Source organism: Chenopodium album, chromosome 5 (genome assembly GCF_948465745.1).
Source record: "Chenopodium album chromosome 5, dcCheAlbu1.1, whole genome shotgun sequence".
Lineage (NCBI taxonomy): Eukaryota > Viridiplantae > Streptophyta > Magnoliopsida > Caryophyllales > Amaranthaceae > Chenopodium > Chenopodium album.
The window spans coordinates 12,125,242-12,197,330 of record NC_137838.1 but is presented as its reverse complement, the minus strand read 5'-3'; the positions used below and the strand labels follow the sequence as shown (position 1 = coordinate 12,197,330).

Genomic DNA, 72,089 nt, shown 5'->3' with positions numbered 1-72,089 from the left:
TTCAGGTTGGTTCAAGTCGGGCCAACTTAGGCTTTCAGTCAAAGTTGGAACGAGGGTTAGGTGTTCAGGTCATTTACTCTAGCAAGTTGGGTTCGATCAAGTTCAAATTGTGTCTAATTCAAATCGTATTGATTCGGGTTTGATGTAGGTTTATGACCCATAAATTCGGGTTTGGGACTTTGGGTAGAGGCTATAAGAAATTGAGTTAGGCCAGACATAAGTATATGAATTTTGGTGCTCAAACTCACAAATATGGTCCGTGGTCTATAAACAATTTTAGTGACACCCAAACTCACATCTTTTTCAAACGGGACTATTGTTGATTAACTGGTCTCAATAATTGGGTTCAATAATTATTGGGAAATTTTAGATTTTAACACCACATAAAAACCAGAAAATGGTTTTTAACACCTCCAAAAAAAAAAAAAAAAAAAAAAAAAAAATGATTTTAACACCACACAAACTAACAAAAAATGGGTATTACCACCACTTAACGGATTCCGTCCAAAAATTCCGTTAAGTGGGGTTCTCAGTGACACGTGTCACCATTTTAGTTGTTTAAAAAAAATAAAAAAAAATTAAATAAAAAACCCTACCCCTGCCCTCCCCAAAACCACCACCGGCCGCGCCACCACGCCAACCACCGACCTACCCCTGCCCTCCCCGAAACCACCACCTGTCGCGACGCCTTCGCACCCCCAACCCAGCTAAAGCCTCCCCCTCCCTTTCCCGCAACCGCTTCGCCCCCAAAAACCACCTAACCCAAAACCCTCCTTCCTTAATACGGTCGCGATTCCGACCACAAATGGCCGAAATCGGCCGGTTTTGGGACTGAGTTGCCTTAACCGGCCGATTGCGACCATTTCTGGCCGGAATCGTGACCGTATTAGGGAAGGAGGGTTTTGGGTTGGGTGGTTTTTGGGGGCGAAGCGGTTGCAGGAATGGGAGGGGGAGACTTCAGCTGGGTTGGGTGAGCGAAGGCGTCGCTGGTGGTGGTTTTTGGGAGGGCAGGGGTGGGTCGGTGGTTAGGCGGTGGTGGCACGGTGGCGGGGCTGGGGTGGCTGGGTAGTTTTAGGTCTTTTTTTTTTAATTTTTTTTTATTTTTTTGGCCAATAAGAAAGCGACACGTGATACTTAACTGATTCCGTTTAGGAATCCGTAAAGTGGTGGTAATAGCCATTTTTTGTTAGTTTGTATGGTGTTAAAATCAATTTTTTTTTTTTTTTGAGGTGTTAAAAACCATTTTCGGGTTTTTATGTGGTGTTAAAATCTAAAATAACCTAATTATTGGGTTAGATAATGATCAAGGGTGTAGTCAAGTTTAACCTAACAAATTAGGCCTTAATCTTCAATCAAGAGTGATAAATATATACTACCTCCATTTCTTATTATATGCAACAAAAGAATCTTTTATGTCTCGTAAAGAATACCTCTTTGTTGCACATAATAAGAAATGGAAGTAGTAATTAAATATGCTTTTGAACCTATTTAATTGCGAACAAGAGGTATATGATATGAATAAAATATATAATAATTAAAACATTTTTACATTTTTATTATTGTAATAAAAATAAATCAAGATTAATTTACGTTTGACCTTGAATCAAATTGGGTACAAAAATAGATGGAGACATCAGGTTCCGTATTAATTTTCAAGTTTTGTCAATAATGGTACTCTGTAGGTCGAGTTATCAAATATGAGAGGAGTAAGACCCTATTCTCTTCACCTTAATTTTGCTGAACTGAAATTATTTTTACTGAATTGAAATTATTTTTGCTGAATTTAAATTATTTTTACTGAACTTAAATTAATTTTACTGAACTGAAATTATTTTTACTGATTTTCTATTATAATTCTTCTTTAAGAAAACTGAATTTTACTGAACTGAACTTATTTTTACTGAACTGAAATTATTTTTACTGAACTGAAATTAATTTTACTGAACTGAACTTATTTTTACTGAACTGAAATTATTTTTACTTAATATTATTTTTTTAAGGTGAATAAAACAGGGCCTAAGTTTGAGTGACGTTACATCTGTAGGGGATTATAGGTACTACGCAGCGGAAATAATCATGAATCATATTCATATAGCACCTAACCAAGGATCTCATGCATAACACATAAAGAGTAAAAATTATACCTTTGAAGCGTGATTCCACTAGCAATCGAGCAAGAACAAGGGAGACAAAGAACCTCAAACGTGATTCCTCTACTTGGTCCACAGGCACAGGTTAAGACCTCCACTAATGCTAGTTAGTCGCGATCGAACTCTTCAATCGACCTTCTACGGAGAGGTATGAGCAACGAACTAGTCACGAACCACCACGAACCACCGCGAACACCACCAGGGGTGGTCGGCCGCAAGTCCAAAGGGGGGGGAGAGGGGTGTCGTGAGAGAGAGAGAGAGAGATGAGGGTGTTGGGATTTTGGTTGCCTCGATTCACAATTCACTGTAAGTTGATTGTGACTCTTGTCCATGCAACCCTAGGCATTGATCTTATTTATAAATCATATCCATAAATAAGAGTCCATGACCAAGCCCAATTCCTAATCCCAATCAAACTACACTAGCCCAATCCTATTCATGATTAGTTAAATACTCATAAGGCCCAATAATGGGACTCTTACTTGCTTAACCCAATACCTTTGTGTGTGACCTCATAGGATCCATTCTAGCGGGCTTTGGGCTATTTTACTAGCCCAAAGATCATCTCTCATAGTCTAGCAATAGATGATGACGCCCCAAGATAACGAACTTATTATCTCCATAATAGTGATCCTTGATATATCTAGTAATTGCACTTATCGAAGACATAACTCCTTCAATCTCCCACTTGTCTGAGACAAGTGCGCAATATTCAAATTCCTTAAGTCAATGTGTGCCGATTTGATAATATGATTGCATCTCATGTCGTGATCATATTAGTCCACAAATCTTTTCTTGAAAACTGAGTGAGAATTACAAAACAAATGATTACTGTGTAATCCATTTGAGCACGGCCATGCATTTTCTGAATTCTCCCTCTTCAAGGGGCCAAGACACATTCCTAATTAAATAGGTAGACTCAATCCAATCTTGTGGCAACCAAAGCTCCCACTCAATTTCAGAAACAACCGGGAAACACCCTTTATAATCTCCAGTTACGGGCAAACGTTTGAGTGTACCACAGCCATAACATCCATTGAGTGAAATCAATGTTCCACTCATGTCAAAGGAATCCACTAATATATCCGGAAGTTCTATACTTGAACTTCAAAGTAGGTCTATAGTTCGATCATGCATCATTCATGCATATCCATGTGATTGACCGAGCCTCACTATGCTCCTATAGCCCATGAAACTGCGCTATCCAATCAATCTTACATGCTAGTCCATTATTAGAAATCATTTATGTCCAATTTAATGATTCTAAACTAGGAACTTAAATAATACATGGATTTTGTTCACCTGTGGGGTTTCATTCACCAGGTCATCAACCTGATGAGCCCATCAATCCATAATTATTTTGGACATTTTATTTAATATTGAAAACCATCATTAAATAAGAGAAATAATAAAATTTCTGATTAAACATAATTCTGCAAATGAGTGTATTACATATGTAACTTATTTTTCTCTAAAAATAAATACAACTTCTAATTACATCATTTGCTTCAATCCAGCTTCACTAGCATGTTTCTCATGCTTAGGTAGTGGAAGGGGTTTAGTAAGAGGATCAGCGATATTCTCATCCGTATGAACTTTGCACATCTTCACATCTCCTCTGTTAACGATTTCTCGAATGAGGTGATACTTCCTTTCAACATGTTTGGATTTGAAATGTGACCTAGGCTCCTTTGATTGAGCAATGGTGCCATTGTTGTCACAATACAATTCAATTCCATTTTGAGCACTTGGTACGATATCCAGCTCAGTTAGGAACTTCTTTATCCAAACTGCTTCTTTGGCTGCCTCAACTGCAGCCAAATATTCTGATTCTGTTATAGAGTCTGCGACAGTGCTTTGCTTCGAACTCTTCCAGCTCACTGCTCCTCCATTCAGACAGAAAATGTACCCAGACTGTGATCTAAAGTCATCCCTGTCCGTTTGGAAATTCGCATCCGTATAACCTTTGACAACCAACTCATCTTCGCCACCATAAACTAGAAACATTCCTTTCGTCCTTCTCAAGTACTTAAGGATGTTCTTGGCAGCTGTCCAGTGTGCATCACCTGGATTTGCCTGAAACCTGCTACACATGCTCAGAGCAAATGCAACATCCGGCCTCGTACAAATCATGGCATACATTATCGATCCTATTGCAGAAGCATAAGGAGTGATAGCCATACGTCTCATCTCATCCGGCATAACCGGACATTGAGATTTACTGAGCGTAATGCCATGAGACATGGGGAGAAATCCTCTCTTGGAGTTTGTCATCTCAAACCTTTCAAGAACCTTATCAATATAAGTCTCTTGACTTAGTCCAATCATCCTTCGAGACCTGTCTCGATGGATCTTGATTCCCAAAATGTACTCGGCGTTACCTAAGTCCTTCATGGAAAAACAACTCTTCAACCATTCCTTGATTGACTCAAGCATTGGTATGTCATTTCCCATGAGTAGTATGTCATCTACATACAAGACTAGGAAAACTATGCTGCTCCCACTAGACTTCTTGTATACACAAGGTTCCTCTTCACTTTTGAGAAAATCAAACTGTTTGATTGCTTCATCAAAGCGAAGGTTCCAACTCCTGGATGCTTGCTTCAATCCATAAATGGATTTCTGAAGTTTGCATACCTTAGTAGGATTTTCTGGATCCTCAAAACCCTCAGGTTGTGTCATATACACTTCCTCCGTCAAGAACCCATTCAAGAAGGCGGTTTTGACATCCATCTGCCAAATTTCGTAATCGAAAAATGCAGCAATCGCTAGAAGTATCCGAATGGACTTAAGCATGGCTACTGGGGAAAAGGTCTCATCATAGTCAATACCATGAATTTGTCTGTATCCTTTCGCAACCAGTCTTGCTTTATGGATGTAGGCATTTCCATCCTTGTCTGTTTTAATTTTGTAAACCCATTTGCAACTAATAGGTTTTACCCCATCAGGCAAGTCAACCAGGGTCCACACTTCATTTTCAGACATTGATTCCATTTCGGACTTCATGGCCTCAAGCCATTTATCTGAGTTGGGGCTCGTCAAAGCTTGCTTGTAGGTAGTAGGTTCTTCATTCTCCAGCAAGAAGATTTCAGAATCCTCAGTTATCAGAACCTCAACAAACTGTTTGTTTCTGATTCTGGCAGACCTACGAGGGGTAGGAGCAACAATAGAAATATTCTCTCCAACTCTTTGAAGATTTTCGCAAGAACTAGGTTCAAGTGGGACGATAGGAGTCTTGCTAGTCGAATTAGCTTGCTCCGGCGCATGATTAATCGATTCATGCGCCCTCGCCTCTGATGTGGTGTTATCCACATCCATTTGTTGTTCGTCTCGAATTTCTTCGAGAATCACTTTACTCCCACTTGGCTTTCTAGACAGGAATTCCTTTTCTAGAAAGACACCATCGCGAGCAACAAACACTTTGTTATCTTCGCGATTGTAGAAGTAATACCATTTTGTTTCTTTTGGATAGCCCACAAAGAAACACTTGTCTGATTTAGGTTGTAGTTTATCACCTTGTAAACGTTTTACATAGGCTTCACAACCCCAAATCTTTAGATAAGACAACCTTGGAACTTTTCCAGTCCATATCTCATATGGTGTCTTCTCAACTGCTTTGGACGGGCTTCTGTTTAGTACTCTGGCAGCTGTTTCTAATGCATATCCCCAAAACGATATGTGAAGATCAGTAAAGCTCATCATGGACCTTACCATATCAAGTAAAGTCCTGTTCCTCCTTTCTGACACACCATTCAACTGTGGCGTTCCTGGAGGAGTTAATTGTGAAATTATTCCACAATTAATCAGATGTTCATCAAATTCTTGGGTTAAATATTCACCACCACGATCTGATCGTAATGCTTTAATCGTCTTCCCAAGTTGGTTTTGTACCTCATTCTGGAATTCTTTGAACTTTTCAAAGGATTCCGATTTGTTCTTCATTAAGTAGACATAACCATATCTACTTAAATCATCAGTAAAAGTAATGAAGTAGTTAAACCCACCCCTTGCTTTTGAACTCATTGGTCCACACACATCCGTATGTATGAGTCCCAAAAGATCACTAGCTCTTTCACCTATACCCGTGAAGGGTGACTTAGTCATTTTCCCAAGCAAGCATGACTCACAATTTTCAAATGATTCATAATCAAATGAAGAAAGAAGTCCATCCTTATGTAATTTCTGGATGCGCTTTTGGTTTATGTGACCAAGCCTACAATGCCATAGGTAAGTTGGGTTTGAAGCATCTGTTTTCTGCCTTTTATGATCAATATTGTAGACATGGGTTGTATATTCTAATACATACAAACCATTAATTAATTTGGCGTTGGCATATAACATATTTTCTTTCGAAATAAAACAACACTTGTCTCTTATTTCAAATGAAAATCCTTCAGAATCTAAAACAGGAAATGATATAATGTTTTTAGTTATTGTTGGTACATAATAACAGTTATTAAGCACCAAAATAAGTCCAGAGGGAAGTCTCAAATGATAGCTTCCAATAGCAAGTGCAGCAACTTTTTCTCCATTTCCTACTCGAAGCGTTACTTCCCCTTTTGCCAACTTCTTACTTTCTTTCAAGCCCTGCACGTTATTAACGGTATGATCACCACATTCGGTATCAAATACCTAAGTGGAAGAAGAAGTAAGATTAATTTCTACAACGAAAACATCAAGTAACTCTTTACCTTCAGTTTTCACTGGTGTATAGTGGGGACACCCTGGTGTATGGCATGGCCAACTACCGCAAGAGAAGCATTCGCTTCCTCTCCTCTTCAGGAACTCCTCAGCAAGGTTAAGCAACAGATTGATCAATGTCACCGAAGATCCCTCATCATTATGAGTGAGCTTGACAATGTCAAAACCATCATGGAGTGAGAACAAAATAATATCATGAGCAGAGTTATCATCGATCGGTTTTCCAAGGACATCCATTTGATTGAACATTTCAATCAATTCCCTTACATGGGCCCTTACTGACTGACCAGGCATGAGTCTTTTAGCCATTATTTTACAACGGACATTGTAAGCCTCATACCTTACACTGTCAGTCCAGGAATAGTAAATCTGAGGGATCGAGTTAACGACCTCTCTTACATTTTGATCATTTATGCCTCCACTGCCTAGTGCTCCTATGCCACCTCGACAAATAGCACGAAGACATTTGTACAATATGGTTAGCTCATAGTGCCTGAATCTTCTTTTCCAACAAGTTGGAATAGATTCTAAAATGAGCTCTCTGATTTTCTCTGCAGCTGAAACAATTTCAGCATGCCTTTCAGCTCCATACTTTTCTGTGTATTTGCTCTCAACAGGAATGTATAAACGAGATTCAAGCCCATGGCTTGTGAGAACATTTCTCAACTCCTTTTCCCATTCCCTGAAGTTTCTGAGATTCAGCCTTAAGTTAAGTTTCATTGGTAAGATTGTGTTGTCGTATAAGTTATTCATCTACAAACAAAAACAAAACGAGGCAAAATTCAATAATTATGTTTAATAAGCTTTTAAAGTACCATAAGCGATTATAAAATTGGTAACTTTAAAACATTCATTCAATTATTAATTGATCCCTATTGAATAGAATGATTCCAAGATCCTTTATTTATGCAATAATTGACCGGACTTTGGCCCTACCATCAACTATTACATTTTCAAGGTGAGTAAACTCTTTACTGATTACAACTCTTGTAACTCTTGGTTGAATAATTAACCATCACATGTTTAATTATTACCATTAGCTTGAAGGTTCTAAACTCTTTAGGTAACCTTGTTGAGTATAACCAATCAAAAGTGTAAAATTTGTTTTACCCCCACTCCCCTAAGATATAATATGACACCCTGCTTTGGCATTACCCATCATAAATATCAAAGGTTTCATCGGGTTTTTGATTGGAAAAGCTACCTCAATATTACTGGGACCTAGATTTATTATGTTGTGATTATTTAGTGAACTCTAGCGCATCATCAAACAACATAAATAAAATTTAACATGCATAATCTACTAATGCATAAATAAAACATGACATAGTATGGCCCCTTAAACCTAAGAAAACTAATAAAGCAAAAGCTCCCACTTGAAACTTCATGGATCTCATCCATCTTGCTCCTTTGGGCCTCCACTCCATGGATTCTTGGATTAACTGCAACCTGTAATTCTATTCTATTCTATCTACTACTTAAATAAAATAAAATAAATTACAAAAATACTTAACGGTACGCAGACCGTATTTAGATTACAAAAATACGAAACGATGCGCAGATCGTATTTAGAATCTATGGGCCATACTAGTCTATATAGCAATATATAACATCATATATTATAAAATGCCATATAATAAATCACTCATCATGCTTTCCTAAACTACAACATCGAATGTTCACAGTAAAGGAAACATGGCTCCTAAAATATCTCATATTTTAATTAATTAATTAATTACTGTAATTAGATAATATCATATATTATTCATGACCAATTATAAAATATCATATATTTTAATTTAGGTATGAGATAGAATCAAATCTTATTTTAATTATGATTATCCTAACTTTTAGGAGATTATATCCTAATTACTTGCCAATCACATATTTTAAATCAATTAATATCCTAAAATAATTATGGGATAATCATTTTATTTAATCAATTATTATCCAAATAGAATCTTTTGCTCCATAGTTATCCTATCTTAACAAAATCAACAACTTTAATTTTGTTAATTATCCTTTCAAAATCAAAACTTATCTTTGAATTTTAATTTTGAAAACTGATTTTATCCAAAATAAAATAAAATAAAATTTTTTTTTTTTTTGATAAACCCGCGTCAGCCACCGTGGTGTGGCCAGCCGAAGTCGGCCACGGTGGCCGCACACCTTGCGGTGTGCGCTGCCCCTGCAGCGACGCGCGGACAGCAGCAGCAGCACACCTATCGGGGTGGTGCACTGCTGCGCTGCCCCTTTGACTGACCCGTGCCCAGTCGCCCTCCCTCCTGGACCACCATCGGTGCGGCAGTCGCCGTGGCTGCGCCACCCAGCCGCGGCTGCCGCACCTCAATTCCTTTTTTTTTTTATTATTTTTAATTTAAAACAAAACAATTTAATTAAAATTAAAATTAGTGTGGTCCATCCAATTTTAAAATTAAATCATATTCAATTTTAAAATTAGGGTTCTTCATGAATTTAATCCCAATTCAATTTAACTTTTAAATTAAATAGGTTGATCATGAAAAATTCATAATTTATCATGAAATCAATTAGATTAAATTCTTTAAACATAAAACTTTCGAATTAAATCAAAATCAAAAACACAAATTTCACAAATTAGGGTTAATGATTTCGAAAATTTCGAAATATTAAGGGGGGGGGGGAGGGGTTCGAATTTTTTGAACTTCATAGGGCAATTTCGAATCAAATTAGGGCTAATATGGAGCAAATTAAACAACTTTAATGATTCTATATTGTTAAATCATATTTAATATAATAATTGACCCATAATTAAATTATTCTCCCTCCTAATTGAATTAAAATTGTGGATCAACAAAGGTTTAATACTCAATATATGTAATTGCAAGAGGCTAACTGATACCACTGCAGAGGATTATAGGTACTACGCAGCGGAAATAATCATGAATCATATTCATATAGCACCTAACCAAGGATCTCATGCATAACACATAAAGAGTAAAAATTATACCTTTGAAGCGTGATTCCACTAGGAATCGAGCAAGAACAAGGGAGACAAAGAACCTCAAACGTGATTCCTCTACTTGGTCCACAGGCACAGGTTAAGACCTCCACTAATGCTAGTTAGTCGCGATCGAACTCTTCAATCGACCTTCTACGGAGAGGTATGAGCAACGAACTAGTCACGAATCACCACGAACCACCGCGAACACCACCAGGGGTGGTCGGCCGCAAGTCCAAAGGGGGGGGGGAGAGGGGTGCCGTGAGAGAGAGAGAGAGAGAGAGAGTGAGATGAGGGTGTTGGGATTTTGGTTGCCTCGATTCACAATTCACTGTAAGTTGATTGTGACTCTTGTCCATGCAACCCTAGGCATTGATCTTATTTATAGATCATATCCATAAATAAGAGTCCATGACCAAGCCCAATTCCTAATCCCAATCAAATTACACTAGCCCAATCCTATTCATGATTAGTTAAATACTCATAAGGCCCAATAATGGGCCTCTTACTTGCTTAACCCAATACCTTTGTGTGTGACCTCATAGGATCCATTCTAGCGGGCTTTGGGCTATTTTACTAGCCCAAAGATCATCTCTCATAGTCTAGCAATAGATGATGACGCCCCAAGAGAACGAACTTATTATCTCCATAATAGTGATCCTTGATATATCTAGTAATTGCACTTATCGAAGACATAACTCCTTCAACATCTGGTTCCATATTAATTTTCAAGTTTTGTCAATAATGGTACTCTTTAGGTCAGGTAAATAACAAATTATGTTGGGATGTGTATAATTGATTTTGGTAACTAATTGGGTCGGGTGCTAGTTTGGGTTTAGACCATTGTCCATTGGTTTGTCGGGTTAAATCAATTGTCAGTTGATATCAAATTGGGTGCAAGTTTGAGTTTGGGTCATAGATAGAGTACTTGGTCAAAACCATTTTTTTTTTTTTTTTGGTAAATATCAAGTCAATTTAGGTCAAGTTATAGTTTACTAGGGCCTGTTCTCATTGACCGAACTCAGTTGAACTGAACTGAACTGGACTGGACTGAGCTGAACGAACTAAACTGAACTGAACTGAACTGAACTGAATTGAACTGAGCTGAGCTGAGCTGAGCTGAACTGAACTGAACTGAGCTGAACTGAACTGAACTGAATTTCAACGTAAGAGAACATGCCCTAGTTTTACCCCATTGTTTTGGTGCAAGTCAGGTTCAAGTTATTTATAGTACTTGAAGGTTTCTCAGATCGGGTCAACTTATGACAACTTCAATTTAAAAAATTATGTGAATAATGAAAAAGTCAAATTAAACTCCAACATCTATATTAATCTATTAACTATTAATAAAACAAAACATGCTGACATCATTAAGAGTCACATGTCAACTTTTTATGAAAAATTTTCCCGCCAAAATTATTTTTGACCTTATCATTTGTTTTTTCTCAATTTTTACTTCCTAAGTTTTTTTTTTGAAGAATTCTTCTTAAGTTCTAAGACCAGGGGCAGATCTATTAAGGTGCACAGTGAGTCACGTGACTCACCAGCACCATAAAAAAAAAAAAAAAAAAACACTAAGAGATCGCCTATTACAGATAGGCGGTCTCTTTGTTGCTTCTATTTGAGATTAGCCCACTGTCAGTTTTTTAAATATCAAAGAGACCGCCTATTAAAATATCAGATAGGTGGTCTCTTTGTTGCTGCTATTGCCACCACGTCACTAGAGACCTGTTATCTATATAACAGGTCTCTTTTTGTCAGCCATTGAATTAGAATAATTTTTTGTGCTGCTTTCATTATTTCATTAAAGAGACTTGTTATATTTAATAACCGGTCTCTTAAGTTATCTAACTTTTTTTTTTTAATAATTCTTGTTTTTAAGTAAAAAATCATAAAGTTAGTTTAATGTAATAGTTTTATAGTATGTATTTTTATATCCTATTTTTGGATTGAAATCATTTTGGTGAAATATAATTTTTTTTTATATAATTTTTGGATTGAAACAAGTGGTCAACTATTGATCGTGACTCATAAGTTCGAAAATATTGGATCCGCCACTTCTAAGACTACCTAAATACAATACTTCTTTCAAAATTAATTAATGAGATTATAATAACACTTTTTTGAATTAAAAATTTTGACAACTATTTTAATCAAAAAATTATATTTAATCTATGCAACATACGGAAAGAAAGTTGTTAAAAAAACAAAAAGAGTATATGTAAGTTAATAAAATCAAGGAAAATTTTTAAATTACTACCCAAAAATGTAACCATTTTTGAACTAACCACCCATTAAATTTTTTATTTTAAAATACCACCACTTAAATTAAATAAATGCTTAGATTACCACCCATTTCCAAAATCCGGTGAATTTTTCGTTTGTGGGCCCCACCTATCACTTATTTGACCCTTTTTACTGATTTTTTCCCCCGATTTTTCTCTTTAAAAAAGCTCTCCTAACTTCAATTCACATTTTTTCTGTTTGAAATTTGGTTGAATTTGGTGATGGAAATGTGAATTAAAGCATATAGAGCGTTTTTAAAGAGAAAAATCAGGGGAAAAATAAATCAAAAGGGTTTAAATAAGTGTTAGGTGGGGCCTACAGACGGAAAATCTACCGGATTTTTGAAATGGGTGGTAATCTGAGCATTTATTTAATTTAAGGGGTGGTAATTTAAAATAAAAAATTAAACGGGTGGTTAGTTCGAAAATGGTTACATTTTTGGGTGGTAATTTAAAAATAAACCTTAAAAAGTACCTTTAATAATCTCTTACGTTAGAGATGGAATGACTTTTCCTGAATACGAAGCACCAGTGATGTAAATAGGATTTCTTGCAAATTCAGGATGCTCGATAAGCCACTGTAAGAACCATGCTTTCGATTAACAAAACACAAGCTTTGGATGTGTTTGTTTCTTCACGAATCAATCCACCCAAAAATTATACTACCTCTGATTTTTTTTTTTTAGTTGCAACTTTGGGGTATTATTTGAGAGATATAAAACATTCTATAGTTGCAACTAAAAAAAAATCGGTGATCGTACATATATGTACAATAATAACTTGTTTAAAATTGTCAAAAACTTATGGATTATATAAAATATACAAAAACTTATATCCAAATTTCAAAATAAAAGTCAAGATAAAAATGTACTCCCTCCGTTACGAATTACTCGCAACAATTACTAAAACTGGCAGTTACATATTACTCGCAACAAACTTTTTTTTCTTTTTATAGTAATTTTTTTATGTGTGATTTTACAAAATTACCCTTACTTTATTTTAAACACCCTAATTAAACTACTTATTTTAACTTATTAACTTAAACCCTAACATTGATTAACTTAATTATTTCCACCAAAATCATTCCCATTCCATCTAAATTCATTCTCACCACCACCACCACCAATCTCCATTCTATGTTCATCAACCCAGAAATTTCTCTCTTTGTTCATCTCCCCTCGATTCGACCACAACTAACATTCTATGGAGACACCACCGTCGCCGGAAGTTTGCCGCTGTCTCTTTTGTTGTTTCCGCCTTCGTTTTCTCTCTCTTCCTCTTCTTGTTGTTTTGTCATTGCTAGTGAAGCACATTTTTGAAGGTTTTATGGTCAAATTTATTCATGAAAACTCTAGATCTAGAGTTTCCATGGTTAAATTTGACCAATTAAAGCTTTAATTAATGATAGAAAGTTGTGCGTTTCAGATTTTGGGGTTCTGGGTTTGGGTTCAAGTTCAGGGTTGTGGATTTTGGGGTTGTGGGTTGTGAGTTTCGGGGTTGTGGGTGGTGGGTTTTGAGGTTGTGGGTGGTGGGTTTCGGGTTGTGGGTGCTTGTTCTGGTTCGTGGGTTTTGGGGGTTGTGGGTGGTACGGTGGATTTCGGGGTTGTGGTTCTGGATTCGTGGGTCGTGGGTTTGTGGGTTGTTTGTGGTGGTGGGTTGTACCGGGTTCGGTGGTGCTGGGTGGTTAGTGGGTTTGCGTTGGTAGGTGGTGGTGTTGTGTGGTTTTGTGGTGCTAGGTGATGGTGTTGGGTGGTTTCGTGGTGTTAGGTGATGGTGTTGGGTGGTTTCGTGGTGCTAGATGGTGGTGTTGGGTAGTTTCGTGGTACTAGGTGGTGGACTGGTGGTGCTAGGTGGTGGTGGTGGTTCGTGAATTCAAGTGGCTGAATTGTGATTTTTTATTTAATTTTTTTTTGGTTGGATTAACACTTAAGTGTATGCCCTTATTTTTCATTAATCATGCTTTCAATATTTTGTCTAAGAGTCTTCAATTCCCTACTTTGTTGCGAGTAATTCGTAACGGAGGAAGTATATAAAATGTCGAATATTTAATGTTCTTCTTACTATAAACCAAGACAACTCACATACACAATACTTGCTCACTAGACAAAAGGTTAGATTAGACTAATGATAATACAGAGTACTCAACTTTGTTTTAAATTAATTGGAAATGATCAAATGATACATAGATTTTACTAGTAAATAAAAAAATTAAAAAAAAAAATTTCTTGAACACCGAAAATAATCATTGGTATATATGGAAGAAAAACGTTAAAACGAAATTGAAAATTATTTGGAAAAATGAAAAAAGGACAGAGAAAATAACGTTTAGGAAGAGTCAAACCAGAGAAATAATACATCAAATCTAACCTCTTAGACCATGCTTGGATTGAGGGTAATAATTTAAAGAGTAATAAGATAAAGTTAAACCAGGGAAAAATATCAGTTATTATAAGTAATGTTATAGGATATAAAATGTTTACAAATGAAATAACAAAATGTTTGTGACGTGAGGAAAAGAGCTAGAGAAATGAACAATAATTAATCTCATAATAAGAGCAATAGTTCAATTTTCTTCATCTTTCACCACAGTGCCATTCCATCACGTACTATCTCATCCTTTCTTAAATTCATTTCATTTTTTTTTTTTGAATTTCGCTTTCATTACCCTTATAATACATTACTTAATCTCAATCCAAGCATGCCCTAGCCTTAATACAAGCACTCCAATTCGCTAATAATTAAAATGAGATAACCTTTTTCAAAAACTCGTATGCTTGTTTTACAGTGTTTGTATCACTAGGAATGTATGATTTATTAGTTGTATAAGAGAATCCAGCGCCAACCGGTGAATCTGGAAATAATATATTTGCAACCTAAATAACATTCATTGCATTATTGTTAATTATTTACACAATATAATAAACAGTAAAAAAATTCATGTACTAGTATATACAATGCCTTACTTCACAATAAATATTTACTTCATAAATGTACATTGCACACTTTATAATTTCATGGTGGTTTGTTGGTTAGGGTGGTAAGGGCTACGATGAAATTATGGCATGGTGTTAGGGACGGGGACGGTGACGATGGTAGGGTATTGTGGTGGTAGTGACTAGTGAGTGTGGTGGGCTAGTGGGTGTATGTATAGTGTGATGAGTTGAAGTGGTGGATAATATACCTAAAAGGCTAAAAATCTACAATATGAATTTTCTATATTTATTTTTTAACTTGTAATTTTTGTATTTTTTTTATAAATAAAGATGCCATAATTATTTAAATATCTTCTTTTCGCTATCAACAAGTTAGATCACTTAGCTCCTTCTCAAAAATTAGTCACAATAAATTAAGAATTAATTTACTTTCTTTATTCTCAACTATATTTTCAATAAAATTATAAAATGTAATCTACTACTAGAATCTTGTATCATATTAACTTTCACGTGAAATAATAATTGCTAACATATCATCAACTTATCACATAAATTTTTATAACATATGTACTCATATAAATATTCGGATAATCCAAGATGGAGGGAGCTTTTCTTAGAGCAATATAGATATAAACTATATGTATGTAAAAACCGTGGTAACAAATAGATAGATAATTTAATTACCTTTGTCCAAGAATAAGGATTTGATTCAAGTCTCGGTAGACCATCCTCCCATTGTGATGATATGTTGAAGGATAGAGGACCTTTGTTGTCATCGTCACAACATTACTTTATTAGAAATTAAAAAAGCTTGAATTTTAATTAAAGTTTTCCTCAAAAAGAGAAAAAAAAAAAAAAAAAAGGTTGAGGATGGGCCTCATTTTTTTTTTTTTTTTTTGGTAAAAAAAGGGTCGTGTATATGTGCTAACATATTTCAATTCTTATGGCTCTATGCCTTCAATTGGTAAGAGATCAATACTAAATGAAGGTAATAAATCTGCTTATAATGAATTTAAATGTAATAATACAAGAAATTATCATATACTTCATATAATTACTGTTCCATGTATATTCTATAGAACCCTTCAAGACCTCAAGTGATAGAGAAGATAATGCAATTTTTTACATTGTAATAACTTGCATGGCATGCATGCATGCATAAACTACAAGTCATAAATTTTTGTACATGCTATTATAACTGAATTCATTCTATTAATACAGAGTACAATTTATTGTCATTTATCAAATGGACAATTAAAGTTAATTAAGATGATGAGATGATATTGAGACAAATAAAGTGGATTTAGCAAGAAGTGAATTTCTTGGCTTCAAAAAAAATTATAAAAAAAAAAAATAAATAAATAAAAAATCAAGAAGTGAATTTACCAATACGTCCAAAAACAAGATCCGTAAAGGAAGAGCAGCCGGGTCCTCCAGCAAACCAAACCAAAAGTGGATTGTTTTTGGGTTATTCTCGGATTTTATAAAGTAGTAAAATAGCTGCATTTGCTCCTCCCAAACTCCAATGTATCTACAATTATATTGTTGAAATTAAATCATTCATGTTACGCAACAAATTAATAAATTCGTAATTTAAATAACATACTCCGTAATATACTACCATATTAATATTTGGGCCCAATGTTTAATTAGCCTAATAATTAGACCAACATATAATGACCTGGTTAGTTTCAGTTGTCAAACAAATCATTAATTTAGAAAATTTTAGCTTAATGATAGGGAGTAATAATGTACGGTAATAGTTTCTTCTCCTTAAATAAAATAAAATAAAATAAAATTGTAACAGCTTTTTCATGTGACCCATACCCGCTTCTATTGGGGTGGGTGCGGTGTGGGACGTATATTTGCCGGTGTTGGACCGGCTCATGTAATGGTTTATGTTGAATCTACACTACTAAAAATTGACTTTTTCCTTAACTATAATCAATTAATCATATTATATTCATATGGGACTAGTGGGTAGGAGTAACGGAATTGTTTCTTCCAATTACTTTCACTTTAAGGAAATATTTTTTATCAAGGGAAATTTTTTTCTAATTTTTATTGGAATTTACTCCATTTTAAATTTCTTATTAACCATCTTTTGTGATATGTAAAGAAAAATATATCTGCCCGAATTCGGTAGATTTGTCTCAAATTTTGTCAATTTTTTTAGGACTCTCAAATTTTGTCATTAAAACTAAGAATCTTCTGATAAATAGTCATTCTTACCAAACTATTTATCAATATAAGTGTGTTAAAATTCTAATTCCTAATCTAACAAAGTTATTTATCAATGTAGGCATGTAGCCATGACAACACAAAACCCAACCACTTAAGCATGGCTTAAACTCATATGCAATCATGTTGTTCTTGCGTGCCTAATTTGAATTCAACATATTTTAACGTGCTTATTTATCATTTAAATTTGTGGCCCTTGATTTTAACTCTTGGCCCCCTTGTAATATATTATTTACTAGTTTTTGGCCCCGTGCCATGCACGGATTTATAAAGTAAGATTTTTTTAATAATTATAGTCGACTGTCATTAAATAGAGTTAATTGAAATAAAATGACTTATGTAATAATTTTATTTTATTTTTTCAAATTTGAATTTATTAATGTCTATCTTGTAAATTCTCAAATTAATATGTGTTGCATAAATAAAATTTTTTAAAAGAATTTAAATTTTTAATAGAATTTTTCAAGGAAAATAAATGAATAGTATTTTAGAGGGAAAATTTTTCACAAAATTATGCCAAGTGTCCCATTTGGTGATTACTTTAGTATATAGTATAGATTGTTTTAGAAGATAACCAAGAAATTTTAGAAGATAACCAAGAAAAAAAAACTGTGAAAAAAAAAAAAAAAAATTAATAAACTTTGGGCGGGAAAATTTTTCATGAGAACGTGACACGTGTAATAGGGGGATAACCACGGTGATTACTTTAGTATAGTAGTATTGATAGTAATGAATACACAATTAATACAATAAATGAAGCTTTTCATGTTGGTTAGATAATGACTCCTTTTCCCAAGAAGCCGGATTGGAATCCCACCACCACTTGTTTTTTTGATAAAGTTACAAATAACCTCCACTGCCATCCTCCTTAATGACGGCACTGCATCATTATTTGAAAGTGAACAAAACATGTATTTTTTTTTTTATAAATTCTTTTTATTATTTTAAATTATGTAATTTCATTTAATTAATAAATTTCTTATTGTTATTTAAATGATTGTGCTTAGTTGTTTACTTAGTTAATATGTTTATTTATTTTAAAATTTTGGCTAATTTTAATTTATTGAATGGACCATTAGATCAAATTTTAGGGTTATATGTTACTTAATTTGATAATTGTTCTTTTGTATTGATATAGGTTAAATCATGAAATAAAAAACACTAGATTTTTTTTACAAAAAATTTAATAATCAACCAGAAGAGGGTTCCACTTCAAAGGCTAATTTGAATCCCGAAAGTAATTTGAGTGATGATTTTGCTACTCTGAAAAATCGTAGAGTACGATTCAACTAATTTTTTTTTGTAACAATAAAATACTAGTACATTTTAATTTTTTTCCATTAATCTGTTGTTTAACAAGTCCAGCCCCCAGGACTTGAAAATCCTGACTTCGCCCCTAGTCATGTTATGAATTTCTCATAGTGTAACTTGTACAATAGCGTGTCATGCTATGCCTACTCTATGTCCCTTTCATGTTATGTTACCAAATTTAATAATTGTATAGTTATTAAATTTAACAAAACAATTATTGAAAATATAAATAGACAAGTTTAACAAATTAGCAAAAGAATGGTTCACAGTCTTAACACCACTCTTTCATACAGCCGCGCACAAAAGATCATATTAAATGAATAAAATGTGTAATGATTTGGTACGTCTTTGAATTAAAATAAAATACTTTATTTTTGGAGGAAATTAAAATTAAATAGTTCGTATCTATGGCTAATGATATAATCTACTACCCAACTCATCAATGATTTTGTTAGATTAAAGAGTTATGAACTAATCTATTAACCATTAGTCTATTAGTTTAGCAAAAAATAGCTATAATTATCCTCTCCACAAACTGTACATGTTTTTTTTTTTTTTTTTTTTTTATTTTATTTTATTTTATTTTATTTTATTATTATTTAAGATAGCGCCATAAACAAAATATATAAAAAATTTCTCAATCAAATTTCTCATCTACTTTGTAATTCAATGTACACTTCATAGGTAAAAAACAATTCACCATTTCAAAATATAATACCAAAAAAAAAACGTGAAAAAAATAAAATAAAAAAATCAATATGCATAAGACTAGTAGGGGTGAGCATGAGACGGGTACCCGTACCGTTAGTACTAACGGTCGGGTACCCGATAACCAAAATCACTGAAAGTGATACCCATAACCGGAACCTATAAGTTCGGGTACCCGGATTTTCGGATCGGTTATCGGGTTACCAATAAGATATCCAATAATAATAATTAAACTTAATTATATAGCTATTATGATATAATTTACAACTAATTAACAACAATACCATATGATCTTCACCAAATTATTAATAATATTACTAATCATTGATATTATAAAGTGATTATGAAGTAAAGTAAAAGTTTAGATTTATATTAATAGATTTAAGTAGGGAAAAAAAAGCAAAAAAAAAAAATGCTCACTACTACAAAATTGGCCAAAGAGACCATAAATAATAGACCTGTTTACTACATAAGCGGTCTCTTTGTTCCAAGAGACCATTTACCATTAAAAACCGGTCTCAAAACAAATTCAAAAGACCAGTTTTTAAAGATAACCGGTCTCTTGGGGTATTTTAGAATATTCTAATATTTTAATTAAAATAGTTTGAGACCAATTGTTTTACAAAACCAGTCTCTAGGTGTTTTTTTTTTTTTTTTCAAATTAAAAATTGCAGAGACTAGTGGAAAGTAATAACCGGTCTCTGTTTTTCCTAATTCTAAACCGCCAAAATCCCTAAAATAATTTAATTTCACTAAGCTTTCTCTCTGCTCGAAATTTTTGCTTTTCCCCCTTAGCTTACTCTAATCTAGTGTCGATCAAACTCTCCTTCCCTTGGCTTAGCTTGACACCGCGCTAAGGCTGCCGACGTACCTCCGTCCACCTCCACCTAAAGGCTGCCGACGCGACTGCACTGAAATTCCGTTGCTTGACTGCATAATTGCATCTTTACACCACCGTTCGCACTCCATTGTTACACCACCGTTCGCACTCCATCTTCCGGCGCACGGTAGCAACCGCAATTCCACCATTGAAGTTCGTTTTTTCATTCAATTGTTGGAGAATTCTGCAATTGTAGGATTAAAACCCTAACTTTAATTTGGAGAAGCTAAGGCCGCGCGAGGTATTATTTTTTTTTTTTTTCTTTCAGTTTCGATTTTTCATTCAATTGCTGTTGTTATGTATGTGGTACATATAATTCATAAAAATGAATGATTTTTGTTCATAATCTACTGTTTTATTGAGGTTGCATTGCCTTGGTTGTTTTGCTATATTATAAGAAGAATACTGTTATAAAAATGCATAATGATTCAAATTCTTTTCAGTTTTTCTATTGTATCTATTTGCATAAAATTTGTATCTTAATCGTCTTGTTATACTGGTTAGTTGATTTGGCTTGGAGAGCTTTGTTTGAGATACGAGCAGTTATATATAGTAGTTCTTAGGAATTTGATTTTCCCGCAAAAGTTCTGTTTTGTACCTTTGTAAAAGGTGTATAAAATATAGTATATATAAGCTTACCCCACATGTAAGGATTCCTAAAATAATTGCATGTGAAAAAATATGTGTTATGAAAAATGACAGAACATGAATGTGGAAGCTCTTCAAATTTGATGTTCATGTTGCTCACATTAAAAAAAAATAGTAAATGACTAGTGGTCCATGTTTCTACTCTTTACTTTGTATAGTATATTGTTTGTGCTTAAAAAATGAATAGGAAGAGCTTATTGCTATTGTTTAATGAATATGATATTTGTTTTTTTACACAATATTAATATACTCATGCAATTTATACATATATATATATTTTTTATAGATTTTGTAAATCTTGTGGTTATATTCCAAATTTCCTTTATATAAGCTTTACTTATGTGATATTTTTAAGTTAATTACTCTCAATCTTGTTTTTCGACTTTTATACAATATTACTATACACATGAAATTATTGTTTTATTTATATATATTGTTTTTAGATGTTATAAATCTTGTGGTTATATTCCAAATTGCCTTTATATGAGCTTTACATATGTGACAATTTTAAGATTCGAGGTCTTGTTCTTGGTGGTTAGAAATGGATCGAAATTGGATATCAACATCGAAGCCGGGTGACCCTGAATATGAAGCAGGGGTTAAGGAATTTATTAAATTTGCAGTAGAAAACAGTGGAGGCCGCTCCAAGCTACGTTGTCCTTGTTTTATGTGCCATAATTTTGTGCATAAGAGACCCGATGAAATTCTCAATCATTTGAGTAAATGGGCATTTGATAAAACATATACCCGTTGGATCTGGCATGGAGAGTTTAGGGACATACAAGATAGTGGTAGTGGTGAGAAAAGGGATGATGAGCCCGAAGTTCATAATAATAATGAGGGTGATCGGTTGGAGGACATGTTGCATGCAGTTGAGGATCAATTTGATAACAACCCTTCCATGTTGGAGAGCTTGTTAAACGACTCTGAAAAACCATTGTATGAAGGTTGCACCAAGTACACAAGGTTATCAGCCATGCTCAAATTATACAACCTGAAGGCTGGTCATGGTTGGACAGACACAAGTTTTAATGTGTTATTGGAATTGGTGAAAGACATGCTTCCCAAAGACAATGTCCTTCCTATTGGTACATATGAGGCGAAAAAGACACTAAGCTCTATGGGTTTATCTTATGAGAAAATGCATGCTTTCCCTAATGATTGTGTATTGTATCGTAATCAATATGAATCGTTAGAGAGTTGTCCAATTTGTAAAGCCTCACGGTATAAGAAAGGGGATCGGGGAGTACCTGCCAAAACATTATGGTATTTTCCAATAGTACCAAGGTTTAAGAGGTTATTTTCAAAAGCAGAAGATGCAAAGAAGTTAACCTGGCATTTTGATGGTCGTGTAGACGATGGAATGCTTAGACACCCGGCTGACTCTCCGCAGTGGAGGTTTATTGATGCAAAATACCCCGAATTTGCGCATGAAAAGCGTAATTTACGCCTTGCATTGTCTACAGATGGTTTCAATCCATTTGGTTCCATGAGTAGTACGTATAGTACTTGGACCGTTATGTTGGTGACCTACAATTTACCCCCATCATTATGCATGAAGAGAAGGTATATGTTCCTTTCGTTGCTAATTTCAGGGCCAAAACAGCCGGGAAATGACATTGATGTGTACTTGGCACCTCTTATTGACGATTTGATTATGCTTTGGGAAGAAGGTGTGGAAGTGTTTGATGCACATTGCAATGAGAAGTTTAATATGAAAGCAATGCTATTTTGCACCATTCAAGATTTTCCGGCTTATGGAAATCTTTCGGGGTATACTATGAAAGGGGAAACAGCTTGTCCTATTGGTATGGAGGATTGCAAAGGACAATGGTTAAAGGAATCTGGAAAGCATGTTTATTCGGTTCATCGTCAATTTTTGCCATCTGATCATCCATATCAAAGGAGAAAAAATGCGTTTGATGGGACACAAGAATTCAAAGGGCGACCAAAAGTCATGTTAGGTGAAGAGGTCTTCGAAAAGATGAAGGACATTGAAATTACTTTTGGAAAGAAACACAGATCCACTCTTTCTAATAAGGGTTTCAAAAAGTGTTCATGTTTTTGGCAACTGTCCTATTGGAAATTTCTCTTTGTGAGACATTCACTTGATGTTATGCATATTGAGAAGAATGTGTGTGATAGCTTGATTGGTACATTACTCAATATCCCCGGTAAGACCAAGGATGGTAAAAAATCTAGAGATGATTTGAAGCATATGGGGATTAGAGATGAATTGCATGCTGTTACGAATGAGAAAGGTCGAGCATACTTGCCTCCTGCTGCTTACACATTGTCCAGAAAAGAAAAAATCGAGTTTTGTGAAAGCTTGGCTGGAGTAAAAGTGCCCGAAGGTTATTCTTCGAATATTCGTAGCCTTGTGAACATGGAAACTTTGAAACTTGTAGGCCTTAAGTCTCATGATTGCCATGTTTTAATGCAGCACTTGTTACCTGTAGCAATTCGTTCTATTCTGCCTAAAAATGTTTGTTATGCTATAATTAGATTTTGCGGATTTTTTCATGCGATTTATAGCAAAGTGATTGATCTAAGAGAGTTGACTGCATTAGAGGATGAAATTGTTGAAATTTTGTGTCAATTAGAGATGTTTTTTCCTCCATCATTTTTTGATATCATGATCCATTTACCGATTCACTTGGTTAGAGAGATAAGATATTGTGGTCCAGTTCACATGAGAAATCAATGGTGTTTTGAAAGGCAAATGAGAACCTATAAGGGATATGTGAAGAACGCTTTTCATCCTGAAGGTTGTATTGCCGAACGACTATTTTACGAAGAAGTTCTTGCTTATTCCAATGACTATGTGCTAAATGCAATACGAATAGGGCTTCCTGTATCTCGTCATAGTGGAAGAATGGATGGTGAGGGGACCATAGGTCGAAAAGTACGTGACCTATCCTATGTTGATTGGCATAAGGCTCATTTATACATTCTTCATAATGAGGATGAAGTTATGCCGTATGTTGAGAAACACATGAGCTTCTTGAGGAAAAGCAACAGGAGAGAAAATGAGAAGTCATTAGCTGCTGAACATAGTAGGTCATTTATTAGTTGGCTAAAGGATTATGTAATGAAGGAGCTCATTGATTCGTCGACTCCATTTTCTGATCGACTAAAGACTTTGGCATTTAGACCTGATTTTAGTGCAACTTATTATTCTGCATATGTTATTAACGGTTGCACATTTTACACAAGGTTTCAAGATGAACTTAGTACTATGCAGAATAGTGGGGTTACTTTAGAGGCTGAAGCTATGCATTTCGCTAGTGCTAAAGACAAGAATCCTGTGTGTGTTATGATGAACTATTATGGGGTCATCGAAGAGATTTGTGAGCTGCATTACTCTAGTTTTTCGATACCTGTTTTTAAATGCCAATGGGTCGACAATAACAATGGGGTTGAACATGATAGGTTCGGGCTTACATTGGTGAATTTGAATAAAGTTGGTCACAAAGAAGATCCTTTCATACTAGCAAGTCAGGCAAGACAAGTCTTTTATATGACCGACCCATCGAACAAGAGAATGTCAGCAGTTATAGCACCAAAGCCCCGACATATTTTTGATGATTATAGTGAAGATAGTATGTTGGATGATGGTTATGTTAGGAGAAAGGAGCAAGTACACATTGAGGTTGATGTTACAGATGATATTTCAATATATGTTAGAGATGACCACAATGAAGGCATGTGGGTTGACAAAGAAAAAAAGGGGAAAAAGCGAAAGCGTGGACATAATAAGTCCTTATGTATTTGAGGTGTGTTTCACTTACTAGGTGGTAACATTAATTTTCAAGTCTTACTTTGTTTGTGCAACTTGATTTATTAACGTTTGCTTGTCAAAATCATTTCTCATTGCCATCTATATATTAATGTTTAATTCACGTTATGGTTTTTATAGCATTTTATTTAGTTTTACTAACCAAATTGATTTTTTCTTTTTATCTTTTCAATAGGTTTATGGCTCGGAAAAGAAAGCGAGTGCGTGAAACAGAAAATTCTGACAACAACGAATGCGAGGAAGAAAGAGGTCGCACGGTTCTTAGAATGGTTGGGAAAGCTATCCAGGCTGGCTCTAAAATCCCTTTACAATGTCATCCAACCAAAAGAATCCCTATTGGGAGTCATAGAGGTCATTTTTCCACCTATATTGGTGTAGTTGTGCGTGAAAGAGTAAGTATCACCTACAACAAGTGGTTAGATGTTCCACAAGCAGTCCTAGATCATTTGTATGACAATATCTCGGTAAGTAAACTAAGTTCATATGTTACTTAATAAAAAAAAAGTTTAGGGTTATGTATATGTATGTTTAACATATGACATTATATGAATGTAGAGGGGGTTTGATGTCCTTGAAGGTCGCAAAAGATGGATACTAAATCAAGCTTCTGATCGATGGAGAGCTTTCAAGACTAGACTAAGACTTAGGTGGTTTTATCTCAAAGATGGGTCAATTAATAGTACACCACCTTTGAAATATCCTTTTATAACTCCGGATGATTGGGGGGCATTCATCACAGCTTGTAGTTCTAATGACTTCAAGGTGCTAATTCATCATTATGGCTTTACCTTATTTTTTTTTGTATGCCTTTATAAATTTAATGTTTGTGTAAAATAACTTTGAATGTGTATTTAATTGCAGAAATTGAGTGAAAGTAATCGTGAAAGGTCTAAAAAGAAGACCTCAAAATATCGAGGTGGGAGACTTGGCTATCAATATTTTGAAGAAGAAATTGTAAGTATATGATGCTACTGTCCTAATAAACCGACTTCATATTCTAATGTCCTGTATGTCTGCTACTGTCCTGTTCCTTTTTTTTTTATTATGCTACTGTCCTAGTAAACTGAGTTCATATGCTACTGTCCTGTTCTTCTGCCACTAAGAAACTTAGTCTCTTGCACACCCACTGTACACGAAAGTACTGTTAATTACTATACCTAAGAATAAAGTACTGTTAAGAAAAGTCAGAGTCCATGATTTGATGCGGGAAATCATCCTCTCAAAGTCCAAGGATTTGAGTTATGGCCATGTATGGACAGAAAATAGCTCAAGCTGTGATAAATTTACACGAAGAGTATCAATCTTTATTGCATCTGTGGATTGATACTCTTCGTGTAAATTAATCACAGCTTGAGCTATTTTCTGTCCATACAGCATCAAATCATGGACTCTGACTTTTCTTATTTTCCCATCAATATCTATTTCTGAGACTTGAACCAAGCTTCTGTTTATAAGCTCTGTCAGGTATTCTTTTGCAACCTGTTCTGCTGATTTTCCCTTTCCTTTTCCTTCTCTCACAAAACCCTCTGCAACCCATATTCGAATGAGTCATGCATGTCTAATGGAGTAATCCTCTGGCAACAAACCAAAGTACATCAGACACAGCTTAAGGTAGTATGGAAGGTTATAGTAGCTAAGTTTCTTACTGGCTCACTGTAAGTACTTTAGCAGTTGCTATTTTTCTGAGAAGCCCCAAAAAATTCTTTGCATGATAGCCCTTAAGTCCTGAACTAAAGATTCTGATTGCTTGGAGTCTATGATGCATTTTATCCAGCCTAAAAATTGCTAGAGTTTGCAGAAACATTAATATTAAGGCCAACAGTTTAATATAGTCCCCTTGCTCACTGTGGTTTGTGAAAACGAGATTCCACGATTTAATATAGTCCCCTTGCTCACAGAAAATAGCAGCTTGTAAGCATGTTATAGCTTTGAGTGATTACCGGTTCATAGTAAGCAAAGTTGGTGTGTTTCAGAGGCTAAAACAGGTGCTTAATCATATATTAATAACTGGATAGTGAACCTGGCAGATGTTCACACCACTGGACTGATACAAACTAAAAAAGCTAGATGAAGGGAGGGGTGTCAGAATTATTGAATGTTTAAGGAATTCTTGTAATTATAGTGGAGTGAAAAATATCCTTAGAGCCAAGAATGCATAGTATCTTTAATTAAATTTCAGTTATTACAACTTATTGTAATATTGTTGTTGTTGTTGTTGTTTAGTGATTAAAAAAGTGAGAAGAACAAATCTGTAATCTGATTTCCTAGTTCTTGTAGTATTGAAATGACTTCTCTGACACTATTGGCTAATGTCGTAGCTATACTGATTTTAGTTTGCTAATATCAATATATTGTTTGCAGGTTCTGATCTAGCTTATGACAGTACCTGTTTCAAAGCAGTTTAATTTATGATTTTGTATTTTCACAATGTAGGAGAAAGATCTTGAAAAACAAGGAATACATGTCTCAAACGTGCCTCGACATTTGACTTGGATTAAAGCTCATTCTCACGTCAAGAATGGAGTTCTGACCGTTGACAATCCTGCTGATAAAGAAATCCATGATGCAATAGTAAGTTGACAACAATCTGATGCAATTTCTTGGTGTTTTGGTAAACACCTGCATGTAATATAATTTCCTTTTCGGTTAAAAATAGACACTAACCCTTTATGATCTTGGCCTCGTTTTACAGATTAGATTGGAGGCCCAAGTACAAAAAGGTGAAATAGTTGCTACAAGTCGAGATGATATCTTGTCAAGAGCTTTAAACAAACCAGAGCATGGAGGTTCTGTTAGGGCTGTTGGATCAGGCATAACTAACAAGGAGTACTTTGGATACAACAAACCAACCGCACCTAGCGAATTACATGCTAGAATGAATGCGATGAACTCAAGGATGGCAACAATGAGCAAGCAGCAAAGCTTTATAATTTCCTTCATGATGTCATGCTTAACCCAAGAGCAATTAGGAGCATTCATGGCTGGTGGTGCTCAGCAAGGTGTTTTTGGTGGCGATCTTGCAAATTCAGGTGGGCTGCTTGGTGGGGAGGCAGCAGGTTCGGGTGGTTTCCTTGGTGATTTTGGGAACCATTTTGGTTCTGGTGACATGAGTGGTTCTAGTAGCCAAGGGGCAGCTGGAAAAGTGTTGGATGCTGCTCATTTAGACAGCTCATTTGGTAATGGTGTCCCTCTTACACAACTTTTGATGGGAGGTATGGAAAGGCATGACGTTGAAAGGCATCACTTTGGACATGATTCACCTGTGGATAAATCTCACAAACAAGCCTATACTGAGCAAAGAATTGCGACAAACTCAGAACCTCAGTACACAAAAAGCCCAATCGTGGTCCATCCTCAACTTCAGAACCTCGACACAGCGGCAGAGGCAGAGGCATACCATGTTCCTTGGCCTGAGGAGAACCATATGATTCCAGTTGAGCATACTCCAATCCCCCCACATCAAAGTCAAGTTGTGAATACCAACAACAACTATACTTTTCCCGAGGTAATACCTGCTTGAATTATGAGCTTTGTTTTCAAGTCTCATATTATGATAAGGTCATTTAAGCGAGATTTCATGTTTGATATCTGGTTGAGCCTTTTGTTTTCAGGGATGGAGTGATTGCCGCTTGGCAATTGAGGGAAGCGACAAAGAGCTACACATTGTAGCTAACGCAAAAGTTTACATAGAAAACAACACGAAAGTTCTTGGTAATCATAACATATCGTTGCCCCATGGTCATCGTCGAGTAACCATTACAGAAGATTTAATGCCTTCTGCTCCCTTGCCATGTCCCAACGATGAATTGATCTTTGTTTGTCAAGCTAAGAAGGCTTTCACAGCTTGGCCAAATCATTTGATACTGCCCCCACAGGTAAAGGAGCAAATCTGCAGTCTTTTTCTACTGTGCTGTTACTACTGCATTCTGCATTCTGCATTCTTTCTCTACTGTGTTGTTGCTACTGCATTCTGCATTCTGGTAATCTGCATTAGAATAGTAGTCAGTCAAAAGTGATTCAAATTGACTCTTTACTTTTTACTCTTGTATCGATAAGCTTATGTTGGAGTTGCTCTCACATTTCTGTTTGTTACTTGCCACATGGCTACAAGAATATGTGCCAACCTCATCAGTATAATTAAGGTGCTTTTGAAATCTGAAATGCTATAATTTCAGGAATCATATGTATAATGCTCAGTGCTGGATTGACTAGAATTTTTGCGTGACCATTTTTCAGTGTTGAGGTGCTGCTAACTAAAGAGTTTCTGAATGCTTGTTTGGTTTTACTGAATCGTTAAGATTGTGAACTGTGATTTGGCACTCTTATGGAGTGTTATAAATTATAATCATTGATACCCTTGCTGGTAAAACCTTTTGCAGTAATTGATGTTCTTTGATACTTCCGGATTCTGTTTTCAAAAATCGAGTGGTGTTCTATGAGAAGGAAAACAAGAGACATGGTTTATGGTTTTCAATTGATCCTTTGACTGAAATATGTTAGGGAATCTTCTGTGAAATTGTTGACTTGCGGGTTTGGGAAATTAGAATTATGTTGTAGTTGACTGAGAGTTGTGAGAATTTTTTATATACCAACATTATAGGAAATGAGAGATATAAGTAAATCATATATGAAGAGTACTTGTAGAAATGAGAGATATAAGTAAATCATATATGAAGAGTACTTGTAGTTGCTCAAGATCAATAATGCGATGACGCTTTGACTATTTCATATTAAGAGAAACATTAGATTTTCATATATAGGGGAAAAAATAATGTTAATTCATAGGAGTAGTATTATGCAACATGTCATTCATTCTGAAAAACCTGAAGACGCATTCTTCAAGCTCACAACTTTACTATTTCACTAAGTATGACTATAGTTATGCCAGGCACCTTTGCTCTATCGTGTTCTGATATTGTTACATATCTCATTTCCTATAATGTTGTTTGGATGGGGTCTTTCTCTTCTTTCCCCTCTACTGTAAATTGGATTGTATGGACTCTTTTCCAGATATTTTTATCTATATTTAAAAGAATAGATGAGTTTCCTGGTTTGAACGTGTAATTTGTTGGATAAATGTGGATAGGAAAGTAAATTATGATATGCATGCTTATTATTTTCCTGGTAAAAACTTTAGCAGTTCAGTAGTTTTCTCTTTGCAGAACTATTTGGTGTGTATATTGAATTTTGCAATTTGAATCAGTTTTTCAAGGCTAAGATTTTGTTTTTTGTTAGTTCTTTTCTTTCGCTATAGATCTGATTAATTGACACTAAGAATTTTTTTGCATTAGAATAGTAGTCAGTCAAAAGTGACCAGATTTGTGGCTTTAAATGAGTTTCTTGGAGAAGAAATTAATGTGGCTTATATATTGTACTTAATTACTACCATGCGACTCAATTGAAGATTTACTAGAGGTCCACTTATCAATTGAGCATGCACAAAGTAAACAATTCAGTCCATTTGCATGCTTTGTCAGAGATTTGAGAAGATACAAACCTAATAAGTTATAAGCTCATTTGGTCTTCTGATGCTTCATATATTTCATTCACCCCCCTGTGATTTATATATATCTATCTTGTTACCAGCATGAAAAAGCCTTCTGACAGAAATTGCATAATCTTGTTTAACAAGAGAAGTGAATGATATGTAATAAATAGCAGGGGGTATACACATCACTTGGAAGAAGCAATATAGAAACTCAAATTTTGTTTTACTGAAATTTGCATGCATAAACAGATTTGCAAAATCAGTCGAAACTTAGCTTAAATCGCAGTAGCTTACTTTGCTTGATTAAGTGGTTTTTAGATTCATGTGCAAGCTTTCTTCTTCTAAAGCTTACATGCGTGTTGTTTTTGTGTGAAACCATATTATTAAGGCGGACAAGCAACTAGATAAGGAGTTGAATATGACCACACCATCCCCACGATCAACATCCTCCCAAGCATCAACCACTCGTACCTATGTTGTTACCGACAAGGATCGTGAGAAGGTAACATCTACTTGGATGCGTGTTATGAGAAAAAAAGCTATGGGAATGCAAAAGACGGGTGATACCATCTCCATAACTATCCCGGAAAGCGTGTTTCTTAACGAAAATGGGTTGGATGTTTCACTTGACTTTGAAGACTTGCTTGATTGGTGTTTCCAAAGGGAGGTCGGAGAATCGCAAATGAAGGTCTTCATGAAGTAAGTTTCCATATAATATAGGTTCTAATTTTAATATTGTTTTTTTTTGCCCATTAACTAATATTCATATAACTTTTCATGGGACAAGGCACCTAAAAGAACGTTGTCAAAAAGAAGGTGTCTCGGGAATGTATGGGTTCTGTGACTGTAATGTTCTTTCACCATTGACACCGACAACAGATGAGCAAGTTCGATCTGACTACTTAGCCCATGTTTTTGGAACCAATGAGGGGAAAAATGTTAATCAATTATTCTTTGCTCCTTATAATGACAAGTAAGTGTAGTTTCTTTTTATTTTTTTTTATAGATCTGAGTTATGTTAAATCCTCAAACTTTAATTAATGGAATTCTTCCATTTCAATTTATCCCGAAACCAAAAGTAAAAATAGCGGGTTTCTTGGTCCCATTACTATGTATTTATTTTACAATATGTCTAGTCTGCATTGGACGTTAGCGGTGATTAGTCCATGGAATGGGTTGGTGTATTGGTTAGATCCACTTGGAGCAGAAAACGAAATCAACTCATTTGCACAAAAAATCATCAATGAGTATGTACTACTAAAATATTCACTTGGTTAACTTCTTGTGTTTTTTTTAATTGTCTAATCAAAATTAATGCAACTGTGCCATCTTGAAATGATTTTGTAGGGGAATAGTTAAATTCAGCATGAAGCATCGAAAAGATATCAAGAAAATAAAAAAGAATCCAAAAATAGGGTGGAAGCAACCACGTGTAAGTCTTTATTATTTTTAGCATATTTCATACCTAGTAATGTAAAATCAGATCCAAAACTATTTTAATGGTTATTTTTTTTGTATCAGTGTCCTCTACAATCTGCATACACAAAGCACTGTGGTTACTTTGTATGTCGCTATATGTTGGACATTATATAGAACAGAGTATTATGGATTTCTGAGCAGGTATTTTCAACATACATGTCATTTAAGTTGATATTTTATTCTTGCATGCATATGTTAACCCCTCTGTCTGCCCCCCTCTTGCATTTCCTTTGGTATTGAAGATTACTCCCATCTTGATAATTGGACTGTGTTCATCAATTAAAATTTCACTAGGCATGATAGTCTCAAAGTTGAGAACTTGAGTTGCTTGCTTTATTGATGGCCTGTGATTGTAGTGAGTATAAGGCACACCTCAAGTGTAAATGGATGTAATCTAATTTGCTAATTATATATCTTTCTTTACTCATTTACTAATTGCATATGTTGTAGATTTTTCCCAAAGATCCTTGCACATATTCTTCAGAAGAAATTGACGAGATTAGAGACTTATGGATTCAATATGTTCTTGATCATGAGGAGCCGGAAGAACCTTAGTGATTGGTGATTACAACATCATTAATGTTAGTCTTGATACTTGAAAAATCTCTACATTTTGTATTTTGATACATACATTGGCAAATAGCTATTACTTTGTACATATATTAGTACTGTGTTGGTTATATATAGTTTGATGCATATATATATATATATATATATATATATATATATATATATATATATATACATACATATTTTTGAATGCTATTTGTATATAATATATAATATATTAGCAGGTTCGAGGATTATTTTTGGTGCAATTTAATAACATTGAGCAGGATATATATACAGGATTATTTTTGGTGATTATAGGTTGGATTAAAAAAAAAAAAAAAAAAAAAAAACAGGAATCAATATAATTGGCGCAAAAATTTAATGCAGCAGGCCGGTAGATAGGATTTAAAATTTTGATTATTCGGAAAAAAAAAAAAAAAAAAAATTTTAAAAAAAATTTACCCATTTGAGACCGGTTATCATACATGCATGGTCTATACACAAATGCTGTATATTCTTTTAAAAAAAAAGAGAGACCACCTAACTAAGAAAGTGGTCTTAGTTATTTCAAAAAGAGAGACCGCCTAAGTACAAAAAGCGGTCTTAGTTTGGTATACAAGAGACCGCTTTTCTGACAAAAACGGTCTCTTATGCTTCTACAATTTCAAACTATCAACCACCCAAAGAGACCGTTTTTCTTAGATAATAGGTCTCTGGTATAGCAACTTAAGACCGCCTCTTTACAAGCGGTCTCTTAGCCAAAGAGACCGCTGAGCTAGAGACCACCTGTAAAGCAGTCTCTTTGGCCTTTTTCAACTGGTCTCTTTGGCATTTTTTGTAGTAGTGGCTTATCGGATCGGGTAACCGTTAATTTTAAAATGATACCCATAACCATACCTGATAACAAATTATCGGAACGGGTACCCGAACCGTTATGGTTATCGGATCGAGTACCCTAATTTTCGGAATGGTTACGGATCGGTTTTTCAGGTTTTCGATTTTTCGAGTAGTTTTGCTCAACCCTACATAAGAGTATATATGAGCTTATAAGTACAAGTAGTTATATATTTTTTTTGAACCACAAATAGATAGAGTTTAAAAGTAATTTTTTTTTTTTTTTTTTTTTTTTTGAAATAACGTTTAAAAGTAATTTTGAATGTATAGTTTTGTAAAAAACAATTTTAACCAAATATTCATAAATTAACTACTTTTTTCTTTTGACAAAAAAAAAAAATAAATAAAAAATAAATAAATAAAATAAAAAACCTACTTTTTCATATAATTTGTAGCATAAAGTATGAATTAACAAGCATAAATATCTAAATAATGCAATTAAAAAAAGGAAAATGTTATACATATCCCTTAGGGCTACATATAAGCATTAAATTTACAAGAGGAAGTAATCGACAAATAAAAGAACATACCCAGTTTGAAGATTGAAAGGGAGAATTCCAGGGAAGCCATGTAGAAATCGAACAATATTTGAATTTGAATGCGATGTATTTGTATTTGTATTAAGAATGGTATGATATTTGTTGGACAACGCAAATGATACCAAAATTATAATTAGGCTAGTTGCAAATTTCATATTCATCATTTTCGGTTCTTGAAATTTAAGGGAATTGAAGAAACAAATTTTGAAATCCAGAGATAAAAAGAGAAGTTCAAAGAGGAGTTATGGAGGTCTTCTACTCTCTTAATGTGTTATTAATATTGTTAGTTTGTTACTCCATCCGTGATTCGTCCGGACCCAATTATGGCACGTGTTTTATTTGAGTGTTCTATTTTTTTTTTTTGTTAAAGAAGCTCTAAATAACATTAATTTTCATTGATTAAATTAATACGACATATGTAATTAACAATTAATGACAAACAAAACAAAATCAAATAAGAATTAACTAGAAAAGGCTAAAAATTGAAATACATAAGATATACGTAGTATAACAATTCGACATACATACATATTCTCGATTCGTTGACTCATACAACTTTTTTAGCTTGAATTCAAACAATCAATTGTAGCCTCGCATAGCCTGAGATTATTCCAAGCGCATAGAACATCTTATCTTTAATGAGGTCGAAAAACATTGTCATTAGAAGTAGATAGAAAAAACCTTTTTTTTCTTAAGAGAAAAACTCTTCTTTCGAGGGAGACAAGTTCCTTCCAAGCGGAGGAACCATAATATTTTTATTTGACATAATTTTACCATAATACACTAGATCACTTTTTTTTCATATAAAATATGTTTACATATTCCAAATTATCCATGTAATTATTGCAATTTATATTTCAAAAAAAAAAAAAAAAAAAAATCCCTTATCATTCAACATTTCTGTATTGAAGTGAGATTCTTAAAAAGAAATTACACTTTTTTTTCCTAGGTTCATTAATTTGCGTAATAATTATAATTCATCATTATGCACTTATAGTTCGCCTTATGTTTGGATGGTCACACCGTGTGAAACGTTCATCATTACAATTATTGTGATGATCATTAAGTTACATTTTTAAGAGACTTATATACAATTACTATTAATTCCAAAAATCGAGCATGCCTCAGATATAGTATCCTTAATTAGTTTAGGTCTCGTGCAAACGCGCGCACGGTTCTTACTAATAAAATATGGAGTATAAAAAATTGAAATAAGGTTTTTTTTTTTCATGTGCCATTTTACCTAATTTGCTTTTCATATATTTAACTATTACGATATAATATACATATATAATTTTATGCATAAGAAATATTTGTTTTTGTTTTTATTTTCCAATGTCATAAAACTTTTATTTTTAAGCCAATGAAAACAAAGTTTGTGTAACAAAGAATTTTAAAAAGGGACTTTGGGGTATTATTATATGTAAAGTACAAAATATTTCAAAGTTCCAATAATATGAAATAGATGTAAGATTAGATTTTGTTTAAAATATTATATATCACAAATATTTGATTCACTTAAGTTAAATAAAATAACTTTTTTTTATATTAACCCTAAATTTCTCTTCTACATAATAAAAGATAGATATGTTATTTAAAACAAAATTGATTTTAAATTTTGATAAAGAAATGTGATTGCAAAAATGCAAAGTAGGATGAAATAAAATAGAATAAAATGTAACATTTATGTATGTAGTATATGGAGTACTGTAGTATTTATTTGTAGAAAACTTAAGGAAAATTTTATAATTACCCCCATCGATTTATAGTAGGCAAAATTGGAATTACTACCTCAATTTTTTTTAAAAAAAAAATATTACCACCTAGTTTTTTCCAAAACTTTTTAAACTCCCACCTGCTTGATAAATGACGTCATCATGGGGCCCAATTTCGCGTTTTTTCTCTCTCCTCCCTCGAATTCCCCTGTTTCCTTGCCTTCCTTCTCCTTTTTTTGAATTCTTGTTTGAAATTCGATTTCAATTACTCATTAGGTTTACAATTCTTCAATCTTACCTATTTCGAATTGAATTGAATAGTGCAATTAGGGTTTGGGGGTAATCAATTTGGGGGTTTTGTTAAAATTGAAAAATTTATGGTTTATGAAATGAAAATTGGACAATTATATTAAACAAGTAATTGGGATGAAAACATAATTAAATCATGCAATTTAGGCAAGGGAAACAGGATAATTCAAAGGAGAAGAGAGGAAAAAGAGGAAAAACGCAAAATTGGGCCCCATGATGACATCATTCGTCAAACAGGTGGGAGTTTAAAAAGTTATAGAAAAAACTAGATAGTAATATTTTTTTTTTTTTTAAAAAAAAACTTAAGGTGGTAATTCCAATTTTGCCTACTATAAAATGGTGGTAATTATCAAATTTTCCAAAACTTAACAAACAAATAATTGTAGATTTTGTCAAGTCTTTTATTTTTAAGTAGTACTCTTTATTGTATTTTTTAAAAAGGTGATCATTATATTTCTATAATTTTTTAATTTCTTTTTTATTAAAAAAAAAACTCAAAGACACACAAAAAGATGACACGTGTCATTGATGGTTTTAGTATATAACTAGTGTGTGGCTCGAGCGATGCCCCGAGTTGCTAGTTTAATTGTACTTTTTAATTTGCTAATCAAATTCGGTTGTTTAGATAGTAAGACTTGTTGGTTTCGAGTTTAAGTCTTGCTATAAACAGTTTTTAGTTGTTGAACTCAATCATTACATAATGGAAACAAATAGTATCATAAGACACAAATTAAATTATCTAAGTTTCCGTTAAAAAAAAAAAGTTAACTATTATTTTGTTGGATAAAAAAACAAAACTAATAAATGGCTAAAATGGTAAGACTCTTAAGTTAAGACTTGTTGGTCTTGAGTTCTAGTCTTGTTATAAGCATTTTTTAGATGCAAACCTAATACATGTGAAAGTGACATGTCATTTTTATAGTGACATGTGGCGCATATTGCTGACATGTCGAACTTAAAAAAAGTGACATATGGAACATATTCTATTTTAGGTTCGCTTTTTAATATATAACTAGTTTTAGGCTCGGGCGATGCCCCGGTTATTTTTTGTATATAAAAATTCTTATTAAATTAAAGTGAAATCTATAATTGGTGGTTTTATAATTTAAAAAAATCATTTGTTTTTTTTAAAAATATTATTGAACAATATCAAAATTCATTATAAAGTATGTAGAAACCTAACTTTTATACTTCATATTAGTTTGTTTTATTTGTTAAAGGAATTTGTATCTACCATTATAAATTTCTTCAAAGTAAACACATATTGTGGTTTTGAAATTACTATGTATTTTTGTGTTACATATTTTTAATACGTAGTACATATAACATATATGAATTATGGATGAGTAAACGAAAGAATGAGATTATATTGTAATCAATTTGCTATTAATATATATATTGAAACATTGATGATCGATTTTAATATGACATGAGTCACATGACCCCACATCATTTATTAAGTCATGACGACACGTGGCAAAAATCGTAACACGTGGCATGATTACAATTCTTGCCATGGGTTTTAATATATATATATATATATATATATATATATATATATATATATATATATATATATAGATCTAAGTATAGATATAGATTATTGAATTATTGATTGATAAAAGGGATTCTTTTAAAGTCACATGTTGGACACGTGATAGTGGCAAGAAAAATAATGAATCACTGAAATTCGGTCAAAGACCCTCTTTACAACTTAAATGGATGTAAGAACCTTTTCTCACAAAGTTGATCATTTAAAAGGACTTTTTTGACAAATCTATTACACATTACTAAAGGTGAAACAAGAAAAACACATGATAGCGTTAAACTAAAAATTTTCCCTCCAAAAGTATTTGGCTATATATATATATATATATATATATATATATATATATATATATATATATATATATATTGCATTCGTTTTACATAAACTCTACAAAAGGTTCATTTAAGAATTTGTGTAAACTCTAAACTAAAAGCATCACTGTGGTTTTTTGTCTTTTGGTTTTTTGTTCTTTAAAATCATATGATATATGTTATATAATGAATAAAAAATTAGTCAAACTTATTAAGATGATGATAATATTAAAAACTAGCAACAGAAAAGTTGAATTATCTTTTTTTTGTTTTTTGTTTTTAGTTTTTTTTGTTTTTAAAAAAAGCTGAAAACTAAAACAAAAAACGATGTCAAACAATATAAGTATTATTTGTCGTTATTTTTTTAAAAAATAAAATAAAATTATACTTCATACTCTTTAATAATTGGTGTGTTGCGTCCTTAATTTTATATTGTTTTCATTAGTTGTCATTAAAAGTATTTAACAATCATACATTTACGGGGTTTAACTTAGTTTTTCAGTAAAATAATGTTTCGTTATTGCTTTCATGAATCATACAAATAATGCATCGATCTTAACTTTACAATGCCTTTTAGGTATGGAGATACGTAGTTACACAAATCTATGAACTTAAAAAATTACAAGGTAGGCGAAAATTCAACAAACATCAATGTTGACAATTTTAATCACAGAGGGCTAAATGCAATCCATCTTTGCAACATTGCTAAACATTCTTGCGACTTATATTCAGGGGCAATATGTCCCGCTCCCTACAAAATTAATTTGATTAAGTATTAATAGTTCTATCTAAAAAGAGATTAACGAACTGTGACATCTATCTAGCTAGCGTTACTAAGTAAAGCAATGAAAATGTTATCCAATTATTTAATAAAAATAAGTTTAGTTTGGCAAAAATAAGTTTAATTCTGAAAAATTGTAATAAATTTAATTCAGTAAAATTAAGTTAAGTTCATCAAAATTATAAGAAGTTTAGAAAAAAAAAAGTTAATTTAAACAAAATCAAGTTAAGTTTAGTGGAATTAAGTTCTAATTAGTAAAGTTCAATAACTCCAAAGAACAAATATTATATATTAATCAATAAAATAATTTAAAATTAGTAAAAACCATTTAAGTTGGTAAAATTAATTTAATCACAAAAAACTTATTCAAGATCGGCAAAAGTAATTTAATTTTACTGAAAGTGATTTAGGCTTAGCAAATATAAATTTAAGCTTAGCAAATATAATTTAAATTATAGTAACTAAATGAGATTTATAGGATTAGTTTAGTAATACAATGCTTATACCTTGATTGTAGTAAAGGTCAAATTGTAGTTGCCATTTGAATATTCTGTAACATATCTGTATGAAACAAGAAATCATCAGTCTATAATATAACTACTCACATAGTCACGTCATATACATAATGACCAGAATCTGTCAAAATAATAATAATAATAATAATAATAATAATAATAATAATAATAATAATAATAATAATAATAATAACCTTACTTTCTTATGTACTCACAAGTTAAACAAAGACAAAAACATAATGAGATTTACATGCTTAAAGACTCCAGTAATACGTGGGTGGAAGGACAAGAATCGGTTACTAGTGTAGTTGTTGACTTCCTAAAAGATGTCTATGACCCTAAAATAGTAGGAAATGGGGAGGAAGAGTTCAATCTGGTCTTAAGAGAGCTAGAGATCCCTTGTATTAAGGAATCAGAGAAGAGGTTTTTTGAGAAAAGTTTCACTCCAGAAGAGATAAAATTGGCTATGTTTAGCATAAAAAAAGACAAATCACCGGGTCCTGACGGTTTTAATGCTGAATTTTTTAAACAACATTGGGATATTGTTGGTAATTCGGTAACAAAGGGAATTATCAGTTTCTTTAATAGTGGTTTCCTTCTAAAATCTTGGAACCATTCTATTCTAATTATGATTCCAAAAGTGGATAATCCTGAAGAAGTGGGGCAATTAAGGCCAATTAGTCTTTGTAACACTATTTATAAATGCATTTCGAAATGTATGGTAAATAGGATTAAAGAAGTGTTACCAAGTCTAATTTCAAAATATCAACATGCTTTTGTATCGGGGAGACATATGGCGGATAACTCGCTTTTGAGCCATGAGATCCTAAATCTCATTAATAAAAGAAAGAAAGGGCAAGATTTAGCGGTGATAAAAATGGATATGAGCAAGGCTTACGATCGATTAAGGTGGGACTTTTTGGTTGTTATTCTAAGGAGATATGGCTTCCCGGAGCACTGGATCCTTTTGTGCCACCAGTGTTTTTCTACGGTATCCTACAAAGTTCTTATTAATGGGAACACTTCGGACACTTTCAAACCAAAGTGTGGTCTTCGACAGGGGGACCCTCTTTCGCCATATTTATTTCTTTTTTGTATGGATATACTCTCGAGAATGATGAGAATTGGAGAAGAAATAAACCTGTTCAAGGGTATTAAGATTACAAGGAATACTCCAAGCATCAGTCACCTTTTCTTTGCCGACGATGCTCTTCTCTTTTTCCAAGCTTCAAAGAAGGCATGTCATGAAGTGGTTTCAATTGTTCAAAGGTTCTGTCGAATTTCTGGAGAGCAGCTCAATCTTAATAAATCTTTTGTCAAATTTAGCCCATGTACCTCAGATCATAACCAGATGATCTTTAAGAGCATTCTAAGAATGGGTGACATGGAGACCTTTGATCACCACCTAGGGGTGCCAATTGACTTAAAGGGCAGTAAGAGTTCTAATTTTTTATTCTTAGTGGACAAAATTGCAAAGAGAATTCTATCTTGGAACTCTTGTCAACTCTCTTTCACCACAAAAATTATTTTGGCAAACACGGTGCTGATTGCAATGGCTGCTCATGTTATGAATAGCTTCAAGCTGCCAAGTAGTATCGTCTCAAAAATCGAAAGCTTGATCTTTAACTTCTTGTGGGGAAATAAAGGAAGTAAGGGGATACATTGGGTAAGGAAGAAGATAGTTCAGCTCTCTCGTGGAATGGGGGGCTTGGGAGTAAGAAATGTGGTTGTCCTTAACGATACTCTTCTAATGAAACAATCATGGAGAATGCATAATAACCCCCAACTTTTAGTGGCAAAATTTTTTTCTACTAAAGGGGGGTCGATGCTCAGGAAAGGCAAGGTCCAACCGTGCAGCAACTCTAATATGTCATGGGGTATGAGAGGCATCAGGAACAGTGAGTCTAAATTTTTTAAGGGACATGCGTGGAAGGTGGGAAATGGTGAGAATATAGGTGTTTTTAAGGATAGATGGGTTAATGGCAGGGTTCCAGAAGCAAACTCAGAAGTCACCCTGAGACAAGCTATGATTTGGAAGGTGGACAGGTTTATTGATAAAGCTTCTTGGTCATGGAAGGGCGTTGAATTGAAGAAGGCTTTCAATGCAAAAGATGTTGTTGAGATAGGAGCCTTAGAACTCCCAGGGAAAGAGATGGAAGACTTGCTACACTGGGATCACACAAGCTCGGGAAAATTTACAACCAAATCGGGTTATGCGTTTCTTATGAAACATATGACAAACAATGACAGAATTGGGGAGTCAGAGGTTTCTTTCTTAAAGTTCTTGTGGCAGCAAAAAATCTTACCTAAGTGGAAAAGTTTTATATGGAAAATAGTCTACAATGGACTAGCTGTTAAGAGTAATCTCAAGGTTCGCAACATCTGTGAGAATGGAGCTTGTGAGATTTGTGGTGAGGAAGAGAGTATTAATCATGCTCTTAGATTCTGTATAGTGGCAAACCGGGTATGGCAATGTGGTAGTCTAGGTATTATCCCAACTATAGGTCCTAGTATCTCAATTAGCGTTTGGATACAGTGGTATATACAACAATTTCTAAATTTGGATGGGAAAGGTAGCAAACGTATCACTACCTTCATAGCTACGATATGGGAAATCTGGAAAGCTAGGAATGAGTTTAGCTTCCAAGGTAATAGAACTCATATTAATGTGATTCTTGAGAGGATAGAAAAAGGGGTGCAAGAACAAAATGTTTTTGAACATAAAGACTCTCAAGAGCTAGAGTTTCTTCACCCACCAGAGGGTGAGGTGAATGCTCCCCCAGGCTACAAGATTGCAAGCTTAGGAAGACTTGAAATGGGCACAACAAGATTTTCGATTCAAATAGATGGAGCTTGGAACAAAAGCACCAGAAGAAGGGGAGCTGGATGGGTCATAGAGTATGATGGGGTGGTGACAGAGATGCAAGGATGCTCCTATGGGGTAGCAAACTCTGCTCTACAAGCAGAGACAATTGCGTGCTTAGAAGCTATTCGATGGTGCTGGGAAGCAGGTATACAGAGCCTTATTATCAAAACTGATGCTAGTAAGTTGGTAGACATTCTACAAGGTAAGGGATCACAGGAAAAATTAATTCTCTGGACCATTGATGAAATAGGTAGGATTGGTAAGAATTTCACATGGTGTATTATACGCAAGGAGCAAAGATCAAAGGTTGAGGAGGCACACAAATTGGCAAAGATGGCTACTACAAATGCTATAATCTCAAGACCAACGTTACCCATGTTGTTTAGTATTTTAGCTTAGTTGTTTTGTGGTTTTGTTTTTTTTTTTTTTTTTCTGTTTCAGCCTTTGTCAAAAAAATAAATAAATAAATAAATAAAAAAAAATAACCTTACTTTCTTACGATATCAATTTAAATACTACCTCTGTTAAATGTTATGTGCAACTTTGAGATATTATTAACGAAGGTAGTAAAAAAAATCACTTATCACCACCACACTTAAGCTGTCAAGCACAACCTACTACTAGCCACCAACCACACCCACAAGGCCACAACTGACCGTCATATGAAGCATGGTAAACTCAGCACAAGAAAAAAAGCACGATGTACAAGGCACGTGCATAGTGTAGGCATACACGACAGGTTACTATGCATGCTTAGCCTTGGCTGCCTTTATTTGAAAGAAGCACAACCAAGCAAGCTAAACCAATAGAATGTGGCTTAGGCACCCAATACCTACACGTCCCACCATGATGGCGTGTGGGCTTGGATTGTACATGAGCCAACCTATTCAAATTTCCAATACGACACATAGCTTGTGAGATGATCATAATTAACTAACCCCAAAGCCTGAGATAGAAGCACAACTCATAACCATCTTTACACATCAACCACATAGGAGTTCATTTTTTTTTTTGGCTATGTTTGTGACATTGTTGGCTGGACACGGGTGGCTGACAACAAGTGGCATGGGGTGATATTTTAATAAAACTAACTTTTGGCCTGTGTAACGCACAGATTGTATAAATTTGGATTGAAATTAATACTCCCTCCATTTCATAATGTTAGTCGCATATGGAATCAATCACATAATATAAGTTAAAGAAGAATATTGAATCTAATATTACAGTACAAAATAATTATTTAGAATTAGTTTTTTTTTTTTTTTTTGAAAAAATTATTCATAATTAATTTACCTTAAATAAGTCTTTTTAATATATTTTGGGAAAAATAAGTCATAATTGCATATGATAATTGTTCCGTTCATATCTAGATAAAAAAAAAAAAAAAAAAAAAAAAAAAAAAAAAAAAAAAAAAACTCAAACAAAAAACCAAAAACAAGAAACAAGAAAAAAGATATTTCCACTTTTTTGTTGTCATTTTTCAAAATTATTATGATTTTAATAAGTTTGAATAATTTATATTATATATACTTCCTCCTTTTTTTATTATTGCACCATGCATGTTGGGCTCACATTTTTTGGTAGTGGGAAAAATGAGGAGAGAGAAGGGTAAAAGTACAAATAAGGTCATGTGATGTAAACATAAAGTAAAGAATCAAGTGTTAAAAGTAAGGGTATATTGGATATTTACAGTGTGAACACACATATTTTGTTTCTTTAAATGAAAATGGTGCAATATTTGTGAAATTTCCTTAAAAGACAAGTAGTGCAATAATAAAAGAACGGAAGAAGTATTATGAAAAGCAAAAAACCAAAAATATAGAAAATCACAGCGATATCAAACGAATCCTTAGAACAAATGTCAGAAAGATGCAAAGTAAGTTCACTATTTTTCTTTTTTTTTCTTTTTGACTCATCTACACGCGTATCAAATTATGTTGTCACGTTAGATCACATTTACCTCACTCATCAAGATATAGATCCACTTAGATCATAAATTCTCTTCTTTTATTTCACTTAATAAGTTAAGATTCAGTCTATAGCTAGATAAGACCCTCAAACCTTGATGTATTTTACTTACCCCCAAAAATTAAATAATAATTCAAAAGACAATTTTAAATAATAAGCAGAGAGAGATTTTGTAGGAACTTAATTTACCCTCCAACTTGGCCATTAAAAAACCAAGGCCTCCAATAATCGTCTTTTGGGGCAATATTTAGCTTTTTGATCCAAGTCAATGTTGACATATATGGAACCAACATATCCTGGTCACCACTGTTAAACAAAGTCAACCAGTAAGCATAGTTAATGTAACAACCAAATTCCAATTAATTGGATACTATATAACAATCTATTGCACTAATATTTTGTTTTTTTATATTTCACATTTGTCAATGCCACAAGTTTTAATAATAATAAATAAAAATTATTTAAAGTTGATATTCATTAATAAAATATTAATTGAAAAGATTCAAACAAGATTTCATATGATTTTGTTTAATCATATAATTGTAAATCACAAATGCTACTCAAAATAAATTTTATGAGTGCTATCAAAAGTCAAAATATGTCAGCTACAAAAGCATAGACGAAATACAAGTGAAAGATAATCTAATCATTTTAGTGAGATGAAGGTAGTGAATATGAGATAAATAATACGAAGGCCTTGTAATTTTTATAACCCAACTTTATGGTTAGATATTGAACTAGTTTCATGGGTAAAGCACAATATACAAATAGAGAGTATGTATGAATTACCTGAAGATAAGTGCCCTGAGAGGCTGGGTGGTAAGATTTTGATGATAACTAAGGCTACTTTCAACTTCATAATTGTACTCAAACACATCATCGCTACGACGACCGCGACAGCGAAACCATTCATTAATCGTTCCCTAAACACAATCAATCTCAAGATTAGACTGCAAAACAGGGAAACATGATTATAGACAGCAATTATCTGAAGTACTAATCTTCCGAACGTTCATTGTCTCATTGATATATATGATTATCAAGGTTAGAATGATATTAAGAAAAATTTTAGTACTAAAGTCAATGAATAATTCATGTTGACCTAAAATGATACCTCACTCCTACATATCCTACTAGTAATATCTAGTCTGTGCATGCATGGAACCTAACCTAGTACTGTTTTACTAATAATTGCGAAATTTTGACACGCTTGAGTGTGGAAGAAGGATTCAAAAGAGGTGTACAAAAATTAAAATCTAGAAAGTATTTTTTTTTTTTTTTTATGGGAAAAACTATACTAGACTTCGGGAGATCCTATTTCTGAATCAATTGCATACCACTCGAACATGAAGAGCTTTTTGGACGTTAATGTCATTTGCCCATGGTTGAGACATGCGATTACGATAGTATACCTGCACCACAAAAACATACACACAAATACGAACACAAATAGTACAAATTCATAAATTTGCTATTGATCACATAAGTCTACTCTTTCCGTCTTTTAACAATTTTTCCAATTTGAACAAAATTTGTCTCACAAACAAAGTCAACAAATAAAAAAAAGAAAAAAAAAAACTTTTAAAGACGGATGAAGTACTTAAATTATACCCTTCAACTTCGAAAAATTGTGAACAAAAGAGAGAAGTTAAGCAATACCCGACACCACTTATCGGGTGTTGATACATTGCATTTGGATTCCAGGATAAATGATTCTTCTACTGGATCCATGCACTGCATAGGCAAATCGCAAATCTTAATTATTAGTACATGAGATCGATATACTACCTCCGTTTCTTATTATATGAACAAAGAAATATTTTATGTCTCACAGATAATACCCATTTGTTGCGATAATAAGAAACGGAGGTAGTAATAATTAGGTTTATCACACATGTACGTATGGAACGAACTATATTCCACACTTCTGAACTATATAATGAAGTATATGTATTACAAATGAATTTTTTGGGGTTCATTCAACATATTCACTTCAAGGCATTAAAACAACGTTTATAGACTAATTAATTTATGTACATAACTAGAGCTAATCGTATCCAATCGATCTAGTGTAAAACACTTATCATTTTTGTGTCCGTTTGTGTGTGATTTGTTGAATGTAAAATATACTCACGTTTGATATAGCTTCAAGATTCTCTTTGCATTGTTCATTTCCTTCAGCAACAATCGGCTGAAAATCGCCACGACAACTTGATTTGGCCGACTAAAATTTGTAATATACATGATCCATTAGTAAAATACTAAAATGATAATAATTTAAAGGACACAACAATAGAATTACATTAGATAAACCTCATTCAAAGAATTTATTCATGACAAGTATATATTTTCAAATAGAGAAACAAACAATAGTTTGAAATTCTCAAAGTAATCCAATTTCTTCTTATGCGAACAAGGCTAAATGGCCTACCAATATTGCCGAGGCCAAAGTTGAGTTACTAGGCCTAAATCTTACGAGGTATAATCCTAATTATTCAATTCTTACTAATGGACATTGGCCTGGAATTATCCTTCGAAAATTGCCTTGTACTTCTTCCGTTCTTTTACTTGTAACACTTCATTCTCTTTTCACCTTTATCGATACATTGTTACTACCTCCGTTAAATGTTATGTGCAACTTTCAAATTTAGAGTATTATTTGTGAGATATAAAATATTACAAAGTTGCCCATAACATTTTACTGAAATATTATATTAATCATTTTTGGAATTAATTGCCAAAATTGAAAATTATATAAATTAATGTGATGGAATTATGAATCGAGACAAATGTAGCATAATCCCACATGAATATATACCAAGCATTTCCTTAAATTCATCAAATTTAGTCAAAGTAAAGTATGTGAATATTGCATAAGTTGAAGCAGAGGCGGATGCAGCTAACACCCAAGGGTATGCAAGTGCATATCCCTCATGTAAAAAAATCCTTTTGTATTTTTTCCCTGACATAGTAGCCCAGCTAACAGGACTATATAGTAATAAAATTCTATTAGATTGTGAAGTATATATGTTATTTTAACTGATTAGTACATATTATAAATGAATGATTTACACTTTGAACTACTTCATTCGTTCCAAAAAATATTATGATACAAAAAAATAAATTTATATGATAATTTTTTAGAATTATAATCTTATAATTTTTTTGAATAAAATTATAATTCAATTTGTACGTCTAAAATATTGGTATATTATCGAATATAAAACTCTAAACCAACAATTTTATCCTAAAATTCTATCTTATGGAGTCTATTTAAATCTATCCAACATGGGACGACACTTGGCGAAAATTTAGAACACCAAGTGTCGATGCCTCGTGACCTGGCTAAAAGTTTAGCTTTATATATATATATATATATATACTAATTTTGTGCCCGTGCGATGCCCGGGTTGTTTATTGAATTTTAAGATAAATTTTTAATCTATATGTCAAATTTTAAAACATATCATTGATACAAAATTAGTTAGGAATTGATGTGTTTTTGTAATGATTTAAACTATATAGCAGGGCATGTAATGACTAATAATAATAACATTGGTGAAAAACATTTCTTGACCCGTAACAAAAAATAATGACCCTGTCTGAAATGACTCATGACTCGTGACCCGACTCGATTGACAGGTCTACACACAGTAATAAAATTATATTAGATTGTAAAATATATTGTTTTAATTGATTAGAATATATTATAAATAATGGATGTGGTGCATTTTGAGCTAATTCCTTCGCTCCAAAAAAATACTATGATACAAAAAATAAATTTATATGGTAATTTATGAGTGTTATAATTTTTTTTAATAAAATTATAATTTAATTTGTACATATGAAATATTGGTACTTTATCGAAAATAAAACTCTAAATTAACAATTTTATCCTAAAATTCTATATCCAAATTTGATTGAAAATAGAATTTTAAATTAACTTTTTTATCCGACAAATTGAATTCTATATAACTTTATCCTATGTGGCGCGACACTTGGCGAAAAGTTGGAACGCCAAGTGTCGCTGCACTATTTCGTCGCCTGACTAAAAGTTTAGCTTTATATATTAGTTATATGATATATATATATATATATATATATATATATATATATATATATATATATATATATATATATACATATCAGCTAAAATAACAACCGTTGATGTCATCATTGCCAATGTGTCACTATTTTATTTAGTTTTTTCCCTCCAAAATACAGGATGATGTCATATTTATTTTTCATTTTTAAGCTACCCTATTTAACATAGTTTTGAAAAAATATTCCATTTGAATTTTTAAATTTTAAATTTTTGGTTTTCTACACATTATAATGTTTAGTTATTTACGAGTTGTTAACAATAGTTAATAATATAATATAATTTAATTAAAAAAATTTAATTAAATATGAAAATTATGCACTTTTGGGAATTGTTTATTCATATTCAATTAGAAATTAGTTAGGAAAAATGAGGAAGTTATTTTCTTTCAGTACGTGTTAAAAGTCTATAATTTAATTCTTATTTTAAAACCGTGCATCGCACGGGCTTAATCTAGTATCGTTATTATAACTGTGAAACCCTGGATACGCCAAAGTTTGCAAATAAATAAAAACGGTGAAGTAAGTATTTGTTGACATACTATCATTGCATTGTACAAACGGCAAGTTGGCAACCTAAAAAAGCGTTTCAATAATGACACAAACATGCTGATAATTAAGTACTAATACTACTAACCTCATAAAGCTCATCTGATAGTATAGATATACGATGAGCATATTCAGTTTGATGTTTTGAATAGTAATTATCCGTTGATGGATTCCCAATAATATATCCCTGGATTCAAATGATATGAAAGGAGATATCATTACAAATTTACATACAACTGAGATATTCAAAATTGCCTAATGCTCCTAGTGCGTACTACCGATTAGATTCTTCCTAATTACTCCTCCCATCCCAGTTTAATTGTAGAAATGTAATATTTCTAAACAACAAATGTAAGTGTCTCCACATTGGTAAAAGAAAATAAAGTTAAGCATTACATATGGAATTACTATGAGGTCCCAGAAGAGTTTCCTTGTCTCTAGGCCGAGAATGTATAGCAACAGAGACATATTCCGTTCTACTAGAGTGATCTGGTCACTTGACTGCGGATGTTGACTGTCTTGAAAGACTAGGTCATCGCCAATACTTCTCTTATTGGTTTAAACACTACTCTGCTATCAGAACAGGGTGATAGGTTTTAAACCCTAACTTGTTAGTGGAAGCCCTAGAAAAAAGTCTTATTGATTTTGAGATGTAACCTCTCAAACCTTTGGGGCCTTAAATGACTTAAATACAATGGGCTACTTAATTTATCCATTTGAAATGTTTAGTGGTTATCTCATATGGTGATATGGAATAATAAATGGTGAAAGAATTTTGTAATGCAAATAAATGTAAGGTCTTATTCACTTCACCTAATTTTTATTGAACTACTATTATTTTTACTAAATTGTAATTATTTTTGCCGAATTGAAACTATTTGTAATGAATTGAAATTAATTTTCTATTATATTTTTTCTTTACGACTGTTGATTTTTACTTAATTGAAATTATATTTTATTAAATTTTATTTTGGAAAATTATATACGATATTTCTGGAGTTTTAAAAAATTCTATATGGTGGCAGAGCAAAACATTTATTTGTCCTTCAACCTATTACAGGGGCGTTTGCCAAAGATCGCAAAAGGAACCGACATAATTAGTGTTGGAGTTCAGGCTTCTTGTCTCATGTCTGCAACTCCTCTTTTCTACTACTCCCTCCGTTTTTAAATATTTGCTCCACTTCCCGTTTTTTAGCCTTTTTTAAAATACTTGTTCCATTTCCTTATTTAGATTGATTTTACAATACTTAATTCATTTCTCTCACCAAGTGGATACAACATAAATCATACTTTATTAATTTCATATTTTCTCTTCTCTCAACTACTTTTGCTTTTTATAATTTCTTATTCTTCCCCCACTACCTCTATATTTTATTAATTTTTTCCAATTTCTCTTAAAACTCTCTGCATGGAGAAATGAAACAAGTATTTAAAAGCGGAGATTGAGAGTATGCTTTATCTTAGTTCTGGCATTACTAGTGCCTTTGTAGCACTTATTGTGTAGGGATAGCTAGTGCAACTCTTATATCTTAATAGGTACCCCATTTAAAATGCTTTCTATCTTGTAATGCAATTATTCTATATAGAAGGATATAGCTTTGTGAATATTTTGTAATTATCTTTTGAGATTTCCTAACATGATTAAGACTCATCTTCGTAACCCTATATATATGAATCAGTGGAATACACTCTAATCTAAGGAATTTCATTATCTAACATGTACGATCTATACATCTCTTAAGGTTTTGAAGTACAGGTTTTAAGCTTCTAAAGTTACTGTACTTTTTCCTAAAAAAAAAATGATAACATACCTGAATATTCATTCTTGCCCCAGATCTTGCTTCATTTCCTACAGTACAAGAAACACATACATATACGAGAATTAGATAAATTGATATCAATACAAATACATATCATAATACATAATTTAACTAAATAATTAGTACTAAATGTCCAAATTCACTACGAGCAACTAAAAGGGGACACAATCTATCAAATGATAAATAATTTATCGAGTATTAAAGTCATGTTCCTTTCACCTTATTTATGTTGAACAAATATTAACTTAGCTAAACCCAAATTATTACTTTTTTTTTTTTTTTTACTGATTCTCTATAATACTTATTCTTTATGATTACATATTTTATTGATTACAGCTCAATTTTATTGAATGAACTTATTTTTACCGAACTTAAATTACTTTTAATGAACACTATTTGAATAAGGTAAAGGGAACAAGAGTAACAATTTACTAAGTTAAAATATTAACAAAAGAAAAAAAATGTTAAAACAATTACATACATTAAATCGTTTCGGTAAATTAAATAAAAAATCGAGCATCTAAGCATTAAACACCGAAATTTTCAACATGCAACCTACATAATTTCACAAATCCAAAATTATACATGATTTCATTTTGTTTATTGTTGAATAGTGCATTATATAATTACTCCTTTGTTTTCCTAAGTTATACGGTACCCAATTTTCCTTTTCAGCAGTTAGTTTATGTTCTATTTACTGAGTTAAGGTAACATTTGGTGATCAAGTTTTCACCAGTTTTACCTTTTGATGAAAGTGTTTTTTGCTTGCAATTTGGTGATTGAAGACACTTTTTTGATGAGGAAAACTAAATGGGGGACAAAAACTTAGTCACTTAGGGTTAAAAACATTATCACCTAAGGTTAACCTATAGAAAATTAGCTGATTTAATTTTATGTTTTTTTACTTTAATCAAAATATGTCAGTAATTGAAATGAGTCAATGATGCCCAATTCTCCTGCTTTCTCGTTTGTGGCTGCTCTGGTTTTCATCATCACAATCATCCATCTTCAGCACCATTCATCAACATCATCGATCATCGTTAATCGTCATCATACTCATCAACAATCATTAGTAAACAATCTTGAGTGCTTAATATTAATGAGCACCTCCATTCACATGCAAATCACGTGAGAATTAAGAAAGACAAGCCCACGATGAAGCGGTCGTGCATCCCATTGGAGCACCCGCTCCGAGCTTCATTCCTCAATTCTAAACCTTGAACAAATTGAGAGCATCCGCTTCGAAATACAGATCGACTGCTCTAAAAGTTCTAACTTATTTGACCTTAATTGGAGCATTAATTGCTAATTGCCACTGCTTGTGAGCCAAAATGGCGAATTGGGGGTTCACATATTACTTGCGGGTGACTTATGATGTTGCTACTTCGATCGTTGGTCTTTGCTGGTGTTTGCTTGCGTTTGGAATGGTGAAGGTCGCCACAGGGACTGCTGGTGGATGTGGTTGTATGAATTGGTGATTCAGGGACGCCTGAGATGGCGATATTGAGCAGCTATGGTGAGCAAAGTTGGTGAGTGGTGACGAGATGTTGGTTGCATTCGGGTGGATGGGCTGCTGTAAATTGGTGTGGGTAATTAAAGGGTGTGTAGCAGGTGGTGTTGTGTGTTTAAACGAGTTGTTTTTTTATGAACTTTTGTTTCGGTTAGGAAATTTAAAAAAACTTATTTTTGTAAATTAATTACAAACGACTAGTTTTTGGGGGGGGGGGGGGGAAAAAAAGATTTGACAAATAATTCCAAAGTTTTTTATGACAGGTGATTAAGTTTATGTGGGAGGTGATTAAGTTTTGATGTGATTAAGTTTTGGTGTGGTTAAAGGTGAGTTAAATAAAATTCAGGTGAGTTAAGTTGCTTGAAAAATTGACTCAATCACCAAACTGCAAGCAAAAAAACACTTGATCACCAAAAGGTGAAATTGGTGAAAACTTGATCACCAAATATTACCTTAACTATCTATTTACTATTACTTTTTTTTTTTTTTTTTTTTTATGATAACTTTTTATATATTTTTTTATTAATTATTACAACCCCACTTTGCAAGACCCAATTTTAATCATTATTTTTTGTATGCGGCTGGCCATATGGTGCGGCAGGGGTTACTTGTGGGGTGAAACTTGTAGGTGTTCTTGTATCATGGGGTTACTTGTAGGGTGTTACTGGTTTTGGTCAGGGTGTTACTTGTATTCTGGGGTTACTCGTAGGGCCCTAACAAAACCAGTAACACACTACAAGTAACCCATGGTTCACCATGTGGCCCACCACACTGAAAAACCACTAATTATAAATTTATAATTAAGAATCCCTTACTTTCTTGTGACGAAGCCCTACTTAATCAATGGGATAATTAAAATTTGTTTATCACATGATATTTTGGTAAATAAATCATCAACTTTATCCGATCATCATCATTATAGGACCCGCTTATAGGAAAAAAGTATTGATTTATTTACCAAGATGTCATGTGATAAACAGATAAATTCTTAAATGAACTTGGTTCACACTAATTTATTGTGGACTACTAATATTAGAGAAACTATGGTTGTTTTATTAATAAAAAATAAAGGTCACTATAATAAAAATAAGGTAACTATATTGAGATAAAAGTCATTTTGGTAATATATAGGCTATAAGAGGTTAATTTCTTTAATGAAATATTTTATATACTAGTCAATATGAATAATAAAGGTCACTATATTAAAATTAGGGTTATAACGTCGTATTATAAATTTTAATAAAGGTTACTATGTTAAAATTTAAAAATAAGGGTCACTATGTTCAATATAATGTCTATTACGTGTGTATGAATGTCGGGTCCACAATAACATTATTGTAGACCAGGTCCACAATAATATTATTGTAGACCAGGTCCACGCAAGTCTTTTTGGTGATAAACAATATTTGTGTATCTCAGAAATAAACTTGTATTTATACCTTTCTATATCTCCTCTTTAAAGCAAAAGAGTCAAATACATGACATCGATTTTCACTTTTCCTTAGGGTCATAGCATATAGAACTCAAACATAGAAAGCGAGTATATTACTTGGACAATAAATTAACGCTTAGATCACATGATTTTTTTTTTTTTTTTACTAGCTACACAAAAAAAATAAAAAAAAATATAAAAAATAAAGTCAAAACTAGATTAGTCACTTGTCGTAAAAAAAAAAAAAAAAAATTAAAAATAAAAAAAGTTCACTTTTCGTATTGGTTAGGTTCAAGTTTGGTCAACTTAGATTTCTTATCAAAGTCATAGCGAGGGTTAGGGGGTCAACCGGTCAGGTGATGGCTACACTGACCCCTACATACAACCTTACTTTGTCATGTTTTAATTGGCTACAATAATGGGCCCATGTTCCATTAGAATTCAATTTATATTTTACTCCTAATTTTCTCCCTTTTTTTGATGATGTGTCAAATTTCTAGTGGTGTTGTATGTAGGGACAACATATAATGATTGTATGACTATTAGATGCAAGTTTAGTCCGATTCAAGTCAAATTTGTGTTTAATACCATTTCAAGTTAGGGTTATATAAAGTCGGGTTTGGAGTATGTTTATGACCGATAAATTCGGGTCAGATAGAGGTTATACAAAATTGAGTCATACCAGACATAAGTTTATGAAATCTCTGGTGCCCAAACTTGCAAAATAAGGTCAAGTTATTTTGTTCCATATTTAATCTATTGTTTTGCTCAATATGGTAGGTCCAGTTATCAAAGATGAGACAAATTAAATTAATAAGTTTGAGATATGTTACATGTCACCATATATAGGTCAGGTAAATAACACATTATATCTCAATTTTGGGTTCTAATTAGGCTAGGTGCTAGTTCGGGTGTAGATCATTGTTGGGTCATTGGGTTATATCAATTGAAAATTGATATCAAAGTGGGTGCACGTTTGAGTTTTGGTCAAAGAGTATGGTCAAAACCATTTTTGTTAATACAAGGTCAATTTAATTAGGTCAAGTTATGGGTCGCTAGTTTCAACTCATTATTATTTGGGTGCAAGTTGGATCCAAGTCATTTTTTGTAAATGTTGGTTTCTTGGGTAGGGTTAGTTTTTGAAAACTCAAGCAAAATCATTACGTGAATAACAAAAAGGTCAAACTATAACATTAAAAAACAAAAGAAGTATATGTAAATAAATAAATAGTTGAAATTACCATTTATAATCTCTAACACAAGGGATGGAATGACTTTTCCAGCATATGAAGCACCAGCAATGTAAATAGGATTTCTTGCAAATTCAGGATGCTCAATAAGCCACTGTATGAACCAAGATTTCAATTAACAAAACAAAAAGTATGAGCCAAGATTTCAACTAACAAAACAAAAAGTATTAAGCGTGTTCGTTTATTTGCAAACCTACCATCCAAAGGCTATATACATGTCCAATATTTATATAGAATGCCCAAAAACTTATATCTACATGTCAATATTAAACTCAAGATATTCAAAAACCTTAATAAAATGTCCAATATTTTATGTCCGTCTCATTGTGAACTCGGACGACTTACACATACTTTCTTACTAGACAGAAGGTCAAATTAGACTAATGATAATACATATATAGTACTCTTTTATTTTAGTAATTGGAAATCATAGATAATTTTATAAGTAAATTGATAAGTAAGAAAATGTTAAAATGAAATTAAAAAGTATTTGGAAAAAGGAAAAAAGACAAAGACAATAACGTTTGGGTAGGAGAAGGGGAAAAGTTAAACTAGAGAAAGTGAGAAAACATGTACTTGCAACTACGCCAACTAGCAACTAGCAAGGAACCATTAGAAATAATACATCAAATTTAACCTCTTAGGCCATGCTTAACTTGGATTGAGGGCAATGATTTAAAGATTAATAAAGTCAAACTAGGAAAAAAATTAGTGATTATAAGTAATTTTATAGGATATAAGTTCCCTCAAAAAAAATATATAGGAGATAAATTGTTTACAAATAAGATAACAAAGTATTTGTGACATGAGGAGAAGAGAGAGACAGAGAATTATTATTCTAATAATGAAGGTAACAGATATACACCCCCCATAAGATAACTATTACCCCCAGAATAAGGGTAATAGTTCTCTTTTGTTCACCTTTCACCACCACATCACTATCTCATCTTATACAAAGTATTCATTTGCATTATTTTCTTTAATTTGACTTTTATTACTCTTATAATAAATTACTCAATTTCAATCTCAATCCAAGCAAGCCCTCATTAAAAGCACAACAATTCACTAATAAATGAACTAACCTTCTTCAAAAACTCATATGCTTGTTTTACGGTGTTTGTATCACTAGGAATGTAAGATTTGTTAGTTGCATAGGAGAACCCAGCACCAACCGGTGAATCTGGAAATAATACATTTGCAACCTAAAACACATTCATTTTATGGTCAGTATACATTATAAATAGAAGAAATCTTATAAAAAAAAAAAAAATAGAAAAACTTCGTATATGAGTATATATGTTGCCTTACTTCACAATAATATTTACTTCATAAATGTAAATTGCACACTTTATAATATGCACACCGAAAAAGTTGAAACAAACTTAGGGAGTATTTGGCATCCTATCAAGAAAGGGGTTGAGGGGAAAAGGGAAGGAAAAAATGAAACTCTTTGATTGTTAGTTGATGACTTAGATGTGGTGTGAGTTGGTGTGTTGGGAGATATATACTTACAAATCTTCAATGTGGATTTTCTAAATTTATTAATTAACTCTGTAATTTGTGTTTCACTCTCTTTAATCTCAAGTTCTCAACTATATATTCAATAAAAATAATATGAAATTTACTGTACTACTAGTATCTTGTATGACATGTATTTACTGTCATGTAAAATAATAATTCATAATAATGTATTATCAACTTATCACATGAAACTATGTACTTATACCTTTTTTTTTAGGAAATTTTATCAGAAAAAACCATTTATAGAAATATTTCATTGGAAAAAACCTTATAAAATATTTTTGGCAAGGTGAAACCAGAATGTACAATACTTCCTCCGTTAATGGTTAATTGCAACAAAGGGGTATTATTTGTGAGATATAAAATATTCCTTTGTTGCAATTAACCTGACATCTCTAATCACTAAATTAACCATTAATTTCCCCTTAATTCTTATAATTACTTATAACTCTCACTAACTACTTAATAATTAAGTTTATTTATAAATTAAAAAAAAAAACAAAAACAAAAACCACCCTCACCACCACCAGTCAGCCACTCTTTCCTTCTCTCCCTCCCATGGCAGCAGACCCCTCCCCCATCCCCAGTCGCTAGAGTTGTTCATAACCGGGTACCCGGAGCTGCGGGTACGCCTTTACGGGTAGTTAAAAGCTCGGCCCATTACTGACCCGCGAAAACCTTTTGTAAACAATTTATCTTATTTGTAAACCCACTCCAAATCCATATCTTGGTTTTCAATTTATTTTTATTTTTTTTTAAAAAAAAAAAAAAAAAAAAAAAAAAAAAAAAAAAACCGTTTTACTTCTCATTAATTTTCAAAAATAAAATTTTGTAATTAATTTTTCTAATTTTCTCTCTCCAAACTCCATTCTCTCTCCTCTACATGATTTTACTTCACTAAAAACTGAAAAATCAACAATGGATATACGAGAAGAGATGCGAAATAAAAAGGATTGTCCTAAAAAAAGGTACATTTTCTTTGATTTTTGTCCGAATTTATGTAAATTTTTATGAATATCACTGACTTTCGTCGTTAATTTTCGTCCGAATTTTTCGATACTTTGTTCGAATTTTTTGTTTCATAATCATATTAGGAAACCAATGCTTATGTTCATATTTTGAATAATTATGTTCACTATATGTTCTTATTTTTTTATGTCTATGTTCATTCTCTGAAAAGCTAATGTACACTTTTAAGGGAACCTATGAATATGTTCATATTTTGGATGATTATGTTCTTTTTCTGGAATTTATATATTCACATTTTTTTTTGAATGTATGTACATATTTTTAATACTTATAATGCATATGTTTCATAATCAAATTATTTTTTCTTTCTTCAATTTTATATGTTCATTGATAATTTCAAATATTCATGATGTAAATATGCGTTGTTCATGAAATATTCTTATTAAGTTTGTTTATATTTATGCTCTCTTTCTTAAATGCATATGTTTTTATTTTTTTACGCATATGTTCACCTTTTAAATGCTTATATTCACTTTAAGGAAATCAATGCTTACGTTTATATATTGAATTGTTATGTTCACTTTTTAAAATGCATGTGTTCATATTTTTTTATGCCTATGGTCACTTTCTAAAAAGATAATGTTTACATTTAAGGGAACCTATTCATATGTTCATACTTTGCATGATTAGGTTCATTGATAAAAAAAAATAAAAATAAAATAAAAATAAAAATAAAGCAGCAAATTTGATAAAATTCAATTCGTTAGAAATAAGAAAATCATATATAACCTAATCAATCGAAATTAATCACAAAGATACCACATAAGAAATCGAATTTCACACATAGATCAAATCAATCGAACATAACCAAAAATAAAATGAAATTCAATTCATATAAATTAATCAAAAAATTGAAAAAAGGAGGAAAATTAAAATAAAAAAATTAAAAAAAAAAACAGAGAAGAGAGAAAGTGAAAAAAAAAGGAGAAAAAACAGAAAGTAATAATGAAAATTTTGATTGAAATTCTGATGATATTTCAGATCTAAAGTATTACAGAAAAAGAAAAGAGAAGAGAAAGAATTTGGAAGAAGGAAACAAAAAATTTTAAAAAGAAATGTAGTTACGCGCGAATAACATTGAACTAAATTTGGAAGAATGTTAAGTGGGTTGCTTTGGGTTCGCATTTAAATGTTGTTGCAGCCATTCTTGCTGCACAAGCATGCAACTAAGTATATGCCAAAAAAGGGTCTTAACGGGTACCCGAGTTATCCAAACTCCGGTCCATGACCCAGCCCATAATTTGTCTTTTTAACTAGTTAGGTACCCGACCCGAAAATTTTACAAAAATTCTCAAAATACCCGTCAAGTATTTTACGGGTCGTCGGGTAATTGGGGCGGGTCAAACGGGTCGGGTTTTTTTAACACCCCTATCAGCCGCCGCCTAGATCCCCCCACCCACGCCGACCAACTTCTAGTGCCAAACCGACCCCTCCCTTTCCCCTTTACCATCGCTGCGACCACCCTCCTAAACCCTAACCCAAAGAAACCACCAACACTAGATCTTCTTTGCCCGTGGTCAGTTACCTCTCTTTCTCTCTCCTAAACATGATTTGTTGATTTGATGTAGTTATGAAATTATGATGTTATTGTTGAATTTTATTAGCTTTTTGGTTTATAATGATCAATCCTTCGGGAGTGTTGGAGTGCGATGCGTGGTGAAGGGGTGGAGAGGGAGAGGGTTCGATGGACGGATTTGTAGATTTCGAAGTTGTACTTAGATGGGAGGAGAGAGATTGTGATGTTTAAGTGGGGGTTGTTGAATATTCAGGAGGGGATTTGGTTGCGTATGATGCATTTTGGTTAGGGTTTTAGGGTGGTTTTCTGGGTTGTGGTTATGGCAGAAGGTGGTATTGGTGGGTGGTATTGGTGGGTGGTTTTCCGAAGAAGATGGTCGGCGAGGGTAAAGGGAAAAGGGAGGGGTCGGCGAGGGTAAAGGGAAAACGGAGGGGGTCGGCGAGGGTAAAGGGAGGGGGTCGGTTCGGCAGGGGTGAGCGATTCCAAGCGGCAACTGGGGATGGGGGAGTGGTGGTGGTGAGGGTGGTTTTTGTTATTTTTTAAAAATTTATAAATCAACTTAATTATTAAAAAGTTAGTGAGAGTTATAAGTAATTAGAAGAATTAAGGGAAATTAATGGCTAATTGAGTGATTAGGAAATCTCAGGTTGTCTTCAACAAAAATATTTTACAATTAGGTTTCTCCTTGGCAAAAAATATTTATAAGGTTTTTTTCAATAAAATAGTTGTTATAAATGGTTTTTTCTGATAAAATTTCTTTTTTTTTTAACTTATACTCATATTAATATTTGAATTAAGTGAGGATGGAGTAAACTTTTGTCAGAGCAATATAGATAAAACTATATGTACGTAAAAACCGTGGTAATAAATAGATAGATAGTTCAATTACCTTGGTCCAAGAATATGGATTTGATTCAAGTCTCGGTAGACCATCCTCCCATTGTGATGATATGTTGAAGGATAGAGGACCTTTTTTGTCATCACAACATTAATCTATTAATAAAGCTTATATTTTTATTAAAGTTACGGATGGCCTCAAATTATTATTTTATTTTATTTATTTACTCCTTCCGTCCCATAATATTTGACACAGTTCTTATTTTCGTTCGTTCCACAATATATGACACGTTACTAAATATGGAATATGACCACTAATTAAAAATAAATAAAAAATAAAAAATCACATTTCTCTCTCCTCACCTACCCTACTCTCATCCCACTTTTTGTAATCTTGCAATATAAAAATACAAAAAAAAATCTTTTAAACAATAAACAAATATTTTAAATGAACCCACTTGTAGTTTTTTTAAAACTATATGTTCACCCCAACGTCCTAAATATGGTTTTTTTTTTTTTTTTTTTTTTTTTTTTTTTTTTTTTTTTTTAGCAGAGGTCATATGTGCTAACAATCTAACATATTTCAATTCTTATGGCTTCATGCCTCCATTTAAAAATAGAGGTCATGTGTGTTAACCCCTCAAGGCCTCAAATGATAGAGACGATAATTTATTTATTTTTTTATTTTTTATGCATAATAAGTTCCGAATTTTTTTTAACACCAATCAATCAATAATCAATAATTATATATGGAGTACAAAAATACACCGGGTGTGTCCTTAAATATTTTTTATTATTATCTTTTCCTTTCTTGGAGAAGAAAATCTTATTTTAAGTAAAGTTTTAATAAGGTAAAAAAAAAATAAAAAAATAATAAAAAAAAAAAGTTGACTTAAATATAAAAACCTTAATTATAAAGAATTAATTATTGTCTAGATCTTTAACTATAGGAAGAATAAAAAAATCACATGTACTTAGGCCCTGCTCACTTCACGTAACAAAAATAATATGGAGTATTAAGTAAAAATAATTTCAGTTCAGTAAAACTAAATTCAGTTCGGCAAAAATAATTTCAGTTTAGTAAAAATAAGTTCCATTCAGTAAAAATAATTTCAATTCATTACAAAATCGGTAACTCCAAAGAAGAAATATAACATAGAACTGATAAAAATAATTTCATTCAGTAAAATTAATTTCAGTTCAATAATAGTTATTTAAGTTCAGCAAAAATAATTTTAGTTCAGTAAAAATAATTTTAGTTAAACAAAAATAAGGTGAAGCGAACGGAGCCTTAATTAGAATTTATCGCAGTTGAAAAAGTTAAATAAAGAAATATATATATGTTGTTGGAACGATATGAAACAATAATTTAGTTGGGTTGCATAGTTTTAATAGAGTGATTATAATAGTGTGTAAAAAAAAATTATTCACGGGGTTAGTACATAGCTTAAATGTTTTTCATTTAGTTAACAAGAAAATAACAATATAATTGTACGCCTATACCACTCTTAATACTTAAAATAATCATATGCTTAAATGTTTTTCATTTAGTTCCCACTATTTTAAGACAATTTCTTATACTATTTCAATTAGTGTTAAATCTACAATAATACTTAAAATTACTGTGTGTGGCACGGAACATGCTCTTAGTATTATTATAATTGATTTCATTCTATTATTATAATTTATTATCACTTATCAAATAGACAATTAATGTTAAGTAAGATGATGAAATGATATTGAGACATATCAAGTGGATTTTATCCCCTCAAGAAGATAGCGAACAAAAGAGGTGGATTTACCAATATGTCCAAAAACAAGATCCGTAAATGAAGAGCAGCCGGGTCCTCCAGCAAACCAAACCAAAAGTGGATCTGTTTTTGGGTTATTTTCAGATTGTATGAAGTAGTAAAATAGCTGCATTTGCTCCTCCCAAACTCCAATGTATCTACACAACAATATTGTTGAAATTAAATTATTCATGCTACCCAACAAATTAGTAAATTTGTATTTAAAATAGGCAAAAGTTAACAAGCGTCCTCAAAACATAAGATAAGATAAATAAAAGTGAAAATATTAAAATAAAACTAACATTAATTACACCGAACGACGCTTGATTTCATCATGCATTCATAACTTAATAAGGAGTACTATTTTAAGCAATATGTTCATTAGGTATCGAACATAGGGATGTCAATGGGGCGGGGCGAGGCGGATGTTGACCTTCCCATCCCCATCCCCACCTAATATTTTCATCCCCATCCCCATCCCCGCGGCGGGTCCAATTTTCATCCCCATCCCCACCCCACCGGGTACAACTCCAAAACCATCTCTGCCCCACCCCCCACTTGGATATCCATCCCCACCTAATCCTCACCAAAGACTCGCCTAATCCCCACCCAAGATCCACCTAATATCCGTATCTCAAATACACAATCTTACATAATTAATACGAATTATAAAATAAAACATTCTATACACATTTTTGTGTTATAATATAAGTGTCGTTCAAAGTATTATAATTAATATTGTATTTTATGTAATTATTTTATAGAATAAAAGTATGTAATTTTGCTTTAAAAGATATATAGTTGTGGGTATGAGGTGGGGATGGGGCGGGTACGAAGTGGGGCGGGTGGGGCGGGGCGGGGATGGGGCGGGTGCAACTTAAAATCCACCCCGCCCCATCACCCAAAGCGGGTAAGGTTTTTATCCCCATCCCCGCCCCACCACCCGCCAAATCGAGACCCATCACCCCATTGGGGCGGGGATGGGGCGGGTCTCCTACTTGACCCGCCCCACTGACATCCCTAATCGAACACCCCGAGACACTCGTTAGCAAGATCGATTCATTAAAATAACGTAACTATATTTATAATTGGGCCGAAGGATTTATCAATTAGACCAACATCTCAGGACCTAGCCCCTTGTTAGAGGAAAACAAATTAGACCAACATATAATGACACCGTTAGCAAGTTTCTTCATGTGATAAAGCAATTTGTCTCACCAAAGTAATGATGTCAATATAGGATAATATACCGCTCCAAGGGTAATATAATCATAGCTGCTAGTTGTTAAAATATTTGTGTGATGTTTTCCAGGTTGATTGTATTGAGTGTTAGGCCATGATTAGCTGTACTCTTATGACCTAATATTCTCTCCCTTATTCTGCCTCATCTCTTCTCTATTATTCTCTGATTAGTGAGCTAGTCTCCTTGCATCTATTCTTCTTATTTAAGTCTTCATGGTATCAGAGCCACTTATGCAAAATTGAGACTTTATTGCTCAAATCTTCATTTCTGGTCATCTCATTTGTTAAAAATCTCTCCTTTAATTTATTCTTTTGCTCCTTGTTTTTTCTTCATAAAAATCGTGTCTTTATTTTTTTTCTAATAGCTGATACATCCAGTCCTTTTTATCTTCATCCCAATGATGGGTCTTACTCCATATCTGTTGACAAGCTTACAAGGGCAGCTGATTACAGATCATGGAAACATTCAATAGAGATAGCTCTATCTTCAAAGAAAAAACTAAGCTTTGTTACAGGCTCAGATTTCAGATCTGCATATGCTGAAGATGCTGCAAAAACATAACAATGGGACACATGCAACTCGATGGTAATTTCTTGGATCCATGCTTGCTTATCTGATACTATTAAAAAATCTTTCCTTTATGTTAATATTGCTAGAGAAACTTGGGTACAACTTGAAAAATGATTTTCAATGTCCAATGGTTCCAGGAAGTATAGATTAAACAAAGATATATAATTTGAAACATAACAATGAATCATCTGTCAATGCTTATTACACTAGCATGTCTAGTTTATGGGAAGAACTTGATGCTATGAATATCTTGCGAACTATTTCTGATGGTAGTGCTGAGGTTAGAAACCTTTTAAATGTCATTGCTAAGTTCTAAGATGAAAGCAGACTATTTCAATTTCTTAATGAGTTAGATGACTGTTATGCTGCTATGAGAAGTCACATTTTGATGCTCATTCCCCTCCCTACTGTTGAGTCTGCATGTTCTATGCTACAACAAGAAGAGAGTCGGAGAGAAATCTTGCTCATATGAAAAATGAGCCTGATATCTTAGCTATGTATAGCAGGAACTCTCAGTGTTAAAGAGGTTTTTTATGAGACTTATTGTGTAATCAGAGATATCAAATCAAAGAAAATCAAGGGCCTGAGAAAGATGAATAACACTGCTGATCATAGCTTTCCTCTCTCTCATTTGACCAACAATAATGAGAATGCTGGTAATGATCATTTAGCACCTATACTGTAACTGATTAATAGCACTGTTGATCATAGCTTTTCTCTCTCTCATTATTATACTACCTGATTAATAGCACTGCTGATCATAGAGTTTCTCTCTCTCATTTGACTGATAATAATGAGAATGCTAGTAATGATAATTTAGCTTTGGCAATCCCACCAAAAAATGAGAGTGTTCCTTTTGTTGTGTGACATCACAGACTAGGACATGCTTCACTCAGAAAATTGAAGCAGATTGAATGTGTCAAAAAGACAATAACATAAAATAGCCAAGTCTGTGTGACCCGTCACTTGGCTAAATTCACTAAGCAACCTTATAAACTGAGTGCATCTCATGCTAAGACACCATTTGAGTTGGTCCATATGGACATTTGGGGCCCTTACAAAGTGTGTACCAGAAGAAAATATATCTGGTGGATGATTACTCAAGAATGACCTAGGTGTACTTATTGCAGCAAAAATCTTATTCTTTGACACAATTGAAGTCTTTCTATAACTATGCAAACAATCATTTTGAGAGAATTTGATGATGGGCCATGTCAAGAGTTTTTTGCACAAATGGGAATTGTGCATCAAATTTCTTGTGTTTGACAAGCCACAGCAAAATGCAAGGCTGGAAAGGAAGCACAGACATATACTTGAGATTGAAAGGGCCATCAGATTTCAGGTTAGTTTCGAGCTCTCTTATTGGGGTGAGTGTGTCATGACTGTTGTTCACATCATAAACAGATTGCCCACCACAGTTTTAAATAACAAAACACCATATAAAATGTTATTTAATTCTGTTCCTGATTATGATCATTTAAAGGTATTTGGGTGTTTATCTTTTGCTTATACACACTCAATTCAAAAAGACAAACTACAACCAGAGGTTTGCCATGTGTATTCTTGGGATAGCCAGCCACTAAAAAAGGATACATACTCCTTGATTTGTCAAACAAGAAGATATTTGTGTCTACGGATGTTGTGTTTCATGAAACTATCTTTCCTTTCCAACTTCACTCACTTGACTAGCTCATGAAACCATTACCAATACCCTTTCCCAAACAAACACATTCCCCTCTCTTATTTGATGATTGTCCTGTTCCCATGGGTGGTCAGAACGAAATCCATGAGAATCAGAATATGTCTGATGATGATAATGATACTAAGGATCACAATCAAACTCCAAACACAAACCAAAATACCCTACCTTCTTTACCCCACCACCCCAACCACTTCCCAAACAAAGCTCAAGACCATCAAACCCCCCCCCCCACTGGATTAAAGACTATATTCAGCCAGAAAATAAGAACAAAAAACAACAGATAGCTAATTATGCAAACTAACAAGTTCACCCTGAGTTTTTCTGTTTTCTCTCAACTCTTGCAAACATAATTGATCCAGTACACTACAAACATGTTGTGCAATCTGACCATTGGGTTGCGGCTATGAACCTAGAGCTAATTCAGTGTGAAAACAATGGTACTTAGAAAGTAACTACTTTTCCTCCTGGTAAAAAGGTCATAGGCAGCAAGTGGGTGTATAAAACCAAGTTCAAATCTGATGGCACCATTAAAAGACACAAGGCAAGGATTGTGGTGTTAGGTAACAGGCAACAATTTGGCTTTGATTACAAAGAAACCTTTGTACTTATTGCCAAGATGACAACTATAAAGGCAATCTTAGCTTTGGTTGCTATGTATAATTGGCACACCATACAAATGGATGTAACCAATGCTTTTCTACATGGTGATTTGTTGGAGGATGTTTACTTGTCATTGCCACAAGGATATACTTCTTTTGGTAACAGAATTCAAGTTTGTTCCATTGATTCTGCTCCCTGCAAGAATTCTCACTTGGTCTGTAAACTGAACAAATCCTTATATGGATTGAAGCAGGCACCCATATAGTGGTTCTCTAAGTTATCTGAGACCATTTTATCTTTTGGATTCACACAGTCTAAGGTAGATTACAGTCTGTTTACTAAATGTCACAACAACAACTTCAGTGTTGTACTGGTCTATGTAGATGATCTCTTGATCACTGGTAATTCTAAGCAAGATATTAATGAAGTAAAGCTTATGTTATCATCAAAGTTTCACATGAAGAATCTGCGGCCCCTAGGATAATTCCCTAGCCTAGAAATGATCATATTAGGTAATTTTTCTCTCTCAGAAGAAATACACTACAGACTTGCTGACAGAGTATAACATGCTTAATGTGAAACCTTTGAAGCTGCCAATGGATACTCACTTGAAACTAAGTGCCAGCAAAGGTGATCCTTTATCAGACCCTACACCATACCAGCAGCTCCTTGGAAAACTGATATAATTAACAGTCACAAGACCTGATATTTCTTTCGCTGTACAAATTTTTAAGCCAGTTCATGCATTCACCAACTACTGTGCATCTGCAAGATGTAAAGAGACTTCTTAGATATCTAGTTGGTACATGTTCTTAGAGTATCCTTCTAGCTTCTGCTTCTACTCTCACTGCTTACTGTGACAGTGATTGGGCAAGTTGTCCAATTTCCAAAAGATCCACTACAGGATACTGTATACTCCTTAGGGACTCATCTATATCATGGAAATCAAAGAAACAACCTATGGTAGCTCGTTCCTCGTCTAAAGCTGAATACAGGACAATGGCTCTTACAGCATGTGAAGTGACTTGGATTAAAGCCTTACTTAAAGATTTAAACCTATCTCACTTAGCTAAAACTGATCTCAGGTGTGACAACAAGACAACTTTGGCCATTGCAGCAAATCCTGTGATGCATGAAAGGACAAAACATGTCGAAATAGACTATCATTATGTTAGGGATATGGTCAAGGTTGGGGATATTGAACCACAATATATTTCTTCTTCGAACAAGATAGCAGATGTCTTCACCAAAATTCTATCAGTCAAGCAGCACAATGCCTCCTACTCAAGCTGGGAGTCATATCTCCAGCTGCCTCTCATCTTGAGGGGGGGGGGGGTAATGAGGTCAATATAGGTTAATATATAGCTCTAAGGGTAATACAATCATAGCAGCTAGTTGTTAAGATATTTGTGTGATGTTTTCCAGGTTGATTGTATTGAGTGCTAGGCAATGATTAGCTGTAAGGATTGGCTGCTACTCTTGTCTTCTAGCTAGTATATAATCTGTTGTAATCAGTCTTTGAAAAATAATGAGAAATGACCTAATATTCTCTCCCTTATTCTGCCTCCTCTCTTCTCTATTATTCTCTGATTAGTGAGCTAGCTAGTCTCCTTGCATCTATTCTTCTTATTTATGTCTTCACCAAGGTACAAGGACTAGTTGGTAGAAACCGTAGGAGTGTAGGACCGTAGGGGTAAGGGATTTGTTTCGTCTTCACTTTAGGGAAACTTTTTTTATAAATAAAAATAAAAATAAAAATAAAATAAAAATAAAAAAATTATAATCTTTTAATTGCATTATTGGAATTTTACTCCAATACATGTTTCTTAGGGCCTGTTCTGTTCCGTTGAAATTCAGTTCAGTTCAGTTCAGTTCAGTTCAGTTTAGTTCAGCTCAGTTCAGTTCAGTTCAGTTCAGTTCAGTTCAGTTCAGTTCAGCTCAGCTCTTAATTTATGTCTAATGATATTGCTAATGATATAAAGCCAAATTTCATTCTTTTAAGCTCTTATTACAACGACGACAACAACAACAACAACAACAATAATAATAATAATAATAATAATAATAATAATAATAATAATAATAATAATAATAATAATAATAATAATAATAATAATATTAAAAATAATAGTAATAATAATAATAATAATAATAATAATAACAATAATAATTGAAATAATAATACTAATAATAATAATCAATAAATAATAATAATAATCATCAATAAATAATAATAATAATAATAATAACAATAATAATAATAATAATACTAATACTAATAATAATCAATAAATAATAATAATAATTATCAATAATTAATAATAATAATAATAACAATAATAATATTGATACAATTCGTTGTTCAAATGGTTCTATTTTTTTTAGTTTATTATTTTATTTAAAATTTGTTTAAATGGGTTAGATACATGTAAGTGTTTTGTGTTCTTTTGTCCTAATACTATTTTATTTTTAAATTAAATAGTATATGTGTTTAAAATGTTTAGAGGTTTTAAGTTTTTAATATATTTTCCATACATTTTATAATATATTTTCCATACATTTTATAATTATAAATATATAGTATATTTTTCGTAAATATTTTAATATGTACATTTGTATATACACATATGTATAGTAATAAATATTAATAAATAATCAATAAATAATCAAAGATCACTAATCCGTAGTTAAAAATCACTAATTAATAAGTTCGGTTCAGTTCAGTTCAGTTCAGCTCGGTTCAGTTCAGTTCAGCTGAGTTCAGTCAATCGGAACAAGCCCTTATTACTCCCTCCGTGTTTTAATAAGTGTTACACTTATCAAATCCGGCCGTGTTATAATAAGTGTTACACACTTACACATCTTTTTTAAGCAAAAAAACTACATTTAAGTATATCTCCCTCATTCTATGGTTCTCACCCAAATCTACTGCTACTTTTTTTTTTATTATTATTATATCTTAAATCTCACATTCATTACTTTTCAATAAACTATTAACCTTATTGTCTTTCCTTTACAAATTTTTAATACTTCATCTACCTCACTTACCTCTAAATTTATCTAAGTCAATAAAAATGCCTAAAATTATATGGCGGTCAAACTGTAACATTTATTTAAACACGGAGAGAGTAACCATCCTTTGTAATGTGTGAAGAAAAATATAATCTCTCCGTCTCATTTTCATTGTTACTTTTGCCATTTTTGATGACCCTAAATGTTTGTCACATTTCATATTTTCTTAATTAATAAGATACATAAAAAGACTTTCATACCCTCATTTTTTGTCCTTATTAAGTGTTCTTCCTATTTTACCCTAACATTTGCAGTAAAAATATGTCAAATTTTGACTAATTTAATATTTTACATTCTTGAATCTCTCAATTATCTTCTCATGTACTTTAATTACTTTTTAGTTAGAAAAGTCTCTTTCACATACACTTTTATTACTTTATTGATTGGATTTTCACTTTTCCATATATTTTCATTATTTCACATTCTCTACCTTAATTACCATGATTTTTTCTTCAAAAATGACAAATATAAGGGACGAAGGGAGTTTTACATTTGTCTCAAATTTTATCATTAAAACTAGGGATTTTTTTTTTTTTGACAAAATAGTCATTTTAATCAAACTATTTATCAATATAATTGTTTTAAAATTCAAATTCCTAATCTAGCAAAGTTATTTATCATTTATCAATATAGCCATTGACCGCACAAAACTCAACCGCTTAAGTATACCCTAAAGTCATATGCAATTATGGTTTTTTTTTTTTTTTTTTTTTTTTTTTTTTTTTTTTTTTTTTTTTTTTTTTTTTTGAAAACATAAGCAATTATGTTGTTCTTGCGTGTTTAAATTGAATTTAATATGCTTTGTCATGTTATAAATTTCTCATAGTGTAACATGCACCATCGTTATTGCTATGACTAGTTTAACTATCTAGCAAAAGAATGGTTCACACCCTGCTTCACTCACAGCCACACACAAAAGACCGGTTCACTTTTAGTGCAAAAATAAAGTGTACTGATTTGGTACGTCTTTTAATTTAAATTCAATTTAATATATATATATATATATATATATATATATATATATATATATATATATATATATATTTAAATAAGACAATTCAATTCAAAATTTGTGACTAATGATGTAATCTAACCAACCAATTCAATGACTTTGTTGGATTAGGGAGTAATGGAGTACAGGTTTAAAAGCGTTTTAAATACTAAATACTTTGTATAATTTTTTCTAGAAACAAAGTCATACGAATGTTTTAGGGTTTGTTCTGTTCACCGTATTTTTACTTATTTCAGGTTTAATAAGTTCAGATAAGTTCAGTTAAGTTCAGATAAGTTCAGGGTTAATAAGTTCTAAATTAACGTTCTCCTCACCTTATTTCCACTTATTATATTTATATAGAGTTATTACTAATCAAGATTGTTTTTCACTTTTTTTTTTTTTGTAAAATTTTATGTGTTTTATTATCATGATTTCATATAAGAATAAAGTAACATTTGCATAAAAAATAAAATTAAAGTAACATTATACTCATAAGTTATGGTAAGACTAGATAAATTTTGCTTATATAAAAGTTAAGCAAATCAACAAGTTTAATATATTCAAAAATGCTAATATTTTCATATTTTATTGCTTTTATTTTAATATATTGTTATATATATACTCATATTACCAATATGTTACACAATATGTTTCAAGAATGACAAATAATGTCTAATAATAAGTTTACATAAGGGTTGATAAGTTCATATAAGGGTTGATAAGTTCAGATAAGTTCAGTTAAGTTCAGATAAGTAAAAATCAGGTGAATTGAACACACCCTTACAATGTATAATTTGTAGGTCAAAATATAATTCACTATTTGAAAATATAATACCCCCCCAAAAAACCAACAAAGTTAATCAATTATGTAGAAGAGTATGAATGTTATAAGTTAAAGTTATAATAACTCCGAGCATATAAATTTATAATCACAAGTGTTTAGAGTTTCAAATTTAAAATAGTAATTTTGAATATGGTTAGCAAAAGACCCATGAAATTAACAACGTTTTTCCCATAACTAGTAGCATATTGTGAATTAACAAGCATAAACATGTAAATAATGCAATAAAAGAAAACAGAGGAAATAATCGACAAATAAAAAACATACCCAGTTTGAAGATTGAAAGGCAGAATTCCAGGGAAGCCAGGTAGAAATCGAACAGTGTATGAATTTGAATGCGATGTATTTGAATTTGAAGCGATATGATAATTGTTAGACAACGCAAATGATACCAAACTCATCGCCAATACTAAGATTAGATGAGTTACAATTTTAATATTCATCATTTTTGGTTATTGAAATTTAGGGGAAGAAACAAATTGTGAAATACAGACATAAAAAGAGAAGTTCAACGGACTATGAGGTCTTCTACTCTTTTAACATTATTCGGCAATATGTTATGGATATTGTTATTTGTTACTCCATCCGTGATTCGTGAGAAACTCTGGACCCAATGATGGCACTAGAGTGTGTGCTAGGGGTGGCAATTCGGGTCAGCAGGTTGGGTTTGGGTCAGATTTCGAGTTGATTTCGCCTAAAAATGTTACTTTCTCCGTTTTTTAATAGTTGTAACATACACTTTTTGCGATATATAAAAAACGTGGGGTTCATATGATATAATACACTTTAAAATGAGATGAGTTGTTATAAGGAATGTAATTTAGTGGGCTATGTGCTTTAAAGTTAAATAAAGGAAATAATATAGTTTTTTCCTAAAAATAACTTTACATTTATAGTGTGTTGTACCTTGCAAATACTGTGACATTTCCATTTTGAGAAAGTGTTACTAGTATTAAAAACGGAGGAAGTATATACATACACATTTAAAAAAAAAAAAAAAAAAAAAAAGGTCTTAATAAACACCATTCCGTATTTTAATTGATTGAAGTCAGGTTAAAAATCCAAATACGTAGTATATAGGATATAAACAATTCGGCACATTCTTGATGCATTGACTCGTATAACTTTTTGAACCAATTTGTCGTCGTTTCGAAATTTGGGAGAAAGAAAAATTCTTGTGTTAATTTTGTAATTTGAATCCGAGCAATCAATCGTAGCCCCACATACCCTAAGACAAAGGATGGCAGGTGGTTAGAAAAATATGGGTCCCCTTCTGCACCTACGTACTTTAGTTGAAGTGGATATGGGTCCTTCTTTGGAAGGTAAGTAGGCGGGTATGGGTACAAAAGTCATACCCATTGTAGGTAGCGGGGTAGGTGGTGAATCTGATGTCATACCCGCTTATTCTCTGCCTACATACCCGCGCCAACTTATTACTACAACTATTATATACGTAATTCTTTTTAAATTTGTATTGATGAAGGACTTCTTTTATTGTTTTAACATGCACAATTGACTACTACCTACCTTGTATAATATGCTATTAAATTATGTTTATAACAATTTATACATGGCATAATGACATGTAGGGGTGGCAATATCATCCACCCCCGATGGATAACTATCCACCTGATCCAAATATATGGATGAAAACCCAAACTTAAGCGGGTGACGGATGGATGATGGATAGTCGATATATATATATATATATATATATATATATATATATATATATATATATATATATATATATATATATATATATATATATATATATATATATATATATATATATATATATATTCTATTTGCAAGATTTAGGAAGAAATATGTGCTTTTAAGTTAGTAAAAATGACCAAGTATTAGAAAAATACATCAAAGTTGTAATTGATTAATCACATTTTTTTAAAAAATCTTTGTCTTAATTATGAAAGTGAAAAATTTTTCATTTATATATTTTATTTCACCTAAATTATCACCCGAATCTATGGATGATAGATGGATCGGATGTGGATGAAGGTAAATTAGGTGGATGGATGGATTGGATGACGAATGGATTGTTAGTAGATGGAGGCGGACGAAGCATCACCCGACCCACCTCTGATCCATT

At 32.6% G+C, this 72,089-nt stretch overlaps 1 protein-coding gene across 1 annotated transcript; it reads right to left on the bottom strand.

Moving 5' to 3' along the window:
- Positions 1-37,956: 37,956 nt before the first annotated feature.
- Positions 37,957-70,521, bottom strand: LOC145631918 (serine carboxypeptidase-like 16). Its single transcript, XM_081684147.1, has 14 exons — positions 70,247-70,521; positions 60,970-61,115; positions 59,220-59,299; positions 55,347-55,466; positions 54,256-54,358; positions 50,064-50,101; positions 48,341-48,439; positions 45,737-45,826; positions 45,262-45,336; positions 44,940-45,014; positions 44,392-44,525; positions 43,792-43,908; positions 38,760-38,814; positions 37,957-38,223 (listed from the first exon to the last, which is right to left on the bottom strand). Exons 1-14 carry the CDS (start codon positions 70,423-70,425, stop codon positions 38,140-38,142), a joined length of 1,395 nt encoding a protein of 464 aa, XP_081540273.1. The 5' UTR covers positions 70,426-70,521; the 3' UTR covers positions 37,957-38,139.
- Between the last annotated feature and the right edge of the window lie 1,568 nt (positions 70,522-72,089).

Bases quoted from the DNA above. Each gene is read 5' to 3' on its own strand.
- LOC145631918 (XM_081684147.1), bottom strand. From the start codon at position 70,425: ATGATGAATATTAAAATTGTAACTCATCTAATCTTAGTATTGGCGATG. The intron at 44,526-44,939 runs GTATGCAATTGA...GATTGTGTTTAG, and splicing joins AAGCTCTTCATGTTCGAGTG to GGAACGATTAATGAATGGTT. The intron at 38,224-38,759 runs GTATAAGCATTG...TTAATTTTGTAG, and splicing joins TGACCTTTACTACAATCAAG to GGAGCGGGACATATTGCCCC.